Below are 59,277 nucleotides of genomic sequence, written 5' to 3'. Positions count from 1 at the left end.
AGAAAATGCAATAAAAATATTTTATACTATACCCTGTTGGCCCCAAATGAACGGTGAGGTAGAACGTCAAAATAGGGACATACTAAAAAGACTTAAAATTAGTAATGCTGTAAAAACTGATTGGCAAGAGGAAATTTTTAAATACTTGATGATGTACAATAGTACACCGCATACCACTACAGGAAAAACCCCGCATGAATTGTTTTTTAAACGTCAATTTCGTGACAAAATACCTAGTTCTATTGACACTGGAAATGCAACTTTAACTGAACTAGATGAGGAAGTGATTGACAGAGACCGGGTTCAAAAAGAAAAAGGGAGAGAACTGGGAGATAGGAAAAGGAAAGCCACAGAAAGTGATTTACAAATTGGAGATAAGGTATATCAGAAAATTATGGTTAAATCAAATAAAACAACTCCAGACTTTGACTCTACTCCATACTTAGTTACAAACAAAATGAAAGGTGATGTAATGATAAGAGACGAAAACTCAGGACAAGAGTTTCGCCGAAATGTAATTCATTTAAAGAAAATCGAAGGAGAATGAAAAATTTCTGACGATAGATCAGAGAAGAATAATTGAAAAATAAAAACTAAATTGAATATGATTAGGTATACTTATGTTTGTGTTTTTATATTGTTAAATTATTGTTAACGGTTATATTTGGTATTAGTTTCATATTGTAGGTAAGTAATTGTTGTGATATATGTAACATAGTATTTTAAGTTGTCATATATCTATCAAGTATAAGTTGCGGTTTGGATTGGTTATATATATTAAATTTTTCATAATAGTTATAACCTCTGGATACTGGAAAAAGGAAGAGATGTAATGTATTGATCGTACTGACTGGTACCCAAGGAATGTATTATGATGATGAATCACAAAATAAACAGAGGATTATTGAATGTGGTTTCGAAAAGTAAAGCAGACCAAGCAGAGTGAAGTGGTGTTATATTATTAACAAAGTGTTTTATTTTCCTAATTAATAGAAGTGAAGAAAGAGAACATTACAAAAGCCATTCCGTCAAAGTGATTTATCGGTGACAATGAGTTCAAGCGACGAAAATGATGCGAGTTGTCCTTCTACTCCACTCCACAGCAGTCGTCGAAAAAATATCGTCTATATTTCGAGCCGAAAGTACTTTTGCCGCTTTTACATGATTGCAGCGTTCGGCTTCGCCTCAAGCTGCAATTTTCATGTGCAAGCGGCAAATATGTCCTTTCCGCTCTTAATATAGAATATACTATTGTACAAAATCAATATCTATAGGTCATATTTAAAACCAAGGGAATACCAAAAATACTGCGAGTTGATCGAGGAACATAGGTAATTTTAAAACCATTTTAAAAAAGAAGTAAAACATAAAATTTATTCTAGTTCTAATAGGGAGCAAAATGCAGAAGAAAACAAGTTTTCGTCACTATCGGGACGACGAATTGTTGACATTTCCCATTTTCTACAGTCCATTTTAAATTTTCCTCATCATGGATTATTTTCGTGTAAAGCGCAACATATTTACATAAAAAGAGAAATGAGACAAGGCTTAATCTCAAAGTTTCTCCTAAGTTGTCGAGTTTGTAAAACCGATCACCAGGTTCACAGTGATGACCCTGCGAAGAAAATATTTAACGTGAATGGAGCAGCTTTAAATGCAAGCGTTTCTGTTGGAATTGGATATGACCAAACGTATGAATTCTTGTCTCTCCTAGAGATTCCACCATTGTCGAAGACGAAGTATTATTCGTTACAGAACGAGTTGGTAGAGGCGTACAATGAAACAGCTTGGTCGTCAATGATTGAGGCAGGACAGGAAGAAAAGAACCTTGGAATACAAAATAATGAAGTAGATCAGCTTGGACGACCACTAATTACAGTAGTGGCAGACGGAGCTTGGTCAAAAAGATCGTATAAAAGGAACTACTCTGCATGCTCCGGCGTTGCAGCTATAATTGGGTACCGTACTAAAAAAATATTGTATTTGGGTGTGAAAAATAAATATTGTACTTGGTGTAAACTCTTTGGCGAAGATATAAGTCACTCCTGTTACAAAATTTTTTCCCGGTTATCCACTGCTATGGAAAGCAAAATTATTGTAGAGGGTTTTAATTGCAGTATTGCTATGCATGGACTAAGTTATAAAAACCTAGTTGCAAATGGTGACAGCAGCGTATACAAAAAAATTTTGGAAAACGGCCCATATGAAGGTACATTGGTATAAAAGATAGAATGTCGAAACCATCTTCTAAGACGCTACTCTAACAATTTAAGGCTTCTAATAAAGCGAAGGATCAGTTGTGGTGGTAAAACACGAATTTTTATTCGTGTTTTACGACGAAAGGGCTCAAGTTAGACTTTCGAAAAAAATACAGAAAACTAGTCCGTGATAGGTACTACAACTTTCATTAATACGATTTTTCAATCAAATCAGTCGTACAGGCGCAAAAAAATCAAAACCGTTTTCCCATGTTAATCTCCTATGTCCAGGGTGCTCTTGGACACCTGGTATGTATGCGTACAGTAAATTTCTTTGTATGTATTTCTTTTTAATCTTTTTTGTTAAGGTATTATTGGTATGTCAAATTACTATTTTCGCTTTATTGTGCAAAGTACAATAACACAGTACAAAATCAATGAACATTAATAATATATTATGTTATTAGGAGTAGAAGAGATCTTTAAGTGAGTGCAAGCACACCTATTCACTGAATGAATGATGATTAAACTGAAACTCTCATGATTATGTGATTTTCAAGGCATTTGATCATCAATCACTTCCGAACGCACTAATTTTTCAAAGCATTTGTAGGTTAAAATTTGTGATCTAATTCTAGACATACGATTTTTTTCACCTGTTTGACGTCATTCTCAAAGGGTAAAAATTTGACTATACCTAGTATTTTATATGATTTTTAGAATCTACGTTTAAAATACACAGGATGTCCAGGAACTATTGCACGAAAATTAAAACGCGTACAGGGGAGGTCAAAATAAAGTTAGTTCTTCATATAAACTTTTTGTTTATCTCGCATCCTGTCGATATACAGGGCTTCAAAAATTTAGTTCGTAAAAACTTTTTTCAAATTATTTTTTACGGTTTCATTATAGTTACATCATTAGAGTTGGTTGAGGATATGCTGTAAATTTGATACATTATGGATATGTATCCATGACAACACAAAATAATGGTTATGTATTTGACATGTGTAGCGTTGACATTATTGTTTAAATAAATTTCATATCCTAATATTAAAATCATGGCAGAATTTACATTCGAAGAACTTGCCGACATGCATTTAATGTATGGATTAGCGGAAGGTAACGCTGCTGAAGCACGTCGCTTTTATGCAGATCGGTATGTTAACAGGAAGCTTTTCCTCATTGGCAAACATCTGTGCGGGTGGACAGACGATTGAGAGAAACCGGTAACTTACAAAATATTACTAGTAAAATATCTTATTATTAATGGTTTTATTAGGATCTTTCCAGCCTAAACGAGGTGGAGAAGGGCGTGTAACGATTATAAGAACAGTGGCAGTGGAAGAGAACGTCTTGCAATTAGTTGGTGCAGCGCCATCTACTAGTGTACGAAAGATATCTGCGGCCACAAACATTTCTAAATCGACGGTACATGCTATTCTTCAGGAGCAATTGCCTCACCCTTTTCATATCCAAAGAGTTCATGCAATGACTGAAGACGATTATCCTCCGCGACTTTGGTTCTGTAGAACATTTTTGGAAAAACAAAGACTTGATCCCCAAATGATAAGTAAAGTTCTCTTTACTGATGAGTCTGGATTTACCCGAGATGGCATAATTAATTCGCATAATTTGCATATGTGGAATGAAGAGAACCCACACGCAATCATTCAAACTAAATACCAACGTAAGTTTATCGTAAACGTATGGATGGGTCGAATTGGAACGACGCTAATAGGACCTTATCATATCGACGGAACTTTAAATGGATCAAAATATTTAAATTTTTTACGATAAGACAGGAACCCGTTGCTGGAAGACGTCCCACTGAATTAGGAACAACATGTGGTTAATGCATGATGGGGCACCACCCCATTTCAGTAGAGCTGTAAGGGATTACTTAAATCATGCATTTCCTGATCGTTGGATAGACAGAGGCGGTCCTTTTCGATAGCCGGCTAGATTTCCTGAGTTAACCCGGTTAGATTTTTTTCTTTGTGGTCATCTAAAACAGTTAGTTTATAATTCCCCTGTAAATACTAGAGAGGAATTATTAAACCGGATTCAAATGGGCTGTGAAGTCATAAGAAACGACCAACAAATGCTATTCCAAGTTCAGCAAAAATGTTTGGAAAACTTCAGAAAGTGTATTGCGGTTCAGGGTTCGCATACTGAACATCTTCCATAAATATTTTGCACAGAACACTGTAAAGTTCATTTAAGATTTATTTATTTTTGTGTGTTGTTAATTAAGAAAAACACGATTTTCTCATAAACGGCGAAAGATATCGCTTAGAAATAAGTATGCCTTTTTTTTAGCAAACATTTGAAGGAATCAAACTGCCGATTCAAAAAGGCAAAATTCTCAATACTGTAAAATATCTAATCACTGAAACATTTAACTTGTACACATCCTGTATAAACTTGGTGTAACAAGAAGTCGTTTAGCTACACAATTGTGAGTTACATACCAAAATTTCACGGTTGCCATCGCAACCGTTTAAAAAATAATTTGAAAAATGTTTTTACGAACTAAATTTTTGAAGCCCTGTATATCCGACAGGATGCGAGATAAACAAAAAGTTTATATGAAGAACTAACTTTATTCTGACCTCCCCTGTACGCGTTTTAATTTTCGTGCAATAGTTCCTGGACACCCTGTATAATTACATTAAGGTTTGATATGTCTAAACTTTACACTTTCTCAGATATTCGTTATTTTATAAAAATGTGGTATAAATACAAACTTTCAGGTTTAATCATTCAATCTGTGTTTGATTTTGATTAACCAAAATAGGCTTAGGAACTGCAAAAGATTACCAAACAGAACCAGGAAAGAAATATCAACAGAAAAACCAGCTCTCAGACGGATTACGGCCAGAAGAGGAAAAAATATCGAAACTGTCGATATTAAGCGGGCTGTAAAAGGCTGCTATGCAGATATTGTTAAAAAATTTAAAACCAACATACACCTAGAAGATATGGGCATAAAACTAAATGTCTGGACGAAACAAATACCGGGCATCTGTGAATGTGTGGATTGGCATTTTGGCGCGCAACATAATTTCTATTTGTTATTGATGGCTTTTTAAATGCTAATAAATATGGACATATGCTGCAAAACATAATTTTACCTTCAGTTGAGGCAGTCCACCCCCTTGATACAACTGTGGCGAATTGCCACCCGCCCCAAATCAGCTAGTTGCATTGGCAACACCGCCGAGCTCGACGGCAGATGACGGATCCCCGACGTCGACAGTGTTGACAGTGAGAACGAGGTCTCAAGACTACGCTTCCAAGAACACGATTACGGTCCAATTTTTAATTCATTATCATCGAAATGATTTCCAATTGTATTTTACGAGTTTTTTTTTTGTAATTTGTGAGAAAGAAACTGTTCAAGAGTGGCTTTATTCGCTACCCGGCAAACCAGCCACATTGGTGACCCCGATGACAGGTGAATCGCGATGACCGCTAACCTACATTAGTGACCCCCGTGTTCCAAATTTGCCTATATTCCGCTGTTTTAACGTGTTCTTGCGGTTGCGCATTTGCCGACCACGAACACTCGACGAAACATATGATAGACGGCTCTGACAGTCCGCAAGTCCCTGCTACTGGTACTAACCAGTCCGACCACTCTCTCGACCACACTGTCCGCGAGTTCAATCAAATTCAATCAAATTCAATCACCACGAAAATCACTTAAAAAATATGATTTATTGCAGAACGGAGTTACATGTATTGCGTGAAGGCAGCATAATAACTAACTGTAATTACATCGTACTCATATTTATAATAATATTTAAATGTAAACAATAAGATCCTAGAACTAGCCTAACTCTAAACAATATTGTCACGAAGGATAATAAATCAAATATATTTCACTTGAACGGAAACATTAAAAAATGTGGAATTTATATTACTTGAGCGGAAACATTAAAATTGTGGAATGCGGTCGGAGTGCAACTGCAATTATGATGCATTTGCTGAATTGCGAAATAATGTGGAATGTTTTCCAAGTACCGAGGGTCGAAAGGTCGTCACGAGTTGTCGGCTAGACGAGGCCAGGTCTGGGAGTTTTGATTGGTGGAACCGGTGTCTGGAATGCTATAAAAAAGAGGTTGTACCCTAGAGAGGGGTTCAGTTCAGTTCAGTCCAGTTCTTTCCAGCCAGTCCAGTTTTGCTGTGCACCACGTTAGTGACCGAACCGCAAATGTCAATTAGACATGTCCGTAACGCTCAAGTAAAGTTAATCGTGAACGCGCTCCAAAGTGACCAGCCTCTCTCCAAGATTCTGTCTTCTATAGAGATGTAAGTATGTTTATTGTACTGCTATGTTGTGTGTTAATTTACGCCTGGTTTATTATGATTTTATTGGGAGTTAGTAACGTTTTCGTTGGGTTAGGAAACCTGTTATTTTATTAGCTAGTAAGTTAGGAGTTGTTAGGTTAAGGTACTTATTCAATAGAACTTGATGGTAGAGTTAACTGTGTTTTACTTTCACGCTGAAACGAGATCCCAGGCAAATAAGTTGAATTAAATTCAACACGTCACGCTAGTCGTGACATATGGTGGAGGCGCCTACGTTTCAGGGTGGAAAAACATAATTTTTATTTTTTAAAAATAAATCGTTCTATTTAAAATGGGGGGGGTTCTTCATCGAAAGAAGAAGAAATTATTGATTCTCAAGCGGGTAATAGCGGAGGTATTTCTAATAAAGCGTCTCAAGAAAAAGATAATTCATGGTCAGCTAAGGAAATTTTGATTATTATTTTTTTGTGCATGGGGGTATTAATGCTGATGTATTTTAGCATTAGAAAGATTATTAGTTTGATGAATAAGAAAGTTCGCAAAGAAATTGCTAGGAATAATCAAATCGTTTAAATTTTGTCCGAAAACTTGAAAAATCGAAATAATTAAAAATACTGCCAAACATTTCGTATTAATTTTACATGAGTGAACCAAGTGACAAATCACGAGTACGAACTCGCAGTAGAGCTCAAAGTGTATCAGACAAAGAAAAAATTGTTTTGCAACAAGCACTAGCCCAAGGGAAAAACCCCGAAAAAGTCTTAAAAGAGTTGAGAGAGTTTAAACCCGCGCATCATAGCTCAACTGTCGGTTCCTCTGCTTCTGTACAGGCATCGATATCTGCAAGTGCCCCAGAAGTTGACAAAACAGCTTCTATTGCCAGTTTAACAAGTAGTGAGGACGAGAATAGCCCTTTCGAAAAAACTGTCGTAAGTGCTCAAATTGAAACCCCGCGAATTCGAACAACCAAAGCTTCGACTTCCCAAGTTCAGAAAACTAAAGATTCCAAAGCAGGATCACGATCCCCAGAACAGTTTTTTAAGCCAAGAGCTTCATTGAGTAGGACTCCGCCTAAACCGCGAGAATCAGAAGAGTCTTGGCAAGAAAGTCCCTTAGAAGTGGTAGTGCCAGAGCCTACCTCATCCCGCCCCACAGATTTATTACAAGGTTGTAATAATCCTTGCCCACCCCCTGTAATTCGAGAGAGAAACAGTGTGATACGTCCTAACAATCCTGCAGCAATGGCTAACATGACTTTACAGGTAGCTTTGGCTGAGCCAAAAACTCCAGCCACACCAAAGTTTACATGCCCACCTACATTTAACCCATCTATAGACTCTCCCATTATTTTTGTGAATAAATATGAAAAAGCAGCGATTGCAAACAGCTGGTCGGAAAACCACAAAATTTCCTACTTAGCAAATTTCTTGGAAGGCCCGGCTCAGACTTGGTTTGATGGTTATGTTAACGAACCGGCAAACCAGGCAAAGACATGGAGAAATATAAAAACGGACTTTTTAAAAGAATTTTCTGGTGAGCCACTAAGAAAATTAAAGTTTCGATTAAATACACGAAAACATCAAGACAATGAGGATGTTAAAAAATATTATTTTGATTTACTTGCGTTGGCAACAGAAATTGACCCGACAATGTCTTTTGACACGTTTAGGGACCATTTTGAAAATGGTTTACACCCATCCTACTATGAAATGTATTACTTGCTGAGTTCAAGTAATCAAAATTTTAATGACTTAAAACAGCTAGTGTTAAAGCTAAGTGACATGAAAGAGAGAACCCTGGTAAATCAGATGACACGTGATACCGCACTGCTTTCCGTGTCCGATGCGTTAAATAACGAGAATCAAATAGTCAGGAGCGGACCGGGAAATACAACAAATTTTCCACCCAGAGATGGCAATCCAAATAGAAATCGAGTTTATTATAATAGTAATAGCACAAGGAGAAATTTCGTAGATAACAGGAATATCACGAGTAACGGTCCGAACAGGAATTTTGTCAACTATCGTGGAAATTTTACAAGAAATATGCCACCAAGGAACAATGCCGTTAATACTGGTTCAAATAATGGCGGTCAACGGCCATATTACCAAAATCGGAATGTGCAAGGGAATAGAAATAACGAGTACAGAGGTCCAAATTATGGAAACAGAGCACCTTACCGAAATCAAGGTAATAGCTATTTACCTAATACAAGAACACACGATGGACGCATTAGATGCATTAATTGCAAAAGAATAGGGCATGCAACATGCAACTGGAATGCAAACAGTTCCAGGAATAATTCAGATAACCGTCGAAATGATCGGGTATATCAAAACCCAAACGAAAGAGGACAATTTCGTCAATAGGAAGCCCTAACGAGATTGTCCACCTGTCATCAAAGGGCGTCAAAGGAGGGTTATTGTATGTGCATTTAAAAGTAAATAATCAAGAAAATGTAAATGTCGTTCTAGACACCGGAGCGTGTAAAAATATTGTGGATTTAAATTATATTAATAACATGTATTCTTTGGAAAATGATGTTGAATTAATTACGGCAGGCAGTTACCCTCTTACATGTCGTATTTTTATACACCGTTGCGGACTCCGCAAGCTTTTTAATTTTCGATTTTCGGTGGTCGAAGTTTTGTTCTACGTTGCGAACTCCGCAATCTGGCAAAATTTGTGCCCGGTGTCGTTCAGCTAGCTCCACCCCTAACTGACCGTTAGTGACCGTTGGTGTCATTAGAGGCGAAAATGGCAAAAATCAAGGAGGAGTTATGTGAACAAAACCAATTTGCAACGGTCAATTTTCGCATTTTGCATTGTCCGAATTTCCGCGTGACTTTTTTCGTCGAAACGAAGTGAACGGTTTTTTCGGTCATCCGCGAATAGTGAATCGAGTGCATCATATTGGCAACCGGGTTGTCGAAGATCCACGACGATATTTACAGACGGCAGCATAGAACTCCGGGAGATTTATCTGGGCGTCTGAGAGTCGATTGGGATTTTTTTTTTGAAGTCAGGGACTTTACAGTGCGTTCAGGGAACGTACTCTCCGAGAAAACACCCTTGTTAAAACGTACAAGGGCGGTAAGACACTTTAAAAGCGTTTTTGGAATTTATGTGATTTTTTTCATTTTTTTTTTGGGTTCTGGACTTAGTCATTTTTTAGGCAGTTCAGAATTTCAAAGTCAATTTCCAGACTTTAGAAATTTATTTTACCTAGTGAAACTTTAGGGAACAGCTTTCCTTCAGGGTTTGTTGTGTTTTCCTGATCGGGAACTCGGTAGAATTTTTTTTAGAATTTTTTTTTTATTTTCGACTTAGACTTTTTTCGGAGCCGAGATTTTCAACAGTCCTTTTCAGGATTAGGGAATTTTCTACGGCTCTGAAACTTTAGAAAACACCTTTCAGGGGTGTTTTAGACTAGATTCCCGATCGCCAGATTTTTGCGAATTTTTTTGCATTTTTTCTCCGATTTAGGGTTAAATTTCAGCCAGGGATTCAGAAAGCCTTTTTAACAAGGTTAGGATTTTTTCCAGAGTCAGGAACTTTAGGAAAGGGCTTTCTGCAGGGATTTAAGTCATCCACCAGGTTGGAGACTTAATAGGATTTTTTTTAAATTTTCACATTAGGGACTTAGACAATTTTTCCAACTTAGGGACATAAAATTTTCTGACGGTCCGGAACTCCAAATTTTTTGGGGTTGTGAATTGTTGGTTTTTCCCTGTTGGTTTTGTGATTTTGGTTTTGCAGTTTTTTCTTTTTGAGGTGCATTTCATTGGCACATTTCAGCGTTGACAGACATTTATTTTTTCAGGTTTATTTTCAGGAAAAGTGTCGGGTTAGTGCGCGTTCGGGTATAGTGTCGGGCGTGCAAAATAATCCCTTCATCCCTTTTTCCCAAACCAAGGAAAATTAGTCCGCTAAAGTGTTTGTGTGCATTTTAAACTGAAATCAACTCATGTCGTCAGGCCTTTAGCCAGAAAATAAATCATTTAGATTTATAGTGTGTTGTAAAACTAAGGTTTGGCTGTTTTACCAAGAAAAACAGTCTGGCATCCCAAAGTTTTATTTAAAAAGTCAAAAGTAAAGTAGAATCGTGCCTTAAAGACAGGGAAGTCGGTAGACGGTGCTAACTTTCTCAAGTAACTTGTATTTTTGTCCTAAAGTCAAACTTAAAGTCAAAATAAATACAGTTAGGCCGTAAAGGGACTTTTATGATGATCAACAGACCGAGAGTTCACCCTCTAAACTGGGTTTGATACTTTCAAAAGTCGCCTTATTCTGAAATTTCCCTTTTCTTTACTTTTTTTGTGTTTTCGAGTTTGAAAACTTTAATTTTTTTTAACAATGGATCGTTACAACGACTTAGATTTTCCTCCTGTTTTTAACACCAGTTCCCCAACCACTGCAGCGAACCCATCTGCAATCTACATGGACAATGTAGCCCCGTTTGTGTCCGCAAGCCTGCTGGACACGCCAGTGCCATTAGAAACGGCATCGATGGGTGATCATCGGGCTGGAGGCAACGGAGATCGCGACACATCGCAATTTCGCCTTCAGTCAGTGTCCAACCGTTTTCGAGTACTGTGTATCGTTATGTCGCGCCGAGTAATTTCCAACGATGACGAGTTACTGTCAACTAGCGGGTATGTGCCGCCGAAGAAGAAACGGCCAATGATTATTCATTCGTCATCTTCGGATAGCGGCTCGAAACAGTCAGTGTCATCGCCTACGTCGTCTCATGGTTCCGAATCATCTAGTGAAGCACTTCCTTCGGACATCGATGAAGATTTGCTTCACGATATTAATGAAATATCATCCGACGACGAAGGCGATATTGTCGATTCATCGGTGAATGTCCGGGCCGAAGAAACGACTGACGCGGCTGTTATTCCGGCTACACAGATGGCAACTTTAATTCGTGAGGACTTTGCCGCCATCAGACAAACTATAATACAGTGCGAGGAAATGGACTTTGACTTTTCACTGCGTACCGAAATGGCAGCAACTTTGAAAGCCGTGCGAAAGCAGGCTGATGAAGTTGTTTGCCTGGGTAAGAAAATGTCTTTTTAAAAAACGCATTTTCTTATGCAAAAAAATTGGTTCTTTTCAGAACCACAAATTAGTTGAAAAAAGAAAGTTCGTTCAATTTATTGTGTGTTGTTTTTATTTTTGTTTACCTACGTAAACAAAGACGACGACGCCAACAAAGTAAAAATTCCACTCGGCGACTTTGCATCGAATTCAAAAAATCAAACCACAAATTAATTGATAAAACGTAATACTGTCTACATAATGTAGTGTTTTTTCGTGCTGTTTTTGCAATTCCGTTTTGAAAAATGCAAATTAACTTTATACCATTAACTAATTACCATTATATGTGTTTATTGTACTGCAATTTGTTGACAGTAAGAAATTTAACTTTTAACAGACGAGCGAGTCCATTAACAAGCCCCGCCTACTCGGTTTTGTCGAACGGAGCGACGGGATTGGTTGGCGCGACAGTATAAAACGGGTCCTTTAAGGGTGTTTTATTCAGTCCGCAGTCATGAGTTCTCGTAATATTGGAAGTGCTGAAAATTCGTGGGCGCCTAGTGTGCCAGCAAATTTTCGCAAGGCCATGTTGACCGATATTGAACGGTTATCGGCTGCATCGTCGGCGATCACGTTAGCCGTTCAATCTAGGCAGGAGGAGATTGACACGAGGACGTTGTTTAGACAACAGCTGAGTGACAACTCTGCTCTTATCCAAAAAGCAATTTTAAGTTGCGAGAAAAAGCTGGAGGAGGCAGTGAATATACTTGAAAGCTAGTATTTATTTACTGCTTTTAAGTATATTCAAAAACCAGTTCTTTTTAGAACTAAAAAATAATCGGTTCTTTTCAGAACCACAAATTAATTGAGAAAAGAAAGTTTGTTGAATTTATTGTGTTGTTTTTGTTTTTTTTTTGCAACATATGTATTGACGACGACGCTAACAAAGGAAAAAATCTACTAGCCCGCTTTGTAGCGCACTAACTGAATAAATTACTCGCGTTTGTGGACAATCTTTCTCCAATTGCTTTTAACGTTTTAAAACCGGCAAAGATCGACTTTGGTGTTGATCTAGCGTTCATAAATGACATTTTTGTGTCCAATTACGTCCGCTGGGACTATATTGGACCCTGTAGTACGAAGTGAATCGTTTAATTTAGCTTTTAATCAAGGTTTGTAAGCAAATTTTTATTTATATATGAGTGTAGTGTGTTTTAAAAAGCCCTTTTTTGTAAATAAGAGATAAATAATCTCTCCAGCGTCCAAAAATACCTATTTTCGGTAACAAAAGTCTTACTGACCCGGAAAAACGTTATTGTCAGACCGAGAAAGAAGCTCTTGCAATAGTGTGGGCCGTCGAACATTTTAAAATTTATTTATACGGCAAAGAAGAGTTTGAGCTGATCACTGACCACAAACCACTGGAAGTAATTTTTGGTCCAAAATCAAGACCTTCTGCCCGCATTGAGCGGTGGGTTATGCGCCTTCAATCTTTTAATTTCAAGATAGCCTTTCGTCCTGGAAAAAGTAATATTGCAGATCCGTTGTCTCGACTGTGTCAGACAGATCCAATTCCATTCGATAATCACAATTTCGTATACCATGTAGTTGAATATTCAAAGCCGATCGCCGTGACTTTAAATGAAATCCGAGAAAACTCTGAGAATGATGACGAGGTAGGAAAAATAATAACTGGAATCAAACAAAAAATATGGGTTGAACCCGTCAAACATTGTCGAACTTTTCAAGAAGAGTTTTGCGTGTGTGATGATATTTTACTGCGCGGTACCAGAATTGTGATTCCACATAAACTGAGACAACGAATTCTGGAGGCTGCTCACGAAGGTCATCCGGGAATTGTCGCTATGAAAGGTAGGCTGCGTACAAAAGTATGGTGGCCCAAAATAGATGAACATGCAGAAAAGATTGTCAAATCTTGTAAAGGTTGTACATTAGTATCTACTCCAGGACCTCCAAACCCAATGAAAAGAAGGTCAATGCCTAACGGTCCATGGATAGATGTCGCAGTTGACTTCATGGGGCCGTTACCTAATGGTGTTTACCTTTTTGTTATAGTCGATTATTTTAGCCGTTACAAAGAAATTAAAATTATGCGATCCATAACTGAAATAAACACGGTAAATGTGCTAAAAGAAATTTTTTCAAGGCTTGGTTTGCCCATGTCCATCACATGTGACAATGGTAAACAATTCTGTAGCCAAGAAATTAAGTCATTTTGTGAAGAAAATGCAATAAAAATATTTTATACTATACCCTGTTGGCCCCAAATGAACGGTGAGGTAGAACGTCAAAATAGGGACATACTAAAAAGACTTAAAATTAGTAATGCTGTAAAAACTGATTGGCAAGAGGAAATTTTTAAATACTTGATGATGTACAATAGTACACCGCATACCACTACAGGAAAAACCCCGCATGAATTGTTTTTTAAACGTCAATTTCGTGACAAAATACCTAGTTCTATTGACACTGGAAATGCAACTTTAACTGAACTAGATGAGGAAGTGATTGACAGAGACCGGGTTCAAAAAGAAAAAGGGAGAGAACTGGGAGATAGGAAAAGGAAAGCCACAGAAAGTGATTTACAAATTGGAGATAAGGTATATCAGAAAATTATGGTTAAATCAAATAAAACAACTCCAGACTTTGACTCTACTCCATACTTAGTTACAAACAAAATGAAAGGTGATGTAATGATAAGAGACGAAAACTCAGGACAAGAGTTTCGCCGAAATGTAATTCATTTAAAGAAAATCGAAGGAGAATGAAAAATTTCTGACGATAGATCAGAGAAGAATAATTGAAAAATAAAAACTAAATTGAATATGATTAGGTATACTTATGTTTGTGTTTTTATATTGTTAAATTATTGTTAACGGTTATATTTGGTATTAGTTTCATATTGTAGGTAAGTAATTGTTGTGATATATGTAACATAGTATTTTAAGTTGTCATATATCTATCAAGTATAAGTTGCGGTTTGGATTGGTTATATATATTAAATTTTTCATAATAGTTATAACCTCTGGATACTGGAAAAAGGAAGAGATGTAATGTATTGATCGTACTGACTGGTACCCAAGGAATGTATTATGATGATGAATCACAAAATAAACAGAGGATTATTGAATGTGGTTTCGAAAAGTAAAGCAGACCAAGCAGAGTGAAGTGGTGTTATATTATTAACAAAGTGTTTTATTTTCCTAATTAATAGAAGTGAAGAAAGAGAACATTACAAAAGCCATTCCGTCAAAGTGATTTATCGGTGACAATGAGTTCAAGCGACGAAAATGATGCGAGTTGTCCTTCTACTCCACTCCACAGCAGTCGTCGAAAAAATATCGTCTATATTTCGAGCCGAAAGTACTTTTGCCGCTTTTACATGATTGCAGCGTTCGGCTTCGCCTCAAGCTGCAATTTTCATGTGCAAGCGGCAAATATGTCCTTTCCGCTCTTAATATAGAATATACTATTGTACAAAATCAATATCTATAGGTCATATTTAAAACCAAGGGAATACCAAAAATACTGCGAGTTGATCGAGGAACATAGGTAATTTTAAAACCATTTTAAAAAAGAAGTAAAACATAAAATTTATTCTAGTTCTAATAGGGAGCAAAATGCAGAAGAAAACAAGTTTTCGTCACTATCGGGACGACGAATTGTTGACATTTCCCATTTTCTACAGTCCATTTTAAATTTTCCTCATCATGGATTATTTTCGTGTAAAGCGCAACATATTTACATAAAAAGAGAAATGAGACAAGGCTTAATCTCAAAGTTTCTCCTAAGTTGTCGAGTTTGTAAAACCGATCACCAGGTTCACAGTGATGACCCTGCGAAGAAAATATTTAACGTGAATGGAGCAGCTTTAAATGCAAGCGTTTCTGTTGGAATTGGATATGACCAAACGTATGAATTCTTGTCTCTCCTAGAGATTCCACCATTGTCGAAGACGAAGTATTATTCGTTACAGAACGAGTTGGTAGAGGCGTACAATGAAACAGCTTGGTCGTCAATGATTGAGGCAGGACAGGAAGAAAAGAACCTTGGAATACAAAATAATGAAGTAGATCAGCTTGGACGACCACTAATTACAGTAGTGGCAGACGGAGCTTGGTCAAAAAGATCGTATAAAAGGAACTACTCTGCATGCTCCGGCGTTGCAGCTATAATTGGGTACCGTACTAAAAAAATATTGTATTTGGGTGTGAAAAATAAATACTGTACTTGGTGTAAACTCTTTGGCGAAGATATAAGTCACTCCTGTTACAAAATTTTTTCCCGGTTATCCACTGCTATGGAAAGCAAAATTATTGTAGAGGGTTTTAATTGCAGTATTGCTATGCATGGACTAAGTTATAAAAACCTAGTTGCAAATGGTGACAGCAGCGTATACAAAAAAATTTTGGAAAACGGCCCATATGAAGGTACGTTGGTATAAAAGATAGAATGTCGAAACCATCTTCTAAGACGCTACTCTAACAATTTAAGGCTTCTAATAAAGCGAAGGATCAGTTGTGGTGGAAAAGTTATTCCATCTTTTCTTTGTAGTTATCTTAAAAATAATATTTTAAGGTTACGAATAGCCGTTGATTGCGCCGCAAAACATTACAGAGTCACAAATGACGATTATGACACTAAAGTTAAAAACCTACAGAGTGACAAAAAACAGCATACATCATGTATTTGGCAATCACCAACTATGTCTTGCATATTACTGCAAAAGGAAACAAAAGAAAATAATTTGATTCCGCAAATGGAAGAATGTGGTTTGCTTAAACATATACAGTGTGACCCATTTAGAATGGAAACACCCCTATAAAATTTTAGGTTATTAACCGATTTCAATGATTTTTTTTTTAAATAATTAGGAATGAAATGTCTATTACGGGAGAAAATTTTAAATATTTATTTCAGTTTTCAGGTCATATTACGATACTTTTTCTTGATAGAAAATAGAGAATTTTTATTAGCGATTTTTTATTGAAAAAATTACTACGCCACTGGATCTATAGTGCTTTCAAATAGCTGTGACCAAAATTTCATGAAAATCCATTCATTAATAACAAAGTTATGACAAATTAAAATTCAAAAATCCTCTAAGCTAACGGTCACAAAAGAACACCCTGCATCAACTGTTGCCATAGAAATGGTGTTATTATTTACTTGTTTATTATTAATTATTAATTGATTAATTTCTAAAAAAAAAAAAAAAAATTTGGTCACAGCTATTTGAAAGCACTATAGATCCAGTGGCGTAGTAATTATTGTCAATAAAAAAATCGCTAATAAAAATTCTGCATTTTCTATCAAGAAAAAGTATCGTAATATGACCTGAAAACTGAAATAAATATTTAAAATTTTCTCCCGTAATAGACATTTCATTCCTAATTATTTCAAAAAAAAAATCATTGAAATCGGTTAATAACCTAAAATTTTATAGGGGTGTTTCAGCTTAGAGGATTTTTGAATTTTAATTTGTCATAACTTTGTTATTAATGAATGGATTTTCATGAAATTTTGGTCACAGCTATTTGAAAGCACTATAGATCCAGTGGCGTAGTAATTTTTTCAATAAAAAAATCGCTAATAAAAATTCTGCATTTTCTATCAAGAAAAAGTATCGTAATATGACCTGAAAACTGAAATATTTAAAATTTTCTCCCGTAATAGACATTTCATTCCTAATTATTTCAAAAAAATAACCATTGAAATCAGTTAATAACCTAAAATTTTATAGGGGTGTTTCCATTCTAAATGGGTCACACTGTAGAAGCCTGCAATTACAGACTTATTTATAATGCCAAAAGTTTACTTAAAAACTTAAATAATAATGTTTGTGAGGGCTATAATAGTTTAGTCGCTAAATTCATTGGTGGTAAACGCATTAACTTTTCATGCCGCGGTAGTTACGAAATGCGGTGTAATGCTGCCACAATATTTTTTAATTCTAAAGGACGCTTCCATGACAATTTCCACAAATCTGTTACTACCAGAAGTCCCGGTCTTTATACTAAAAGATTGATCAAAAAAGTATTAGGCCAGAGAAGCCGTCAAATAAGATTAACAAAACCTCGAAAAAGATTATTTCATAAGACCAATGATGATGGCCACGATAGTAACTACGGACCGGAGGCCGACAAAGATCCTGAAATAGACAATCAAGAACTGGAAAGACTAAGAGAACCATTTCTTAATGAATTGGCAAAAAGTGACGATGAAATTAATAGGATTTTTGAAAAAACTAAGAGCCAACGACTTTGCGACAATTGGTTTTCTGAAAGACGCAAACGATTAACTGCGTCAAATTTTGGAAAAATAGTTAAACTAAGAGCATCGACAGATAAAAACAAAGTGGCGCAGAGTTTGATATCGTCAACGTTTATGGGCAACGTGAGTACTAGGTATGGGGTTGAACATGAGACATTGGCAATTAAGGATTTAGCACAGGTTCTTGAAGTAGATATTAAAGATTGGCTTAATTATTCATAAAGAGAATCCTTTTTTGGCTGCATCTCCAGATGGTCTTATTGGTAATAACATTATTGTGAAGTGAATTGTTCGTACTCGGCGAGAGAAATGACCCCACAAGAAGCTATAGAAAAAAAAGTAATTAAATTCGGCAAAATGGAAAATATGATTTGTTCTTTAAATCGTAATCGCCCATACTACTACCAAAATCAAGGACAGCTATTTGTAACAGGCAGAAAATTTTGTTATTTTGGTGTATGGACTCCAAAAGGTTTTGTGTACGAACGTATCAAACCCGACACAAGTTTATGGTCAGAAATGTTTCCAAAATTACGTCAGTTTTATATGGAAAATTGTTTACCTATATTACTGAAGGAAAAGTTGTACGATATGGTTTCTTAATTCCGAAGTTGTTTATTATTACCTATAGTTCAATTCTTTACATAGAAAACATTGTATATTTATTTTTAGTTGAATTGTCGTCCTAGAAGAGGAATCAAAGTAGCAAGTTTCCTGCCTAGGTATGAAAGTTTTTTTTCAGTTCTTTGTATCCCGTCCGGTTCAGTACCTTCAATTTTTAATATGTAAATAGTAAGTCAGTACCATCTGGCTCGGTATTCTTAAGTTAAATTATTTATTATCTAGTAATATGTAATTTATTCATAGGTTATATCCCGAGACGTTTAAGTTTTCTCGGGTAAATTGTGAATAGGTGGTTTTTTGCAAAACGGCTCTCATTGTGGAACTAGAAAAGTTCTCTGAATTTGATTGGCTACTGGTACAATGTGTCTAAATTCACATTTAGTCATAAAAAATAATATCAGTTTATAAACAACACAAAAGTAACTAACTAGGTTATTGCCGCTAATACACCGCCAGCAGGTCACCGGGCAACCAGGTACCAGACGCAGCGTCAGCAGGAAAATCACCAAACCTTCCAATGTGGAGCACAGAACAATATTGGTCAGCACGTATTATTTTAATTCAATTTGTTTATAACGTTTGTTAATTTGTATAAATAATTGTTAACTGTTAAATAAAAATAAGTATTAATCCAACAGCGGTTCTTACTCAACCTTCCAACCTAAACCTTATACAACAATAAACTACCAAGTATCCTGAGCATTCTTCCTGAATTCCATTACAGGAATTTACATTGGTCCTTCGAGCAAAAAACCTTCAAAAAACCAACTGATTAGAATTCTCTCAAGCCTGTGCGGTGCCCAAGTATACCTTGGGTGGGAGTGGTTCTTCTCAGTTAATTCCCTTTACAAATAAACACACATACCTTCCTTCCTGCTGTAACAAGGGCCTTGTCTGGTTGCAGCATTCCAAACTGATTAGAATTCTATCAAGCCTGTGCGGTGCCCAAGAATACCTTGGGTGGTAGTGGTTCTTTTCAGTTATTCCTTTGTATAGCAGGTGCACTGTCTGGTTATACAATTCTTGACCAAATCATACCATCCCCAACCAAACAAAGAAATTGGTTGAGATACCAGCAAACAACAAACAACAAACAAAACAAAAAACACCTACTAAAATCATAAGAAGAAGCCAGGACATACAAACCTAGAAGAATGGAAGAAGCCAACGAACTCGCCAAGGCACAAGATCCCTTGGGTAAAAAATTAAAAACCCTATTTACCAATTACAAAAAAGACGCCCACGAGAGGAAAAATGAACAATATTTTCTCAAGAAAACTGCAGAGTTCGAGGCCATTTGGGAAAGCATTGAAGAAAACCATAAGCAGCTTATAAAGCTTGACGTTCCGACGCATCCGTATTTCACAACCAGTTATTTTTGTCAACTACAAGAGCTACTCCAAGAAATTACCAAACATATTTCCGATTCCAAACAAAAGTTTCTTCAGGCAGCCAAACCACTCGCAAAACAAGAAGCCTTATATTATAATCCAATAATATCAAACACCGAGAATGAAAAACCACTATTCCACAACAAAAACAAACAAAGCCCAAGACAACATTGGAAAAAGGTATTGATCGCTGTTCTTTTTGTTGTGATGATCCAAGCGTCCAAGGCAACTCAACATTCGATCCATTATCCTCCACCAGGACTATACATTGAGCACATGGGACATGCACGAATAGACAGGGGCACCTTCAGAATTGACCTGAAGTACGAGAAAAATAGAATGGTGAACGACTCAATAAACGTTCAAGATGCAATTAATCAGATAGACAACCTCTGTCAACGAGCAAAATCAATAGCAGGGGACACACAATGCATATCACTGATACATCATTTAAAAGAGAAGGAAAAACAATTTCAATGGACACAAAACGGATTACAAACTGTGGTATCCAAGCGTGAAAAAAGAGGAGCGTTGGGAAAACTACTTACCGCCGTATTCGGAGTAAATGATGAGATCTACACAAATATTGACGAATTAGATAAAAACCAAAAGGAGCTAATCAAGGCATCCAACCACCAAACCAAATTCATGTTACATGCTCTATCTACTTTTAATGACACCGAATCCAGAATCAACAATAAACTCGAAAGATTCCGGGAGAAAATCAATGAAGGCATTGCTTCAATAAATGAAATGGAAGAATGGTATCGAATGGTGGATACAAATAAACTGACAATTCACATTGTTAGTTCATATCAAGTGGTCTCCAATTACATAGATGAACTTTTGAACTATTATAAACGATTGTTAGATGTTCACTACCACAAAGTTCACATATATGACTTAATATCTCCGACCCACATTGAAGAGATTATAGCAGCTGCGTCCAGAAAGATTCCTTCCAACATCAAAATAATATCCTATCCTGTGATCCAGACCAGAGTGGAACACAGTGACGAATTTATCCACGTCTATGGATATTTTAAACAACAACGAATTTATGCTAATCAGATCGACTCCAATTCCACTGAAGACAGAAAATAAGTCCTATTGGATCCTGGATATTCCAAACGAATTACTAGCAATCGACTATGATTCACAGTTGTACTTCCAAATTTCTGAATATGAGTTGAACAACAGTCTGAACATTGCGGAAAATGTCTTCGTATGTTCACCCACTACAACAAGAGGCATAGAGACTAGTCCAAATTGCGTAATAGACCAAGTATACCAGCGAGAAGAAAATACCTCATGCAAAATCACACAGCATTCCATATCATCAATAATATGGAAACAGTTACACACTCCAAACTCATGGTTAGCAATTACGCCTGAAAAAACTAAAATTGCCATTATTTGCGATGGAATCCGAAACGATGTGTCTCTAAATCAGACTGCTATTATAGAAACAACTCCAACTTGCCTCATTCAAACGAAGAAGTACATCCTAACGCCTAAGAGGTCAGACAGTGTCACTGTCTTACAGGCATTCTCCAAACCTATACTACAAAATATATCATTATTCCCAGTTATGCACGGAAGAGAAACCACGGTAATTGACGAACCTGTAATTGACGCATCCAACAAGCTTAATGAAGTCAGGAGTGAAGAAATGAATATCAAACGACAACTTGAAACCACGCATTGGGAGACAGTCAAAAAGCACCTTCTAATCACAAGCCTCAGTGGTACCGTGATAACTATACTTGTTGTTATCACACTTATGGTGCTATTCGGGTTCTACAAACGACGACAAAGTAACAGCTCCAATAAGAGAAGAGACAGAGATGCAGCAGACATTCTATTAAATACAATCAGAGCTGCCCAGCCACCCACAGAAGCGATTGTCCTCGAACCAGTATTTCCCCATGACGGCTCTGAACATTGATGGCATGGCAATAGACTGCACAGAATGTCTAAATTCACATTTAGTCATAAAAAATATTATCAGTTTATATATTTCATAAACAACACAAAAGTAGAAAGAAGTAGTAGTCCATATTCTTTCAGTGGAGTCGCAAGAGTACGAAAGGAAGGAAATGACAAACATTTTGTGGAGAAGACTCCACAATACTTTATTATGACCTTAGATGGTAAGGTCTGCTCAACAAGTTTCGGTCACATAAATGACCATCTTCAGGAGCTCAAATCAGTCGATCAATGTGACTACTGTCTTTTTACAAGGGGAGAGACAGAGAGACCCATGTTATACCGAATTAGTGAATTTAACATAATTCAATAGGCGAACAAAGCTCATTATGGAGAAAAAACTTTTTGTTTTTAATTTAATGTGCTAGAGTTAGTTTTTTCTCCATAATGAGTTTTGTTCGCCTATTGAACTATGTTAAATTCACTAATTCGGTATAACATGGGTCTCTCTGTCTCTCCCCTTGTAAAAAGACGGTAGTCACATTGATCGACTGATTTGAGCTCCTGAAGATGGTCATTTATGTGACCGAAACTTGTTGAGCAGACCTTACCATCTAAGGTCATAATAAAGTATTGTGGAGAAGACTGTTTGTCATTTCCTTCCTTTCGAACACAAAAGTAATTAACTAGGTTATTGCCGCTAATGCACCGCCAGCAGGTCACCGGGCAACCAGGTACCAGACGCAGCGTCAGCAGGAAAATCACCAAACCTTCCAATGTGGAGCACAGAACAATAATGGTCAGCACTTATTATTTTAATTCAATTTGTTTATAACGTTTGTTAATTTGTATAAATAGTTGTTAACTGTTAAATAAAAATCAGTATTAATCCAACAGCGGTTCTTACTCAACCTTCCAACCTAAACAACAATAAACTACCAAGTATCCTGAGCAATCTTCCTGAATTCCATTACAGGAATTTACAGTAACTGTTTTTAGTATTAGGTTTGTTTTGGTTAAAATAAAGGTTCCTTCTTTCCCCGCTAGTTAGCGGTTCAGTGGCTGTGTGAATTTCGATGTGCATAGCTGCTGGATCGCTGGATGGCGGAGATGGGATGGCGTTTTCTTGGGGGTGGTTTCGATTGATAGTAGGTACAGGATGGACTTAAGCCCAATTTTGGGACCGGTAGTTTCCCCTTTTTTCGGTGTCTAATTAAAACAAAGCATTGCGATGGTCTTAACGTGATGTTGACGCAATGTAATTTCTGTCCAGTGCTCTGAATGTCAAAGTGAAGAAATTCAATAAAGTGCGGGTAAATGGCGCGGGTAACTATGACTCTCTTAATTATTCTCATATTCCCCACCGGAGTACCAGAGCCGGGGGGTCTAGGGGTCCACTCGGTCCAGACGATCCCAGGTAATCTGGAGTAAAGTCTGGCCCTGGGCCTCACGGGGCTAAGCAGTTGAGTGTGGGTGTGCCGGGTGACGGAGTCGCGCAAACACATCTTCTCCTGTGTAGTCCCTTTCTGGGAGGTGGGGTTCCACCGAGCCGCTACCAGTCTGGCACTGAATGAAAAGAAACTGGGAGGTTGGGTTGCCAGCCGAAAACACCATGAGGCTAGCTCGGCCTCTACCCCCTGAGGGTGTGCAACCCATCTGCCGGCGTTCGTATGAATGTCGGTAGGATGTGGTGGGCTTAGTAGCCACTAGTGGCGAAGAGCTTGGGATTGCAGCAAGCAAGTCAGGGTGGAGACTCATGCCACCCGCCCATCACCTACATCGATGGGTAAGCCAGCCTGCATAGCAGTGACGAGCCGGGAGTCAAAAAACCCCGGTGCTGGTAGTGGGGAAGGCGTCGTGCGCCCAGCTAGCCCGCGACGCGTCAATGATCCGGGCTTTCGACCGTCCAGATGATGAAGCCTCAGATGTCGAGGAGGTACAAGTCCCCGTGCCTCCTCGGATCGACCAGGGGGACATCGATGACGACGAGGCTATGATCTGGACTATTCTTGTACCGTTTGAGGACTAAAGTTGCGCCGTCTGTCTCAGGGACGGTGTCAATTTGCTTCTGCTCTCCGTAGCAGAAGCAGAGAAACATTACCGGTCCGCTCACGCAAAAACCCCAGTGCAATACCAATGCAGGGGTTGTGACAAACGGTACGTGAAGCGGCACGCGGCCCTCTGTCACGTTTAGAAGTATCCGGGCAGAGAGGCACCAGCGAGAGGGGATCATGTATGCCCCACATGCGGCGTGCCCTTCATAAGGGCTCGTGGGCTGTCCACCCACGAGCGATCACGTCACCCGGTGGCATATCGGCGCCTTGGCGGTAAACGCGAAGTCACCAGCGCGTGGGGGGCATCCTAAAAGGTCCCGAGGGAGGCCTACCGGGATGTAGACACCACCATTGACCTGAATCGTAGTAGGGTCAATGTGCGTCTCCAGCGAGGCGTGAAGCAGGGAGACCCTCTCTCCCCACCCTATTTAACATAGTGTGTGATAAGCTTCTTCGCCTCCTGGAAAGCAGAGAGGGATACAAGCTGAATAAGGACAACTCAATCAGCTGTCTCGCTTTTGCCGACGACTTGTTGCTTGTGGCCAGCAATGAGGAAATCGCGCAACGTCAGTTGGAAGATGTGGAAACCTTTTTAGGTGGTCTAGGTATGAGCCTGTCAGCACCAAAATGCTGCACGTTCAGCATAAGGACCACCAAAGACTCCTGGTTCCTGACTGACCCCTCTCTGCACTTTGAATGTGGTGCGCCAGTCCGCGCATTAGCGGCCGGCGAGGGTCTAGACTATCTCGGGATGGTTGTCAGCCCTTGGTCAGGGATTGACATGCAAAAAGTGAGCCCCACTCTGCTCGGAGCAGTTAAGCGTGTACTAAAGCTTACGCTCAAGCCATTCCAAAAGCTAGACCTCATCACCACCTACCTCCCACCTAATCCCGCACTACTTGTATGCTATGCAAATAGCGATTCCCACCGGGTTGGCTAAAAGCCGTGATTCTTGGGTGAGATAAAGAAAATCCTCGCCCCTGAGTCCCCGTTACGCTACATTTTTCTAGCCCAAACCACGGTTCCCGTAATGCCAGATAAAGACTTCATCTCTAATAAGGACCACCTCACACCATAGGAAAACATCCGTACCTCGTCGTATGGTGAGTGTAAGCCAGAGCAAAAACTACAACTATTAAAAACATACGCAATACCGAAAGTGCTCTACGGTTTGCAACAGCCAAAAATAACGGGCAGAATTCTGCAGGAGGCAGATCGACTTGTCCGACATTTCGTTAAGAAAAATATGCATCTTAACACCCACACTCCTGATGCGGCAATTCATGCCAAAATGAAGGATGGGGGCTTGGGGGTAAGCTCACTGAGAAACACTATACCCCAAATCTTCATGGGGAGGCTGAAAAACTTATAAGCCGTCGAACATGAAGCCTGAGGTACGTCATGATGCACGACTCCTCAAGGCAGCTAATGAACCGCTTAACAGCCATATGCGGGGCCGAACCTGGCGATTTATACTATGCGGGGAAAATTAAACAGTCGCCCCTGCTAAAGAGAATAGAATGTGCCAGCGAAGACGCTTCTAGCCGATCGTGAATCGACCACAAACCAAATAGATCGACGGGCAGAGACTACGTCAGGGCAGTCCAGCTACGATCTGCAAACCTACCAACAGCTGGGCTGCCATCCAATCCAGCAGACCAAAGGCAGTGCCGAGCAGGGTGCGCCAAAGTCGAGACGATCTGCCACGTTCTCCAGGGTTGCCCATAAACCCACTGGGAGCGTATTCGCAGACACAATGAGATTGCGAAGAAGCTCTCCAAACACTGTAAAACCAAGGAATGGCAGGTTTTGGATGAGCCGCATATCAGACACGCGGACGGAACCCCTTTCAAGCCCGACTTGGTAGTAAGTATAAACAGCAATGCTTTAGTCGTTTCAGATGTGCAAGTAGTTTGGGAGGGAGACATCGGCTTAGGTGTTATGCATGCCAACAAGAAGCATACATATGAGCAAGACGCCAAGTTCACCGAAGCCATCAGCCTAAAATTCCCCGGCAAGACCATCATTCACGCCCCGGTCACCATAGGTGCAAGGGGAATTTGGCCGAGATGTAACTCCGAGACTGAGGATCTCCCCCAGCTCACGAGGGGATTCAAAGATAGCTGCGTGGCCTCCACTCTAAAGTGGGGAAGTTCCATCCACGCGGCCTTCTCTAAAAAGACGTGGCGTGCCAGACAAATAAGGTAAGATCTTCCTTACTGGGTGTGCTTAGCTAGTTTACAGGACAGGAGCCACTGCCTGAAGGACGGCCACTCGACCTGACGACCACCAACCGAGGCCCGGACAACAAGACTTGGACTATGGATGCCGCTGGACTTCCACCGCGCGCATACCAACCGGTATGAGGATGGGCCATCGGGGAAGCAAGGAGCGTCGAGGTGCCAGTTCCAGTACCACCATGTGCATGTGCTTTCCTTTCTGTGATGTCCCCCGACCTGGTCAAACCTAAATGACTGCAACCACAGACGTCCGCTAGACGCCCCCCCCTTCTGGACAACACTCGGAGGTGGAATTAGCCTAAGAACATCTTTGTAATACAAGTAAAATCCTCGGACTAGCCGGGAAGAACTGTATTAGGCTAAGGGCTCTAGTTGTAAACTAGCTTGATTGTTTTACGCTGCCCGGATAACACGGCAGCAAGATAACACTATTTTTACATCTGTGTACATGTCTTTATATTTTTTATACAATAAAGATTTTAAATAGCCAAATGCCTCGTCATCTAATTAGTGACGCGCATGAATAGATTAACGAGATTCCCACTGTCCCTACCTACTATCTAGCGAAACCACTGCCATCTGCCATCTATTGTGTTCTACAATAGATCTACTTTATTAAAATTGTCATTTTGACTAATTTTTTCAAATTTCAAAATTTTTGAAAAATTTAAATTACTTTTTCTATTTTAAAATTAATTATAATTAATTTTTAAAGTGTTCTGCAATCATTTAGCGCCATTAAAACAGCCATTTTAACTGTTTTTAACATTTTGAAAAATTCAAAAAGTGTGTTTTTTTGATAAAAATTAATTCTATTTTTAAAGTCATCTACAATTGATTTGCACAATTAAAACTGTCATTTTGACTGTTTTTTTTTTTAATTTTGAAAAATTTTAGAATCATTTTAAAATTAATTTAAACATCTTCAGAACGGTTATTTTTTACGGAAACGAAACGTGTTTAGGCATTGTTTTGAGTGGAACGAGAAAACGTAATTTTTCAATTGAGGCAGTGATTTTTTTAGAAAAGAGGGAATTTTTGGGAAATTTTAAAATTTGAAATTAATAAATGTTTGATTTGTTTTTGTAGAAATAGACGACTAGCATCATGAACAACGGTAACAACGACGACGAGCGCCAACAACAGTTCCTTCGGCAACTTAGGGTGATGCTCGAGCGGTTCGATTGGGAGCGCCGCATCCTGCGAGTGGCCTTGGAGCGACTTGATTGGGATCGTCGTCGAGAACTCCAGGTAGTATTACATCGGATGGAAGAGTTGCCGCGTGAGTCAACTACGCGTAATTCTAAATCGTGTTGTCCAATTCATCGGTTCGACCGCTTTCTTTTCAAAATAATGATGACAACAATGTAATTTTACTAATTGACGATGACGACGTCGTGACAGCAACGGAACCGATTTTGGTTGACGCGTCTGTACCATCATCGCCACCACCATCACCATCTCCTGTCGAGTATATTGTTGTTACACCTGATTTACCAGTTTTGTCCCCAGTTTCGTCAGCAACGTCGTCGTCACAAGGTTCTTCTGCGTCTCCTGTTTTTGCAGCGGATTTTGATCTGCTTTCCCCCCCTTTACCTCTGTCGCCACCTTTTTTACCGGCTTTGCACATACCAACACCGGCGGAACAACGACGGGAACGTGTTCACGCTCCCGATCCAATCACACGAACTTACAGACAAGCCATAACTGTGGGCACGCGTCTCGATGCCAAGTCCCGTGTTGCAGTTTACAATGTGGGCGATTTAACAAAACGGTGTTTGTTGTGTTTAGCCGTGGGCTTTGAACAAGAAAAATCTGTCGGCAAAGAGTTTTGCTGTAAGAGTGGCGATGTTGTGTTACCGCCGTTGGGTTCATGTCCCCGCGAGATGTTTGAATATCTCACGGACGATTCACCGATGGCCGTTCAATTTCGGAACAACGTCCGTACAATAAACAGTTTATTTGCTATGGCATCGTTCAAATCGACTGTTCCTACCGATGTTTATCCGGAAGGAGTGAGTGGTCATTGGTGTTTTACGATTTGCGGACAGAATTACCACTATACTCACGCCATTCAGGTTCGTCTTTTTGCAGCAGACAATAGTAATGGTCAAGTAACGGTAAATAATAGCCAGCAGGTTAGGGACGACACCATTACTCTCAAACTTAATCAGTATTATTTCGTTGACTCGAATAATGCTGTCAATCAAAAGGTGGAATTTTTGGGTGACCGCATCGCACCCCTAACTATACGTAACATTGAAACGATGTTGCGTCGGGTCAATCCGATAATTCAAAGTTACCAAACCATCAGTGAGGTAATTCAACGTAAACAGGCGGCCGCGACCTCTCCCGAGGAAAGAAACGCCATTCTCGACAGTTTAGTGAACGGATTTAGGGACAATATTAATCGCGAGGTAAGAAACAGTTTGCCCGCGTGCGACTCTGAAATTGCGGCCGTTTTCGTCAACGAACCACCCTTCGAGGTTGATTTGTGCATCTACCCACGCGACGGCCGGGGTAGACACGAACTTAAAAACCTCAATAAATGGGCCGACCCCATGGTGTACCCGATCCTGTTTCCGAATGGGGAATTTGGCTTTGATAAAGAGATCCATCACGTTCGGAACGTGACGAAGACAATCACTTTTCGCGAATTCTATCGCTATCGTCTACAGATACGCGATACGAATCGCTTACAAAGACCGCCTACCACCATCCAAAACCCAACTCAACAACAAAGTGAGTCTTCGAACCGTCACCGCTTGATCTCGCCTACCCGTGAATTAAACGAATTTTCTATTTTGCACAATGGCGGCAAATTGTTTCAACAGTACGTAGTGGACGCTTATGTCAAAGTGGAGGCGAACAAGCTGTGGTGGCATAAAACACACCAGCTATTTAGACGGCGAGCCAGTTACGGTAGTTTGTTAAGGTACTTGGAGACAAGGGCAAACGCAGCTGGTACGGATTATCGAGTTAGGTCAATTTTCATTTTGCCTGCGTCGTCGAGACGTGGAATGCGTTTCACGAATCGCCAGTACCTCGATGCAATTAATGTAATAGCAAGACATGGCAAGCCGGATCTCTTTATCACGTTTACGACGAACCCGAATTGGCCAGAGATCCAAAACAACCTCGCTTACAAACAGAAATGGCCAAACCGTTAGATTAACCGAGTTTATGGACGATATCGTCAAGAAACAGTTGTACGGTACCGTCCATAACTATTTCTACACGATAGAATTTCAAAAACGAGGCTTGCCTCATGCTCACTTTGGTGACGTTTTTACCGCGCGACAAACTAAACAGCCGTGAGCGCGTCGACGATGTCGTTTCAGCCGAGATACCGGACTATCAAGTCGAACCGATTTTGTATAGAACGGTAGCCGACTTTTATCTGCATACAAAGTGTAGAGGACCGACCCGCGACCCAAACGTTACCTGTTTGAGAGCGGACGGTACCTGCAAAAAGTATTTTTCAATGGCCCTACGGGAGGTCACTAATTTAAACTATAACGCTTCAACGGTCAAAAATGGACACCCTGAATATCGTCGACGTCGCAACAATCACATGATCATTTCGAACAACATTACGTACACCAATGCCGATATCGTGCCTTCCAATCGTTACGCGGCACTCAAATATCAGAGTCACATCAATTTTGAGTGCGTCGGATCCTTGGCATCCGTCAAATGTCTGTAGAAATACGTAACGAAGGGTGAGGACATGTGTCGCATGGAAGCGAAAAATGAAGTCCATCGCACTATAAATTGGGACGAGATTAGTAATTACCTAGACTGTAGGTATGTGAGTTCAATGTTCAATGGAGGCGTGTTGGCGCCTGTTCCAATTTAAGATAAGCGATCGAAGTCATTTGGTTGTATGTCTGCCTGTTCACCTTGAGGGCCAACAGACCATCGAGTACGAGGAGGACGAGAACGCGGCAGATTTTGCTACGCGCCACCATCGACACCAAACTCACGGCTTACTTTAAGCTAAACCAGATGGAGGGAGCGCCACGTGATTTATTTTATAGGGAAATCCCGGAAAATTACACGTGGAACGCAAAGCGCGGTCAATGGCAATCACGTGTTTATAATCGTAATGTGGTTGGCGTTGTCGTCATTCAACGCACAACGATGAATTGTACTGTTTGCGTACACTGTTGCAACATGTGCGTGGCTGCCGATCATTTGTCGAACTGCGCACTGTCCGTGCATTTGATTCGGACAGTGGTCAAACACAGACAGGTGGTGAAACTATCGTGTGCGACACGTATCGTGAAGCGTGTGTGCGTCGCGGTCTTTTCGCAAACACTGATATATTTGAACGTGCGATGCAACAAGCTTCGACGCGTGCGGCACCATATCGTTTACGTAAATTTTATTCTTTAATAGTGTTGATCAGTTTGGACGCGGGCCAATCCTATGTGGTCAATGTTTTAGCGGTTTGGTCCAAATTTAAGTTTCCGCACATGATTGCCGACTTGGTATTGGGTCCACGTCCCACCACCACTTCATACGGTCATGCCTATCATCTTGCCATTGCACAGATCGATTCGATCTTGGCAAGAAATAGTAAAGACGATAACTTAACGTTGGCCAGGCTGGGTTTGCACGATCCTGAAGCAATCTCCTACGATGACGGACATAATGACGCAGATACCGAGGTAGTTGCGTCATTGATGCGTCGGGCGTCGTGCGGTGGAAGGGGTGGCGGGGCAGTTTCCCAATTGTCAACATCAGTGATGACGACGACAACAACACCAGTAGCAACAATAACGACAACAACAATTGCTGCTGCTGCCGCTGCAACAGGGACAACATCAACAGTACAAGTGATGGAGTCGTCTGTAGTAGCAGTGGTACCGCAAGTAGAAGTAACGGAAGTGACGGAACCGCAAGTGGAGGCGGGAGTTGCAGTTACAACTGCTGTGACTACCACCACCACCACCACCATCACGACCACAACCAACATTACAACTTTGACCACAACCACAACGACGGCCATTACTACGATTACTTCTTCTTCCGATACTACTACTACTACCACCACCACCACCCCCAGTACTCCTGTCACGAATACTGTTGATGATGTTGTTGTTGCTGGGGCGGCGACTGCTGCTGCTGCTGTTGCACAAGCTGCTGCTGCTGCCCGCAATGATGACGATAATTATGCCGACGAAAGTAATCGTGAACGGATTGCTTGGGAGGAGTATTGTTCTAAATACCGTGTTGTTAGTTTGACGGTAGAACAGCTTGCCATCTACCGTCGTATAGTGTTTGCCATTTTACGGCGAAAAAATTTACTAAACAATGGTGATGCGTGTTTTCATTTTGGTGTTAGTGAGTGGTTAGTGTCGCAACGTCTCCATCGATTTGGTCAGTCCGATGACGACGACTACGACGACCACGACGACGAGGACCAGAATAGAGACCAACAAGGAGTCAATGACGGTTGCGTCACACCAACCAACACATCCAATCATGTATTGCCACCGATGCCTAATGTTCGCGATTGCCAGAATTTGTTTTATATTGATGGTCCGGCTGGCACGGGCAAAACCTTTTTGTATAACGTATTAAATGCTCGATTAAAGTCGAGCCGGTATATACATGGATTGACAGTGTTGGCGGTGGCGTGGACGGGAATTGCAGCATCCCTAATTATGGATGGCATGACGTGCCACAAGGCCTTCCGGATCGGCTTGGACCTCAACGAAACGTCCACGGTGAGCACAATCGCAGCAAGCGGTTGGCTGAAGTTGACGTCATCTTTTGGGATGAAGTGTCAATGACCAGTCGATTTGCTTTGGAGGCCGTCGATCGTTATTTGCGAGACATTACGCGCTCTCAAGTACCGTTCGGCGGCAAAGTGATTGTGTTTGGCGGTGACTTTCGTCAAACCTTGCCCATTGTGATGCGTGAACATGGGAATGCAATGTCGATACTGAATCGATCGGTTTTAAGTAGTTTTCTCTGGCATTACGTGATGCCAGGCAAGCAGAGTCTCTCTGAAAATTTGAGAGCCAGATCGTGTCCAGATCCCGTCGTCGCAGCGCGGTACGCCCAACAGCTGTTGGAAATTGGTGAAGGACGTTTTCCGCTCAAGTTGATGATGCTCCGCGGGATTTGATCGACATCCCACCCGAGTTTCGGGTGCCAACGCGGCAACACCTCATCGATTTCGTATACGTCGGTGCGGGTACTACGGCCAGTCGAATACGGGATACCATACACGAACGCGTCATTTTATGTCCAACCAATGCCGAAGTTAGCGAAATTAACGACAAAGTGTTGGAATTGCTTCCCGGTCAGGTCTGCTCCTTCTTCTCCGTTGACGAGCAACTGAGCGATAATCGGCCGGCGCACAGTGGTTAGCCGTAATGTTATTCGGCGGCCAAAAGAGATTTAAATATTATTTTTATATTTTATTTTATTCTATGCTGTTTTTTAGTAAACTTTTATGTTAAATTAAAAATACAAAAAAAAATTATTACATGCAAGAGCGCATGTGAAAGCATAGATTTTTCGCATTTAACATAGAACTTATTAAATTTCATTCTTGTTGTGTCTCAAAAAATTTGGGTTTTTATGTAATATTTGAAAAGCAACAATTATATTTTATTTTCTAAAACTGAATGACATCTCTTAATGTAATATAATACTTTTATTATACAATGTGATAAATTTATTTTATAGATTTTTAATGATATAATGTAATTATATGTTTTTACAAAATAAGTATGTTATTTAAAAATGTACAAAATAGTTTGCGACGCTTTGCGACTCTCCAATTTTAGGATTGATGTAGTCTATAAGCTTTGGTCTTATGTATCAAAGTTTTGGCAGTTGCCGAAATTTGCCTATTTAGATTTTATAACGTATTTCAGTCAAGTGGGTCATGCGCGCCAATAAAACAAATGTATGCCGTTGACGTGGACGTTGACAGATCTTGTTTTATTTAAATTAAATAAGATTGCTGTAGTACAACCAGTAAAAATCTATTGTGAAAATGTTAAAAGTTCGTAAAAAATATCTGTCGGATAATATTATTAGTTTAAACGGAAGTGAGGATAGGCTTTTTCGTAACCTAAAAGAACGGTTCAAAATTAGTACCGATGACTTCAAAATTGTGAAACGTACTTTACAGAGAGATTTTTTACCCAAGTTTAAACGTAAGTGGAAGCAAGTCAATAGAACTAAAGAACAATTCAACAAAAAGTTTAAACATTGGTTGGAAGGTGAAATAATATTTAAAACTACATCGACAGTTTCGACTTCCGCAGGAAGACCGACCAAAAAATTAGAGGAGTGTTCAGAAAGAAGTAAGCGCAGAAAGTTATCTAAACTGGAAGAAGTAAACAACATATCAATAGCAGAACTTCAAGGTTTATTGGAAAGAAAATTAAGGGTAGAAGGGAAGAGAGATGAAGCAGAACTCGTTCGAGAAGTGCTTTCAATGGGAGCACATAAATTTAAAGAACAGTTTAATGAAGATAGTATTAAGCAATTTTCTCGAGATGACGCTTTGGCTTTAATAACCGATGCGAATTTATCAAGGTATCAATATAATAGTATAAGAGAACAATGCTTATTAAGAAATGCCGATTTATTTCCCAGTTATAATCAAATTTTTCGAGCCAAATCTGATTGTTATCCTTTATTTATGAAAATTACTGAAAGGGGCGCTTCTATTACACTTCAACATCTTTTAGACCACACTATTAAACGACTGTTGTTAACAACTGACGTACAAAATACAGTCCTAGGAATGAGCTCACAAGATCTTATGTTATACAGCAAATGGGGTTGCGATGGATCTTCGGGACATAGTGCATATAAACAAAATTTTAATAATCCAAATATATCAGACGAGTCAGTATTTATGGCATCTTTAGTTCCCCTTCAGCTAGTTACTTCGGAAAATATAATCATTTGGAAAAATCCGCATCCCTCATCGTCTAACTACTGCAGACCGATATTTTTTGAATTTTTAAAGGAAACACCCGAAAATGTAATAGACATCGTTAATAATTATCAAAAACAGATTGAAAACTTGAAAGAGACAATTGTATCATCATTAAATTGCCAAGTTGTATTTGCAGTGCATCACAACTTATCTTTCACGATGATAGATGGAAAGATATGTCAAGTTTTAACAGAAACCTCATCTTCAGCATGTTGTCCGATATGTAAGGCAAAACCATCCGAAATGAACGACTTGGATAAACTTCGAAATAAAAATGTAAATACCGATGCATATAAATATGGCCTTTCATCTTTACATGCTTTAATCCGGTTTATGGAATGTATCTTACATATATCATATCGTTTAGATTTTAAAAAGTGGAGTGCTAGATCCAGTGTTCAAAAAGACCTTTTAAAAAACAAGAAAAAACGTGTTCAAATGGAACTTAAACAAAGACTTGGTATAAATGTTGACGTGCCGAGACAAGGAAGTGGAAACTCAAACGATGGCAATACTGCTAGAAGATTTTTTAGAGATACTCAAATAGTTGCAGAAGTAACAGGAGTTGATGAAGAGCTCATTATCAGGTTCTCTACTGTACTTCAAGTTTTGATAAGCGGAAGAGCAATAAATGAAGAAGCCTTTGATAACTATGCTCAAAATACAGCAAACATTTTTGTATCGAAGTATTGATGGTTTTACATGCCTTCTTCAATCCATAAAATACTTTTACATGGGTGTGGTATAATACAATCTGCTTGTCTTCCGATTGGACAACTCAGCGAGGAAGCAGCGGAAGCAAGAAATAAAGATTTCAAAAAGTTTCGTCAATTTGGTTCAAGAAAATGCTCGCGAGTTGCCACTAATGAGGATATTCTACATTCTCTGCTAGTATCATCCGATCCGTACTTGACTAGTCTGAGAAATCGATGGAAAAAACATGTCAGTTTTGAAATGAGCGAGGAAGCCACAAAACTTCTAATTTCATAAGTATGTAAATAAAATCATTTGTTTTCGAATTTTAAGTTAAGTTAAACTCAAATTTGAGGAAATTAAATTATAATTTTTTATTATATTATCAAAACTTGTGTGTTTGCAAATTGTAAAGTTAAAGTAGTTTTTCATAAAACTTCTTGGTAACTTAGGAAAATATTTTTAAAAAATTAAAAAAGAAAATAATAACTTGAATTTTTAGGTTATATTGGGTTTTTGTAAAATTCATTCTTCTCCGTGGAATTTTATAGTGAATTACTAAAATTGTGCATAATTTTTCTCTTTACAAACAGATAAAACAATATTTTCAACACAAATTTTAGGGATCTGTACAAATTTTCACTTATTAAAAGTAGTGTTTTATATTATGACCGCAGGCGTCCATAAGACCGTACCACTGTGCGGCGCCCCGTCAACGAGCAAGTCACCAACAGGAGCAGCAGCACCACAAGCCAATAACGGAATGCCACCACCCCCCGATCGTGACAATAACAATATTGGCGACGATGCAATCGAACAACTGATGCTAAACATCTGTATGGACGACGACGGGATTGTGCGAACACCACCACCACCACCACCTGTGGTACAAGCCATTCCACCAGCCACAGAAGATGTCGTCGCCAATATTGTACCCGGAGGAGCAGCTGCAACAACAGCGAACTCAAATCCCGGTACGCCTTGCATTCGCTATGACTGTCAACAAGTCGCAAGGACAAACTTTTAAGCGGGTAGGGATTGCGCTCACCAGTCCCTGCTTTGCTCACGGCCAGTTGTATGTCGCCATGTCGCGAGTCGGCGATCCTGCACAGGTTCGAATTTTCGTGGGGCCACATCCGATGCAAGGTCGTTTCACATTTCCTACCACCGTGCTCACAACGCGGAATGTGGTACACCGCGAAGAGTTTACGGTAAGACCGGATCCGCCTGTAGTCGTATATAATATACGCAAACGGGCCCATCAAAACGTCAATGCTGTAGTCGTTGGTCCCGATGGTGGCAATGTGGTTGATGGTGATGGCGGTAATGATGGTGGACCACCACGATTATTGTCGCTGCCACAATTATTGTTGCCCCCATTGGACACGGCGGTATTACGTGTTGATGGAACCAGGCGGATTGGAGATCGACCATCGACCATTTACGATCGAGACGCTCTGTTGATGCCACCACCAATCGCCTTACCACCTAGAGCGCGCCCACGAAAAAAACGACACAACGAACCAAAAACCTACTTGACACCACCATCACAATCATCATAGGCCGGCACGCATAAATCATCGTCGAAGATTCGAATTTTGTCAGACGTGCAGATTCGGCCGCCAAGAGGTTCGCCACAACCTGGGCTACTGCTACGATCATTGCCCTCTGCTATACCACGACATCCACCATCATCAGCAGAGGAGCAATGGGTCGAAAAAGAGCCGAAACCGACTGTGACGCCAGAACAAATCGAGGACAGTGACGGAGAAGTGAGCGAGGCGCACCTGGTGCAAATGAGCAATTTTTCAACCCCATTTGTCCAGATCTCACCGATGTGGAGTTGAAAATGCGCAAATCCGTCGCTGATATGCCTGGCACCTCGGATACGATTAGCGACCAACTGACAGAGGATCAGAGGGATAAAACGAGACAAATAGCGGAAATCGAGGCGAGAATTCGTCAGCGCAAAGCGATGGAAGCTATTACCGGATTTGGACAGCCCCCTTCAAAGAAGGGAAAAAAATAAAAAAAAATTAATATAAATATTTTAAATTGATACAAAAGTGTAGACGAATTTGGTCTTGCTAGGCAATTTTAAATGTTTTATTTACCAAAAAAATTTAAAAAAATGTAAAATCAATTTAAAATGTTTACAGATTGGTGTGGTCAATCTGAAATTTGGTACGTTTTTTAGATGATCTCGCACGTACAGTCTGTAGGTGTTTAAAATTGACCCAAAAAAAAAATTGTTAGTTTTAGGTGCGCATAGTTTTTAAGTTCCCCTCTGGTCCCTGTTGTAGATATAGGAGATAATAGAATAGGAAAAAAAAAATAAAATCCAAAAAAATTTAAAAACAAAAAGCCAAAAAATACACAAACGACACAAGTGTTTAAAGTGGTACTAAAACACTTGAATCTGGACATTTAAGTGTAATCACTTTAAATACTAACACACACACATAAAACACACATTTCGACATAAAGTGTTTAAAGTTTAACTAACGTACCCAACTTTTTTTTAGTATTTCATTCATTCAATTTTTACAACTTTAAATGCTTTATGTTGTGACAAATACTTTAGTGTAATTCAAGTACTGTACGAGTATGACAATTACACTGGGGTAACAACAAATAGATAAGTTTTAGGTGAAATATTTATTTACCTGTTTCTAATCTAAAAGGTACCCTTCCATGGAGCTGTGTGACCTTGACGTGGGTGGAAGGGCTTAGTAGATTAATGTGTTGTTTGCATATTTTTTGCATGCAACAACATTGATCGAAGCCAAGGACAGCTCAAAGTGTTTTTCTTACATTTTTAAAAGTACTATTGACATTTTTTGTTAATGTCAGCTCAACTTTATGATGACGGCTACGACGACGACGACGATGAACAAAGGTTCTTTTCAGAACCATCACATGATTAATTACAGAAATTCGTTTGTCCTTAATTTTCTCATCACGTTTCAGGTATAAAAAGTATATATAAAATATTCCCCAACTTTTAATTTAATTGACTCTCAGTAACACTAAAATTTAGTTTTTCTCCCCAAAAAATTTTGAAAATAAAAAAAACTGTAACCTGTAACCCTTCCTTTAGGCAAGGACAGGTCAAAGTGAATTTTTTTTGTTAGTTTCAGCTCAACTTTATACTGCTGATGACGACGACGTTGAACAAAGGTTCTTTTCAGAACCATCACATGATTAATTACAGAAATTCGTATTCGTATATATTTTTTGGCGACGTTTATATGCACAAATTGCTTTCAATGCAATTCCATAAACAAAATTAATAATTATAAATAGTTTATCATAAAATTATTTCTTAATTTACTACATTTACGAGAAAGGTGTTGCAATGCAATTTCTTATTCTTAATTCATAAATTTATTATTTTTCTCTGTCAAATGTTATTCATCAATTAATAATAACACAATATTCATTTTTTGGTTATGAAATCGGTTGTTTTTATTTCAACTATTCAAAATATTAAAAGTTTGCAATCTAACCAATACATTTCTTTTAGTATTTGACAGATTCAGATTTAGTTTTTATTGATAATTGTATTTTAAAAGTTGAAATTAACCATCTTTCAAGGTCATTAGTTATGAATATGTTTATGGAATTTTGTATAAACCAATATAATGCATTACGGACTTTAAACTTTAAGGTTACAACAAGAAAATGCGCTTATGATTATGAATTAAGTCCATCACATGATTAATTACCGAAATTCGTTTGTAGTCAATCCATCACATTTCGTTTCAGATATATGTTATTTAGCCACGAGTAGGACTGACCATATTATTGTTATTGAGAACCATTCCATAGTATTTCCTCAAACAAGGAAAACAATAAAATGTGGATTTATAGTCTCAACGAAACAATTGAAACACTTGCTTAATATTTTGTTGTATTATACAGGGGGTTCAAGAGCACCCTGGACATGGGAAAACGGTTTTGATTTTTTGCGCCTGCACAATTCATTTAATGGAAAATGATTCAGATAAAAGTTGTAGAGCACATTTTCGCCTACCAACCTGTAATTTTTTTATTACAGTTTAATTTAATCACTGTGACAATTTATTACCATAAGTAAATCTAATTGTAAGTAAATTAAATTTTGTTTTTGTATGCTATAGTAAGAGTAACAAAATTTAATATACAATAAAAAAGAAAGGCCTGTTTTTGTTCTTTAAAAGGCCTGTTCGTAAAGACACTTTTAATCGTTGCCAATTTATTATTAATCAATAGTGTTGAAATTATGATAAACAATATTAAAATTTGTCTACTATGAAAATTGAACTATATACGTACTACATAATAATAAATTGGTTACGGTTGAAAATGTCTTTATGAATGGGCTTATAATTAGAATTTAAAAAAATATATAGAAAAAAAAAACTTCCTGACATTTGGTGAATGCCAAAAATTGAGTATTAGTGATGCGCTCTGTTACGAGATGGCGCTTCTTTTACTTCCAAACGTTAACATTGCAGTTTCCAGTCTAAAGGGGGATAGTTTGTGCTCTTCACATCTGTTGAATTTACTGTGCAAGGACTTTCAAGTACAAGATGTTAAATTATATTTCAGCGCTTCATTCTTCATAGATTATATTATTCACTGAGTAGTACTGCTCGCGGTGCTGGCCTGGCGCCGAATGTTGACGTTTGAAAATGTCATTAACTGACAATTGAAAATTCCTGTCAATTAGGTGAACTTCCTAACTAGCTCACTTTCGTTTTCGGCGCTGGTTGGTAAGGATGTTGACCTTTTATAGTCCCACGTTTTTACTTTTACGTTTAGGGCAATTAAATTTTCCTTTTGATTTAGGTCTTTAGGTGGGTTCAAAGATGTCCTCTAGGAAACGTGTTAGGTCTCGTTCACGTTCTAGTTCTCGCTCGAGTCTAGAAAAACGAGTCAGACTGCTAGAGTCTTTGTTAAATAGAAAAAGCACGTGCGAAAATCGTTCTTCCCGAATTTCTTCAAAGCGAGAATATCAGTCTCGCAGAAGAAGGGACTACAGCGAAAGCTCTAGTTTCGAGTCCCAGTCTTCTTCAGGGGGTAATAGCCCGCAAACCGAGTCTAAAGCCTTAGATCGCAGTCCATCAAGTGGCTCGGCGGGCAATGAAGACGTTCTGGTTTTGCATGATGAAGAGGGTCTAGATGAAGAGACCATTAAGCTTTTGGGTGATGACCCGGATTTAAAGAAAACCAATAAAATTGAGTTAAATGGGGCATTTTGACTGTACGTTGGGAGAACCTTTTGGCTTCAGGTTTATCAAGGGAAGCCCGAACTAATCTAATGGAGAAATATCCAATTCCTCTTAATTTGATGCATTTGAAAGCCCCAGATCTTAATGTGGAGGTAGCAGGTATATTATCTAAAAGTTTATTAAAAAGAGATAAGTATTTAGCTAGTTCTCAGACTCAGTTGGGATCAGCTTTGTCAGCTTTAGGCTGTGTTTTAAATTTATTACTAAATGAGTCCACTGCAGATAACAACTCAGTGCGTAAAGCTGCTTTACAGCCAGCTTTGGATGCAGGTCGAATTCTTGTAGATCTGCATTATCAATTATCTCAGAGTAGGAGGTTTTGTGTTGTACCCTTATTGGATAAGATGATTAAGCAAATTGCTATAAACAGCAAGGTGGAAACAATGCTTTTTGGGTTAAAATTAAGGCTCAGAAGGAGATTGAGAAAAACAGTAGGGAACTTAAGAGCATTCAGTCAGTTTCCTTAAAGCAGGCAAACACAAGAGGAGGTCCTAGTTCTTTAAACTGGAATGCCCCATCTCGGTCTTACAGACAGAGGGAACCGAGATATCAGAGGGGGCAAAAACCTCTTTACCGACAGGAGAAAGGCAAAGTAGAGTGGGGGAAGGCCGAGGAGAGGGCCTATGCATACAGGAAGAAGTAAAGGTAGGTAAACATGGGGGTAGACTGAAGCATTTTGTAAAAAGATGGAGAATAATAAATCCTAAGCCAACAATAATAAGTTGGATTAAGCAGGGTTATCGTCTGCATTTTCAGGGCCTGCCCTTGCGCAGTTTATCAGGGCAAAGAAAACAACAATTTTCCGTATTTGAAAAACAACAAATTCTTAAAGCTTTAAATAAGCTATTAGTTTCAGGTGCTATAAGAAAATGTTCACCATCTTCTCGCCAGATACTGTCTCCCTTTTTTCTAATAAATAAGCCTAATGGAGATAAACGCTTTATCCTCAATCTCAAAAGACTAAATCAATTTGTTAAATCTCCTCACTTTAAAATGGAAGATTGGCGTACAGTTGTTAAACTTTTGCAGGCAGGTTGGTGGATGACAACTATTGACGCTTTTTTCCTGGTCCCAATTAATTCTTCTTCAAGAAGAATTTTGAGGTTTGTTTTTGAAAAGAATTGTTTCGAATTTGTTGGTCTACCTTTTGGCCTTTCATGTGCGCCATATGTATTCACAAAGATTATGAAGGCTGTAGTTGCACACCTACATAAGCTGGAAATTTGCTGCATCATTTATTTTGACGATATGCTTATTCTGTCTCAGAGTGAGCACCTGGCCAAATTTCACACTAGAATTTCTATTGATTTGCTGCCTTATTTGGGACTTGTTATTAATTTTAAAAAGAGTTGCCTGTCTCCATCCCAAAAGTGCAAATTTCTTGGTTTTTATTTTGATTCTGTCTCCATGACAATCTCATTGCCTGAAGAGAAAAAACAAAGGATTATCTCAACCATTAAAGTCTTTTTGAGGCTGTCAGAATGTAGAATACAGTTTGTGGCTCATTTATCTGGTTTACTGGTATCTACTTTGCCAGCTGTAAAATATGGGCTATTATATTTGAAAAATTTGGAGAGGTTCAAAGTTACTGCTTTAGTTAATGCTAATCAGAAATGTCTTATTAATTCTAGGTTATTAAAGAGAGACTTAAAATGGTGGTTATCTGCTATAGAAAATGCTTCTCAAGTATTTCGACAGGATGTTTACTCTGTCGAGATTTACACGGATGCTTCTAATACTGGTTGAGGAGCTCATTGTGTTGGAAGAGAGGCTCATGGGTTCTGGGACTCTGGAGAAAAAGAATACCACATAAATTATTTGGAGCTTATGGGCAGCATCAGAAATAGAAAACTTAATAAATTGTGTCAATCTATTTGGAAGTGGTGCGAGAAAAGAAATATTTGGATACATGCTACCTACGTAGCCTCTAAAGACAATTTGGCAGATAGGAGCTCCCGAATTACCAGATGTGAAACTGAATGGGAATTAAATTCCCATGAATTTGATTTAATAGTTTGCAGATTTGGATCTTTTGATGTAGACCTTTTTGCGTCATTTTATAATAAGAAATGCCAGCATTACATTTCCTTGTTCAATGATCCCCAGGCTCTAGCAATAGATGCTTTTACAATCCCTTGGGAAAATTTCTATTTTTACGCTTTTCCACCCTTTGCTTTAATCGCGAGAGTTTTAAAGAAAATAATCTCCGATAGAGCAGAAGGAATTTTGGTGGTTCCCTATTGGCCATCACAGGCTTGGTATGCATTATTCTCCAAGCTTTTGGTTGACACTCCTTTATATTTAGGACCATCTAATAATTTAATTTTTTCTCCGTTTAGAGATCAGCTGTTCCCTGTAAAGGATCTTACCCTGGTTGCAGGACGATTATCAGGGAAGCCTTTTTGCTAAAAGGTATGCCTGAAGAAGGTTTGCCAGTTATTTTGCAGTCTTTATCAGCGTCCACTATAAGACAGTATGATTCAGCATATCGGCTTTGGTGGACATACTGTACAGAAAAACAATTGTCAGTCTACGGAGCTTCCTTGGATCAGGTGATTTTGTTTTTCAGGGATTTATTGGACAAAAGAACTTTTAAATACGGCTCGTTCAACAATATTCGATCAGCTTTATCACTGATTTTTCCGGATAATTTTAGCAGACATCCTTTTATTAAGAGGTTTATTAGAGGCATTTCGAGATTGCGTCCTCAAAGACCTCGTTATGAGTTTACTTGGGATCCTCAGATCTTATTGGACTTTATCCATAACTTACAGAACGAAGAGTTATCCTTGGAAAATCTCACTAAATCAGTTATTTGTTTATTGGCCCTGGCTACGGCACAGAGATTTCAGACATTCGCCTCCATTAAGGTTCAGAATATCTCGTTTTAGTACCTCGGCCGTAGGAAACCAATTAGGCTAATTCACGAAAAATCATAAAAAATTAATATTTTTCCCTCAAAACGCCAATTTTTTTCAAAATGTTTTTAGAAGGGTCATGACTGAAAGGGTTAATATACCGTATTAGTCGTGACCCGACGTCCAATCGACTCAAATTTGTATTCCCCAAAATAGTGCAAATACGAGTAGAAATGCCGTCGCTCCAACGTCGGTTAATCGAACGTTGAATCAACGTCCAAATGCCGTTTGGGCATTATTCATAGTTCTTAGAAAACACATGTAATTTGCATTAATTCTTCGATATAAATAGGAGCTGAGCAGACACAAAAAGTTAAATTTGCTGTAGGATGTTAATCAGTTGGAAAATAAATTGTACGTTAGATAGATATTACTGATTGCTGGTCCTTGTTCACTCCCAATGTCAACTTCTGCACAGTTACTCAGTTCGCCATGCGTAGATTGACATTTAAAGGAATGACAATATTTCTAATACTTCAGCATTTAGTTGGAAATTAAATGAAAATTATTCGGCCAGATATTGTGGATAGAACAATGCTGCAAATGGCATAACAGCAAATCGAAATCGAAAATAAAACTACACACCACCCGCGCCCCAATCATTAGTTTATTATTAAAATTAAAAAAAATCCAAGATTGACCTGGATGACCTTTTTTTGCTTCTCGCTTCACCGGGAGAATATCTGTAACAAAAAAAATATATTATCACGAGAATATAAGAAATGTCAATGTGTTTTAAGTTTTAACTCGGTTTTAACCAATGTTAGCTGAAGCTTGAATTTATATTGTAGCATAAAATCAGTATAAAAATTCATTATACATTGAATTACCATTCAATCTAGCCCACAGGTGGTCTATTTCTGACCATAAACAAGTTTAGAAACGTACGAAAATTATACGCACAGTTGCGAAGAAGGTATTTACCATACACATCTGTTCGCATGTTTTCGTATACGTAACTTAACGTATAATATCAGAAATTTACTGACTTTAAAAAAATTTATTTTATGCAAAACACGTATTTGTTAGCGCACGAGAAAACCCACCAGTTAAAAACAGCGCACGGGAAATGCGCACTTTCCAGCGTCCTCACGGAAAAGGTACATTTTTTCAAACAAATCAACCAAAAAATAGATAGTTTTCAGACTAGTAAGAATAATGAAAAAAACCTTTCCTACTCAGGTGCGGTAAATGCACTTTTACACACTTATTTGAGTGCGGGAAAGAGTACTTTTCCGCACCGGATGCGGTAAAGTTACTTTTCCGCATTGCAAAATTAATTTACAATAAATGTAAAATTTTAAAGGTAATACCAGGTGTCCAAGAGCACCCTGGACATAGGAGATTAACATGGGAAAACGGTTTTAATTTTTTTGCGCCTGTACGGTTGATTTGATTGAAAAATCGTAATAATGAAAGTTATAGTACCTATCACGGACTAGTTTTGTGTATTTTTTTCGGATCTCTAACTTGAGCCCTTTCGTCGTAAAACACGAACAAAAATGAGAAAATTTAAACTTTTGACCTGCACTGTATAGGCGGTTGTCGAGCAACCGTACCAGCAACAATGACCTGTTTACCCGTTTCATAAAAATGGTGGCTTTGTCAGCAAAACGGTAGTCTAAACATTAATTAAATTCTCAAGTCCTGAAAGGCTTACCGATGTGACCTTTTGTCCTCAGTTCCTTTACCTAACTTCAACCGTTTCTGACTTTTAACAGTTTTGGTTACACACAGGTTTTGGTCAAACAACAGTTTATAAATACTATTGTGATTTATAATACTTTTTAAATTTCTTAAACACAAGATAATTTCGCCTACTACTACGAAATCTCGATTCAAACAGACCTGCACGAACCACTTTCAACCGACAATCTTTTTTTACCTTACATTCTTTCTCCGCTCATCTCCCCGATAAGCCATTCGAGTATTCGTTTCATTTAGTATAGCAAACTATAATACAATTTTACTCTAAACGCACGACAAAAAAAACCCGCAGCCAGGTATCGGACTTTGTCCTCTCCGATCCGAAAGGAATCTGGCCACCGACGTCATCACCCATACGCACGTCACCACCAATCATCTCAAAAACTGTACCAATTAATTTATATACGTTGCAGGTTATTATGAATTTTGTAAATGTACTTTACCCTTTAACCATTAACCGTATTAGCAAAACAATATTAAAACATTAAATATCTCGAAAACGGACAACATTTAAGATCTAAAACTAGTATACTTTTTTTAAATAGAAAACATATTAGAATAATATTTTGAAGTCGTATCTCCGTTTCAACTGCGTAAAAAAAGTTTAAGTCCTTTTAAGCAGCTGAAATAGTTGCAGATAGCGTAGTAGTAGCAAAATAGTAGTAGTAATGATGTAGCTCTATGTCCCATTACTTATGGTCCACCCTATACAGGGTTATTCACATTATTCGACACGGAAGATTGCGACTAACCTATTCACATTCAAAAAAGTTTTGATTCTGGGATGGATATTGAAGGTAGGTTTTAAAAATATTTGCAAGATGTACCGGTTGTCCCAAATGCAGAAAAAGTATCAAAGTCATGTTTTTTCAATTGGAACATCTAGTATATTACTTTATTTTCAGAATCTACGTTGAAAATAAAAATTAATTGAAGTTCATTGATGTTTGATAGGTCTAAACTTTACAGTTCCTCAGATATTCCTAAATTTGTAAAAATGTAGAACAAATATTAACATTTAAACATTCAACCTTCCTTTGAGATTTATTGACCAACATTGGTTTGGGCGCTGATAACAGATTAAGTTTTATGACCCAAAAGTGATAAATTGTCTAGCTCATATCAGGGGGGGTCTCAAATTTTGAAGTAGTATAAACTTGTCAAAATCAAATGGAACCCCACCAATTTTATGGTTACAATATATGCAAAATTTAATTACCTATCGAAAATTATTAAGCTTTCATACCGCTAATTGTTAACGTTTTCTTGGAAAATCGACTGATTTTGGATACCGTTCAAAGATCACTTGGTATCTTTTCCAATTACATATCTATCGTTCTAATCTGAGTAAAGCTTAGAATAAAATAGTGGCTTAATACTTTGTAAATTTGCTAAACAAGTTACAAAAATAATTCATAAAAATGTTTAAAACGGCGACAATTCGACTACAAACAGAAACATACCTACTCCGTTTTTGAGTCCTTCAGCAACATTATTAAGTATCTTAATGGATATACTCCTAAAAATTTCGCTAATTCGCTAATCTGTGGTCATTTCTCAAGGGTATCAAAAATCACTCAAAATCGGTGCGAGTTCGAGAAATGTTAACTTTCCAAGAAAACGCAAACAGTTAGTCATAAGAGACCTCAATAATTTTCGGTAGATAATTAAATTTTGCATCTACTTTAACCATAAAATTCGACCACCATAAATAAACCATTCAATTTGATTTTGACAAGTTGTTAAAGTTTAAAGGTTGGAATTATTGGGAGAAAAATTTTGAGACATCCTGTATGAGCTAGACAATTTCTCACCCATGGATCCTAAAACTTGATCATTTAGCAGTTCCCAAGCCAATTTTGATTGATATCAAACATAGGTTGAGTGATTAAACAATAAACCTTGTTCTAAATTTTTACAAAATAACGAATATCTGAGAAACTGTAAAGTTTAGACGTACCAAACCTCAATATCAAATAAAATACTAAGTATTCCATTTGAAAAAATATAACTTTGATACTTTTTCTGCATTTGGGACAACCGGTAAATCTTGAAAATATTTTTAAAAGATACCTCCAATAGGTCTACATCCATCCCAGAATTAAAAGTTTGTTGAAAGTGAATACTTTAGTCACAATTTTCCGTGTCGAATAACGTGAATAACCCTGTATAATGTATAAAAAAAACAAATGTTTTAATTTTGTATGTCATTAACCACAACAATTTAAAATGTTTATTGTTCAATTGAATTGTTAAAGACAATTTTCAGATTATAGTTTAGTTAAGATAACAAAAAATGCAGGTAAAAGTTGAAAAATATAAATAAATCGCAGACATTTAAATTAGGTAGGTATATGACATACTTCACAAAAGTTGAATTGCAAAAGCTATCAGAAAAATAAGTAATACACAGGCTGTTCCAATTAAAAAAGTCGAAATTACTTAAGCTGAATCAGTCAACAGGGTGTTTCATAATAAAGCGTTATACAGGATGTTTCACGATAAATGCGTTATATTTTAGGGTTTGATTAAACGTCAAAAAATAACTCTATTGTGCTATATAAACCATGGTTCAAAGATAATGTTTCGTTATGTAGATACAGGGTGTTAAAGTTTGGGTAAAAAAATCTAAATTTATTTATTTCATCAAAACAATAAGAGATATTTTCGTAAAACTTTTTAGGTGTCAACGATAAAGTTCGTTTTGCCATTAAAAAATATATTTTTTATTTTTGCTAGTGGCGTCTAATCGAACAATTTATCGACCATTTTTGCAAAAAAAATTATGTACGCCACTGTTTTTCCAAAATGCAAATCAGTTCTGAATTCCTTATTCAATTTAACACAGAAAAGGCATCTAGTAACTTTTTGGTACGTCATCTCGTTTTCGAATACTATATATAAGATACTGCTTGTTCCTATCGAATAATTTTTTTTTTTTCAAAGACTAAATTAATAAAAATTTAGATATTGATTAATAAACAGTCGACGATTTAGTATTGATTTTATGGGTACATTTTTATGATTTTCAATTTTTTATTGGAAAACAGAAAGGTGTACCGAAAAGTTACTAGAAAGCTTTTCTGTTCTAAATTGAATGGGGAATTCAAAATTGATTTGCGTTTAATAGAAAAAAAGAGGTGTACATATTTTTTTGCGAAAACATTCAGGAACGTGTTTGATTGAACGCTACTGGCAAAATTAAAAAATGTGTTTTTTATTGCAAAACGTGCCTTATCGTGGACAGTTGACACCTACAAAGTTTAATAAAAATATCTGAGACCGGTTTGAAGAAATAGATCCAAACTTTAACACCCTGCATCTCCATAACGGAACATCTTTGGCCCATGGTTTAGCAAACTAGGGTAAATTTTTACTTTTAATCAAACCATAAAATATGACACATTTATCGTGAAACCCTATATTTTAGGGTTTGATTAAACGTCAAAAAAAAACCTAGTTTTCTATATAAATCATGATCCAAAATTGTTTCGTTATGGAGGTACAGGTTCTTAAAGTTTTGATAAAAAAAATCTCAATTTATTTATAATTCTCAAATCGGCTGCAGCAATTTTCATAAAACTTTATATTCAACAAAAATATTCACCAACTCGTTCAATTGGATACCACTGGCAAAATTGAAAAATGTCTTTTTTATTGCAAAGCGTGCTCTATTGTTGACACGTACAAAGTTTTATGAACATAGGAATCTGCAGCCCTTTTGAAGAAATAAATAAATTTAGATTTTTTATCAAAACTTTGATACCATGTATCTCTATAGCAAAACATCTTTGGATCATGGTTTATAAAGCAAAGTAGAGTTATTTGGTTATATTTCAATTTTGGTATTTATACCAAAATATGACGTATTTATCGTGAAACACTCTGTAAAAAAAATCGAACGCCCTGTAGCATCTAACGCAAATTTATTTGCGTAAATCTACTTTGTGCTCCCTGTACAAACAATGGTAATTGGTAATACAGAAAATTTTATATCACAGTTTTATATCAAATATTAGTAAAACCTCGAGGAAAACTATTAGGTTGAAGTATAGATATTAAAATAAAACTTTAAAAAAAAAATTCTACCTAGTATCTACAAATGTATTAAAAAATATAAGGTTCTATTCAAAATAAAAAAAAAAACTAATGCCTGGTTTATACCCCCAAATTAAAAAAAAAATTAATTAAATGTAAATTTGTACCGGGTGACCCAATAAGACTGTTCCTCGACCATATCTCGGGAACCGTTCGTCGTATGACTTAGGGGTAAAATTTTTTTAGGTTAATCGGCCCTGACGAATCGCTGGAGAATATTTTAAAGTTCTAAAAATGACCACCAGAGGCCGTAACTGCCAGCTTAAATTTTTAAATTGCATTTTCTATAAATTTGACACAATAAACTAGAATTTGTTTTTGCAATAACCTGCTTTAACTTCTTAACAGTTTGACCAATTTCAACAAATTTGGTATTGTTGAAAAGACCATTTCTTGGGCAATAAGAATCAACCAAAATATAGTTAATTTAGTTGATTATTTCTCCGCCAGGGGGCTAGTTTTGACACCATAACTCAAATTCCAAAAAAGATAAAAAAATAAATGGTATGATATGACCTTTTTCTTTACGAAAAAGTAGCCAAAGAACATCCAAATAGGTCAGTGAAAACTGTTTTTCAAATTCTGGTTCCTAACCTGGAATATTGAGCAAATTAGATTAATGGATCTTTGAAGGCCAAGGATAGCGCGGTAAATTTCATAAAACTATTAAAAATGTAGCTACATAATGAATAAAACGTTATAGTTATAGAAGCAATTGTGAGTCTAAATAGTATTCATTTAGGCATTATTTAAAAATACCATATATCATCAGAATATACATGTTGCTCCAAAGGGACTAAACGTTATACCTTAAGTTAAACCTTCTTTTTAAGTTATACCTTATACTTTTTAATTTACAAATATATTATATATTTTTTGGCAGAAATTGATTCCAAAAATCACACAAAAACAGGAGGACATTACAATGCAATAGACAAATTTCGAGAGGAACATTAAAGTGACTTAATAAGTTCAGGATGCATTTAGTCCCTTTGGAGCAAGATGAATGTTCTGACGATATGTGGTATTTTTTAAATAATGCCTAAATAAATTCTATTTAGACACAATTGCTTCTATAACATTTTATTCATTATGTAGCTAAATTTTTAATAGTAGTTTTATGAAATTGAGAAAACTTAATTTGATTTGAATGAAAATTTGGTTTAATTTTAATTCGCAGGTCTACATAGACGTAATTAAAAAGTTAATTTTTGTCCATAACAACACGTAGTAAACAAAGTAGTCCAGGTTACTTTACTCTGGGTTGATATCGAGGGGTAGACCGCCGATAATTTTTTGTACACCAAAATGCCTTTTTCATACGAAATACCTTGAAATGCCTTTAAAATACCTCACAATGCTTCGATTATGCCTCATAGTGATAATGCCTTAAAAAAACTGCCTAAAATGCCTCTAACTGCTTTGAAATACATCAAAATGCCTTTAAATTATTTAAACTGCCTTAGGATACCTTAAAATGTTTACACATTTGTTGCTTTCTTAAATACAGACATAGAAACAGTTGAAGTAATTTAAATTTAGACAGTAATAAAATTGTAAGAACTATAGGTCACATGACTTGATAATTCAATTTTTGAGCTTGCAACATTGTAAAGGCTAGTTGACATTGTCAAAAACAGTCACGTGAAGTTCAAAACGCAGTTTAAACTTTGAAAAATGGTAAATTAAATTTAAACAGTTGTTAAAACTTAACTTGCAAAATACACGTTATGTGACGTTGAAAATGCAATTCTGCATGTTCTTGCAACACTGTAAAGGTCAGTTGACATCTGTCAAAATTAGTCACATGACCTTTAAAATGTGGTTTAAAATTAAAAACTTTGGCAAATTACATTTAGACTATTTTAGACATTTGTAAAAGCAAGAGACACATCATGTGACTTTGATTATGTCATTTTAGAGCTTGCAACACTGTCCAAGCCAACTGACACCTGTCAAAAACAGTCACATAACTTTAAAATGTAATTTAAATGTTGATCATTTGGTAAATTAAATTTAGACATTTGTAAAAGCTGAAATTGTAAAACACAAGTTGTGCGACATTAATAATACAATTTTGAGCCTGCAACACTGTAAAAGCCAGTTGACACCTGTTAAAAACAGTCACTTGACCGTAAAAATGTAGTTTAAATGTTGAAAAATTGCTACATTTTTATAATAATTTGTAATGAATATTGTTTCAACTCAATATCCTGTAACAAAGATTTTACCATAATAATTACTTGTGCCTATACTGTTATGTTCAATTTTCAGTCAATTTTGTTATATTAATAAACTACATTTTGAAATATACAGACAATGCCCCACAATACTCTCAAATACTTTATAAATATCTCTAAATGCCTTGTAATGTCTTGTAGTAATGGAAAAGTGCCTCATAATACCTCGAGTGTGTACACCAAATTACCTCGGCATTCTACCCCACGGTTGATATGGAGAATAAGTATCTTTATTAATACTACAACTAAAAACTTGGGTAAACCCTGCCTCATATACTACATATAATACATATTAACTCAAGGTTGAACAATGCAGTCTACAAAGTGAACAATGATGATTATTGTGTTAAAGGTAAAACCATATTGAAAACTGCATTGCTTTTTATTTTAATGTTACTATCATTAAAATCAGTTAACTCACCTTAAAACTTCCTTTTTTAATCCACTGTTGTAATGTAGATAGTTTAAAATATTGCACAGGATTTTATTCTTCTCCAACTTGACTTGATTGCAGTCCCTGGGAAACGTAGTCACTTTCTTCATAAAAGTTGTGCTTTTTCAACCACATGGAAAAGTAGTGATGTATGCAGCATATACCAGTTGCAGATCTGTAAGACTAGCCTAATTAGTTACTAGAACCACCCTTAAAAAATATGTAGTAATGATGCATCAGCAATAGCATGGTTTATTACATAGGTTAGGTATGAAATTGTCATCGTAATCTTACCTGGGCCCAGCAGCTGTTGCATCCATTATGTCAATCAAAAAACATACATTTCCTTGATATTAGTGTATAATTTTCATTAATTAAATTATTGGATTTTGTCATAAAAATATAATTTAGCAGCATGTTCTAGTCTAGGTAGTTTTTTTTGACATAACAAGTGACAAGTGGGAATTTTACTTCAACACAACAGATCCAAGAGGGCGGCCCTATCAGCAAAACCTGTTTCCTCAAAGCGATACGTCGCGTGACGTCACAGTGGATGCTCGGCTGCACAGTATGAACTTAAAACCAATGGTTTATTCTTTACATTGAACAAGTGAAGTCCACCTCTACTGAGTGGAGGTATTACTTTCCTTCTGACAAAGTATTTATACTATAAAGTGATACGCTTGAATAATCAAAATATCTAAAAATTCAGCTTTATTAAGTATTGGCTTATTTCTTTAAACAAAATCATTGCAGCTGCACAAAGATGTTTGCTTTACAATCATAGTACTAGATAGGTAAATATTGTCTCATATGAGTAGTTTCTACCCCTATTAGTTGAACTCACACCAAACTACCTTATTACTGCTATTACTGTGAGTTCCCAAACTACCCGTCTGAAAGGACTTTCACGTTGTGACTTGAGTATTAAAAGACTGACTGGTTGAGTCTTTGAAAAAAAAAACTGTATTATCGGGGGTAATACCCCTAGTGCATTTAATTTTTCCGAAAAAATTCGGAAAAACGAGTTTCTAAGTAATTTGTTTTAACAACGAGTTTTTAACGACTATTCCAATTTTTCCACAGGAAAAATTAGATGCACGAGGGATATTTGGTAAGATTATTTCCTGAGTTAAATAAACATTTTATTTTAATTAAAACAATAAGAACAATAAGTAATAAGAACAATAACTTTCAAGCTAGAAAGGGTAACACTATTCTTTATGTTGTTGTGAGGAGTGTGCAATTTTTTCGATTTTTTTTCCGGAAAAACTGCTGACAGCTAAGTTGACAGTTGTTGACAAGTGATTTTTCCACTTAAAATTTACATTTGTTATACTAATTATTGATAGCGATTGGTCAAAATTGATAGGAAGGAAATAATCGGGGGTAATATCCCTAGTGCATTTAATTTTTCCGGAAAAATTCGGAAAATCGTGTTTCTAAGTATTTCCACAGGAAAAATTAGATGCACGAGGGATATTTGGTAAGATTATTTCCTGAGTTAAATAAACATTTTATTTTAATACAACATTTGTTTTAAATTAAAACAATACTTAATAAGAACCATAACTTTCAAGCCAGAAAGGGTAATTACTTCAAACTCATTTTAAATTACAATTAATATAAAAATTACAATTATTGTAGGTTACAGGAGTATTGTTAGCCATATCGGTTAGATTGTTTTTAATTATTTTTGTAGTAGCACTATTCTCTATGTTGCTGTGAGGAGTGTCAAACGATTGATGGTGTTGGCTCGAAGAAGTGTCTATTTTCTGTTTTTTCAAGGGAGCTTCGAAGCTTGTAGATGGTACATTATTTTGGACGGTTCTTAAAGCAGTAATAATACTTGAATGATGTTGACTGTCCATTTGTAGATATGGTTGGATAGACGCAGCTTTAGAATGTCCTGTGATTTTGATGAGTTGCTGCTCGCCTACACCGGCCTTTGCAAGATTAGTAACAGCAGTTGATCGCTTAGAATGGTTAGATATTTTAATTTCTTTCGTGTTCACACCTGTTTTTTGCGCTGCGTCTTTTGACCATTTTAATAGTTAATTTCTTCCAACAGGAACGTTTTTAAACCATCCAGTGTTACGATTGGACTGCCATGCTGAATTTGGTGTCAAAAACAATCTATTTGTTGTTATTTTAGACGTTCGTTTGTCCAACAGGGATTTGTACAAACGTACCGGACAAAACTCAGGGTTTTTTGAATTAGGAACAAGACACTTCCGATCGCACAGATTTTTTGCACCACCTTGTGCAGTTTTGCTGAAGACTGTATTGACTGAATCCTTCCTGAAACAAGGGATACATAATTTAACTTAAATGTCAAAATATCTTTTGTAGTGTGATTTTAAAGTAGATTTATGTAGCTTATAATTTTTTTGGAAAAGCAAAAGGAATTTTTGTGGTCTTATATCGTTTTTGATTTTATTATAAAAATAGTATAGCTAGCAAATTTTGGATGCTAAAAAATGACAAACGTGATTTATACAAGGTATTGCAAAAAAGACATTAAAAAATTGCGAAAACAGATTTTATGCCAAGATAAAAAGTATGCGCACATATTTTGTTTTGATATAAGCGTTTTTTGTGCCAAATTACAATAAATATTTACAGATTTTGTTGCAAAATTAAAAAGCAATATCTCACCTGTTTTGATCCCATAATTATCAGTTTCTTCTTTAAAATGTTCTGTTAAGCAACGAGCCGCTTCTCCGCCTCTCCAAGCAAGCTCAACTACTGCAATAAAGTAAAATTTACGCTGCAACCCGGTTGGAGTTGTCTCATCCCATAAGGACACCATCTTGTAGTACTCGTCAATATTTAAAGAAGCTGAACTTGTTTTCCATTTTTCTTCATGTTTCTCGAGACTTCTCCTTTTCGCATTTCGAGCGTCTCTACCTGGCTTAAAGGTAATGTCGTGGAATGGGTCGAACACGATATTAAATTCTTGAAAATATTTTTCCTGTAGTTTTTTGGCAACGATATTCCACATTACTTTTACACACAGTTCTTTATAGTCTTTTCCATTACCTTTACGCATGCTCCATGCCCAGTCCTTGAAGATTAAATTTAGCTCGCCTGTCCTGTAGTTGTTATCTGGAGTAATTGGTAATTTTTTTGCTTGGCAAAATTCCATAAATTGCTTCCAGATCGATGTGTGAGTCTTCTGAGTATTTAGTGGAACACTATTTTCAACAGCCCCGTTAATTTTACTTTCGGAAACATTTCCAAACCGATTCATTTTGAGTTTCAGTTGAAAAATTAATAAATTCGTAAGCGTCGTTTGTGATTTTTGTTGTTGGTAACGGTACATAGCAACACAGCATAGAAACCATCAAGTTTGTTTTTACAAGGCAACTTGTCAAACTTGCATGAAACTGCTGACAGCTAAGTTGACAGTTGTTAAGTGATTTTTTCACTTAAAATTTACATTTGTTATACTAATTCTTGATAGCGATTGGTCAAAATTGATAGGAAGGAAATAATCGATAAAAAACCGGGAAAAAAGGGGATGCCGACTCACCAACAACGTGCCCCACATACATAATCATTAACAAAACATCAAAGTTTAAGTAAGGTTAGAGCCGCTTTCTTTCGACACTCAATTCCAATCATGTTTCGCGACCATGATTTTAGGATCGAAGACGAAAGAACATGTGCTGGCTCTTTGGAAGTTGTTATGTCAAAAGTGTTATACAAAAGTCAAAATACAGACATCTTTTTAATTTAATTTAATATTATTGTTTTCGTTTTTGTTATAAATGGATGATTTTATTTTGGTAAGCTATCAATCAAATCAAAAACAATATAACATCTTCTTAGTTTTAATATGGATTTTAGGAAGAGCTTTTAAAAGATTCTGGTACGATTTCCTCTTCTTCAGAAGAAGACGAGGAAGAAGATTACCAGCCTCGAACAAAACGCAGAAGAATTGTGGACTACATGAATACAATAGAAACCTATTCAGAGCTGGAATTTAAGCAACACTTCCGTTTAAATCGAAGTACATGTCAGAAGATAATTGGTAGATAAAATTTTTCTATTTTGAAAAATGGTGAGACCTGTACTTAATATCTGATAGATTCAATGTGACTATCAGTAGTTCACATCGAATTATAAGTGCAGTTTTGCAATATTTAGTTGAGATAAGTAATGACCATATAAAATGGCCAAACAGAGAAGAAGCTGAGATAGACTCCCAACGATTTCTATTAAAAAAAGGATTGTCTAACATTATTGGGGCAGTGGATGGAAGTCATTTGAAGATTGTGCGTCCTTTGCAGAATGAGCAAGATTATGTTAATAGAAAAGGCTATCATAGGATCCTTCTGCAGGGAATTGTGAATTCTAGGAAGGCTTTTGTAAGCATAAAAGCTGGAGAACCAGGTTCCATGCATGATGCCAGAATGTTGCGCAGATCTGCAATCTACAATTTGGCTGAAGAAAATTATGATGGTCTTTTCTATGCCAACTATTGTTTGCTAGGTAATTCCGCATAACCGGCCAGAAGGTGGCTAGTAACTCCATATAAAGACAATAGACATCTATCAGAAGATCAAAGACAATTTAATTATATACATTCTGCCACCAGAATTGTTATAGAACATGCTTTTGGTCTACTCAAAGGCAGATTTCGTCGAATCAGAAGTTTTGAAAACACTGACTTGCAGTTAATTACAAATTGTGTGATAGCCTCATGTGTTTTACATAATATGTGTAATTCATGTAAAGACATTTTTGATGAAATTTTTATTGAACCAGATGAATTTGAAGTAGAGGAATAAAATGTATAGCCTTCATTATAATAAGCTGTTTTATTGGTACAAATCTTGGTACCCCTTACAAGATAAAAACTACAGGTTTTATTAGGGCTTGTTAGTTTTAACAGTGTCTTATGTACCCATGTCAAAACATATTATTATGTATTAATATATTAATTATCCTTATATAATTATTATATTAGACTTACATTTATACTTCCTAAAGAACAAACAAATAATTAGTTCTAGAAACAGCAAAATAACAAACTTCGAAACAAGTGAGTACCTGGTACAAAAATACTGTTATCGACTTAATCATAAACAACATTTGTTAAGACATGTGTCTTTTATTTTTACACTCTTCTCGAAATGTACTTTTGCTTTTTTTTTGTAAAGGGGTCTTTGTTTTTTCTGAACTACTTTCTTTAAAGTTATCACTTTCAGTAATATCACTCAAAGTATTGTCAGACACATTCTCACTAGCTGAAGTAGATGGAAGGATCGGGTCATTCTTGAGCTCACTTTTCTTTATTCCAACTTCAACACAGGTGCCTGTCTCTGTATTTATTGGCTTATGTCCAAATAACCCATTGAGCCTATTATAAAATTTGTAATTTTGCGCCCCACGTCCTGATTTTTTTGGTCCTTTGTTGTCCTTTATTGACCTGTAAACTCTCATCAAGTTGATCCACTTTCTCTCAACTTTTAATGCAGATCGCTAAAATAGAAACCAAACATTGCTTACTAATCAGATATTGATATAGGTATACATGATTTAAATTTTTAAATGGTTTATCCACAAATAATTTACATAATAGTTTTGTGCTGCCAGCTTCTCTGAAATAATGCTCCAAACATGTTTCTTTTTATTGGCATTACTGAAATCTTCCATATGCTGTTCGTACAAGTCAATTAATAGGAGAGTTTCCTTCTCTGTCCATAATTTGTCCAAACAATCAAGATTGCACTGTCCTGACTCTTGTGTATCAGTAATCAATGTATCGTCATTTGTATATGGACCCTGATCAGGTGATTTAGAACTATGTTCATTAAGTAACATTTGAACAAAATGCATATCTAAAATTTCCATAAAATATTAATACTAAATACAAAATCCATAAGAATAAACTTACCATTAGTAGCTCGATGAAATCCTCCTCATTTAACTCAAACGTTATCAATGAGTTGGTTTCAGGATCCTGAACCTCTAAAATGTTTTTTGTGGAAGCCATTGATGAATTTTATGAATATAAACTAAACTCTGTTGTCTGTATTTACAAATAAAAATAAAATTTGAGGTTATGTGTGTTGTGATTAGAATATTGACGTATGTCACTTGAATTTCAATCATGAAATCTTCGCCCCTTACCCCTCTGAAACATAAATAATTCATGTTTCGGAGGGGAAGAGGGATTACCGATCCGAATCCGATTTTCGACAGTTCGGAATCGTGTTTTGGAACTCGCAAAAATCAAAGAAACGTGATTCTTAAATCATAACGCGTTTTGATCCGAAATCACATGTCGAAAGAAAGCAGCTTAGGTTTTCAGAAAATATAATTCTTCCTGTTCTTATATTTAGGCCTTTCTCTAACAAGGTTTACTTATACCTACTCTCTACCATTTACACCACATCCTCCCACCTGAGAAACTTCTCATAAGTTTCTCAGTTAAATTTACTCTAAAAATCTTTTTGGTAATTTTAGATTTCTGCCACTTCGCGTGTGTAACGAAACGGGTACTTTGCTTTTAACACTGTCACTTCCGATCTCCACGTTAGACGGTTCACTTTGAGTGCACAACGGATCGGGTACTCTGCTTTAATCACTTTCACTCCCGTTTTCCGCGTTAGGCAGCCTATGAAGCTCACGATGTCCTACCTCAAAAGGCAGGACACTGTCTGTGGCGTAGCTCAACAGATCCCTTTGAGCTATCGGTAACTTCCTTCATGACCTCGATTTCGAAAGCAAAAATCCTCTGGACAGGACTCAGAACCTGCCCTCCTGATGTACGAACTCGCACCAAACGCACTGTTGCATCCTTTCCAGGAAACGTTTCGACAATTTGTCCAATTGGCCAGTCCATACGTTTGTCATTATCATTGCCAACGAGAACTATTTCTCCCAATTTCACACGACGAATAGGTGATATTTTACTGGTAAACAACTTTAAATGTCCGAGGTATTCATTACGAAAACGTCTCCGTAAATCATCTCGGAGTTGTTGCAAGCGTCTTATCTTTCTAGACCACATTAATCGGTCTACCTCGTCAAAATCTGGTAATCCTTCTGCTCTTGCAAGCTCTCGTATATACTACATTGAAGGCGACAAAACATTTAGCTCATTCGCATTATTGGAAATGTAAGTCAATGGGCGAGAGTTCATCACGTCTTCACATTCGCATAACAAGGTGAGCAAATCTTCGTATGACAGATGAGCACGTCCCAAGGTCTTCCGTAGCAATTGTTTTAAGAGGCCTATTAATCTCTCCCAAAACCCTCCCCACCAAGAGGCCGTAGGTGGGTTAAATTTCCAAATTATCCTCTCGGCAGCAAAACTTTTTCCCGAGCAGTCACAATCCAACTTTCTCAACAAATTCTCGGTTCCGACAAAATTGGTGCCATTGTCGGAGTAGACTATTTTTGGCCTTCCACGTCGGGATACAAATCTTCTAAATGCTTTCATAAAACAAGCTGCTGAAAGGGAATTAGCCAATGGGCCTATCCCACATATCATAAATTTTTGTTTTAATGACTGGAATCGAAAGAATAGGATCAAAAAACTAATTTTTCATATTCTTGAAGAAAAAATTATGGTCGTAAATGTTCCTATATTAATTTGAATTTGTCCGTTAAATTTAAAAGATCTGTTTTGGCGCGCATGTGACGTACGTAATTCTGGGCGATTTTATTGGCTGTTGCACGCCAACTGTTTCACTTCTTGTCGCTGATTGGTTGATAGTGTAGTACGTCACCGGCGGCGGGCGTTTTAAACATGAGATTAATGTAGTTTTTATCATCATTTTTTTTCTATTTAGACTTAATATTTTTGAAAACAAAAAAATACGGGTATAATA

The 59,277-nt window shown here is 37.2% G+C and overlaps 1 protein-coding gene and 2 long non-coding RNA genes across 3 annotated transcripts; 1 reads left to right on the top strand and 2 right to left on the bottom strand.

Moving 5' to 3' along the window:
- The first annotated feature begins 3,129 nt into the window (after positions 1 to 3,129).
- Positions 3,130 to 4,235, top strand: LOC145731902 (uncharacterized). The gene is made up of 2 exons (XM_081983895.1): positions 3,130 to 3,396; positions 3,476 to 4,235. The coding sequence occupies exons 1-2, from the start codon at positions 3,260 to 3,262 to the stop codon at positions 3,996 to 3,998; spliced, it is 660 nt and encodes a 219-aa protein (XP_081840021.1). The 5' UTR covers positions 3,130 to 3,259; the 3' UTR covers positions 3,999 to 4,235.
- Positions 4,236 to 38,716: 34,481 nt separating this feature from the next.
- On the bottom strand, positions 38,717 to 51,907 carry LOC145731886 (uncharacterized). Its single transcript, XR_014178905.1, has 3 exons — positions 51,725 to 51,907; positions 51,419 to 51,605; positions 38,717 to 43,635 (listed from the first exon to the last, which is right to left on the bottom strand). It is a non-coding gene; the product is annotated as an uncharacterized LOC145731886 (long non-coding RNA).
- A 4,641-nt stretch (positions 51,908 to 56,548) lies between these two features.
- Positions 56,549 to 58,860, bottom strand: LOC145731838 (uncharacterized). Its single transcript, XR_014178887.1, has 3 exons — positions 57,336 to 58,860; positions 57,014 to 57,279; positions 56,549 to 56,920 (listed from the first exon to the last, which is right to left on the bottom strand). It is a non-coding gene; the product is annotated as an uncharacterized LOC145731838 (long non-coding RNA).
- Positions 58,861 to 59,277: the final 417 nt, after the last annotated feature.

Source organism: Ips typographus, linkage group LG7 (assembly GCF_016097725.1).
Source record: "Ips typographus isolate SLU linkage group LG7, UJ_Ityp_2.0, whole genome shotgun sequence".
Taxonomy (NCBI): Eukaryota; Metazoa; Arthropoda; class Insecta; order Coleoptera; family Curculionidae; genus Ips; species Ips typographus.
This window is presented reverse-complemented; position numbering and strand designations above follow the sequence as displayed.

Excerpts from the sequence above, each read along its gene's own strand:
- LOC145731902 (XM_081983895.1), top strand. The coding sequence starts at position 3,260 with ATGGCAGAATTTACATTCGAAGAACTTGCCGACATGCATTTAATGTAT. Across the intron at positions 3,397-3,475 it reads TTCCTCATTGGCAAACATCT|ATTAGGATCTTTCCAGCCTA; the intron begins GTGCGGGTGGAC and ends ATTAATGGTTTT.